General features: G+C 44.3%; 1 protein-coding gene across 1 annotated transcript; it reads left to right on the plus strand.

Annotated features, from left to right (window-relative positions):
* The first annotated feature begins 11463 nt into the window (after positions 1 to 11463).
* Positions 11464 to 50562, plus strand: DUSP10 (dual specificity phosphatase 10). The gene is made up of 4 exons (XM_021698432.1): positions 11464 to 11709; positions 13872 to 14725; positions 45809 to 46180; positions 49410 to 50562. Exons 2-4 carry the CDS (start codon positions 13915 to 13917, stop codon positions 49673 to 49675), a joined length of 1449 nt encoding a protein of 482 aa, XP_021554107.1. The 5' UTR covers positions 11464 to 11709; positions 13872 to 13914; the 3' UTR covers positions 49676 to 50562.
* The last annotated feature ends 11978 nt before the right edge of the window (positions 50563 to 62540 follow it).

Here is a 62540-nt window from a genome sequence, read left to right on the forward strand (position 1 = left end):
TCAAATTAAACTCCAGCGTCTCTTGGTTCTAAAGCCCATGCTATTTTTGCTAAGAGACTTTGTCCCTTACAAAGGCTCTATGTATGTCACAGACTTTGGGAGGAACACGAGAGCCCCATTAATGAATTTTTGAGAGGGTTTCTGTGTCATTTTGGGCTAGGTCTTGCCAGAGAGCACACACCCTGATTGAAGGACCCAAGATGGCCAAGCAGTCAGATGACCAACCCATCTTTGAAAGGGGTGGGGAGAGGGATGCAGCGATACGCACCACAGCATCAGTTCTGAGACCCATGGAGATGGATTAAGGGGTGGATTCGGGGGAGCCTGGGCTCAGTTTGTTGAATGTCCAACTCTTGATTTTGGCTCGGGTTGTGGACTCGGGGTCCTGAGATCGAGCCTCCTGTTGGACTCCCACGCTGAGGGTGGAGACTGCTTGGGATTCTCTCTCTCTCTCTCTTTCTGCACCCCCCACCCCCACTCATACACTCTCTCTCTCAAAAAACAAAAAGAGATGAATTCAGTGCCTGGTGAAAAGGAACCATAAGGGTAGGGAATCCATTCCCTTACAGAAACGTCTAGGCTCTGTTGATCTGGAGCAGAACTCTCCAAAAGACATTTAACGTAAGCCACAAATGCAAACAATCTATGTTAACTGACAATATTCTAGTAATTCCATTAAAAAAAGTCATTGCAAGTGAAGAAAGTGAAAGTAATTGTAATGTATTTTATTTCACCCCATATTTTTTTTTTTAAAGATTTTATTTATTTATTTGACAGAGAGAGACATAGTGAGAGCAGGAACACAAGCAGGGGGAGTAGGAGAGGGAGAAGGAGGCTTCCCGCGGAGCAGGGAGCCCAATATGGGACTCGATCCCAGGACCCTGGGATCATGACCCAAGCCGAAGGCAGATGCTTAACGACTGAGCCACCCAGGCGCCCAATTTCACCTCATATTTTTTTTTTTTTAAGATTTTTATTTATTTATTTGAGAGAGAGAGAGCCAGAGCAAGAGAGAGCATGAGCTGGGGGAGAGGCAGAGGGAGAGGGAGAAGCAGGCTTCCTGCTGAGCAGGGAGCCCGAGGTGGGGCTTGATCCCAGGACCCCGAGATCATGACCTGAACCGAAGGCAGACACTTAACCAACTGAGCCACCCAGGCGCCCCTAACCCCATATTTCTAAAATGTTATTTCAACATGTAATCAAGATTAAATTATTAATGAGATATTTTGTTCTTTTTTTCCTACTGAATCTTCAAAACCTGGTATGTATTTTACACTTAGAGTCAATGTTAATGCAGATTAGCCCCAATTCAAATGCTCAAAAAGGAACACGTGGCTGGTGGCTACTGAATTGGATGGTCTGGGTCCAGATGTGTGATCTGTGGACCAGCTCCATCAAAATCACGGGGAAGTGCATTAGGAAATGTAGAATCTTGGGTCCCATCTCCACGCTACTGAATCAGAGCCAGCATTTTTATAAGATACCCCGGTAATCTATGTGAACCTAGAGTTGGAGATGCTCTGGTCTAGAGAACAGGCTTCTGGTATGCTAGAAACTGGGGAGGATGAAGCAGAGTTGTAGATTTGGAGTCAAGCTCCTCACACATTCCTGATAAAGAGCCAGGGAAACTGAAAACACTGTGTAGCTGCAGAAATAGAGGATGCTTTCATCTCCGATGTGCTTTTGTGACTGCGACCTCTTCATTTTGAGAAGTCCACTCTTTAGGCTCCTATGCTGAGATCTTATAATGATCCAATTGCATATCGATTACCTTGGAAAAGCAAAAGTAACAAGAATTAAGTAACTGCAACATTAGTTCTGTGATTTAAAATGGCTCTTAATACATGATAGAAAACTGAGAAAACAATCTGTACTTACTATGGAAACTCCTGAGAAGCTCCAATTTCAGGATGTTTAGATAAAGATTAAATATGCATTTGGGGAAAAGCAAACATATTCATATCTTTCTTCCTTCGGGCTAAATGGACACAAATAAGGAGCTCAGAAACATAACTCCAGGGTTATTTTTATCTTTTCAATCTCTAGGTTGCTTTAGAATCCAAAGCCAAATGGGATTTTCTACATTTTCCCAATAAATTGTGAGGGGTGGGGCAGGGTAGGGTGGGAACTTTGTTTTCCTTCTGTATCAGTTATCCTATCTTAGATTAAGTTTTTTAAAAATATTTTTTTACAAAAAGATTTTATTTATTTGTCAGAGAAAGAGAGAGAGGGAAAGCACAAGCAGGGGGAGCAGCAGAGGCAGAGGGAGAAGTGGGCTCCCCACTGAGCAAGGAGCCTGATGCGGAACTCGATCCCAGGACCCTGGGATCGTGACCTGTGCCGAAGGCAAGTCGCTTAAACAACTGAGCCACCCAGGTGCCCCTAAAAAGATTTTCTATCTTATATTTAAGATATTCAGACATTTTGCCCATCAAGATCATCCAGCATATTCCACCGATGGTTGCTTCTAGCCCGTCTAGCATTTGGAACTACTTTCTAGAAGGTCAAACTTTTGCTTTCCCACTTTCTGCCCTCCAATCATCAAAATTGATGGGTTAACACATGACACAATGTGCATCTCCTAGGCTTTCCTCTGCTTTGTCCATAAAAGGAAGAAAGGTATATTGGTCAGGGTTGTCCAGAGAAATAGAACCGAAGGGCTTATGTATAATATATATAGAGAGAGATTTATTTTAAGGAATTGGCTCATGTGATTAAGAAGGCTGGCAAGTCCAAAATCTGCAAGATGGGCCGGCAGACTGGAGACCTAGGAAGAGTCCATGTTGCAGTTGAAGTGCAAAGGCCACCTGCTGGTAGAATTCTCTCTTGCCTGGGGGAGATCAATCTTTGGTGCCTTCAACTGATTAGATGAGGCCCACCCACATTTTGGAGAATAATCTGCTTCACTCAAAGTCCATCAGTTTAAGTGTCAGTCTTATCCAAATGACAACCCTCACAGAAACATCCAGAATAATGTTTGACCAGCTATCTTAGCACCATAGCCCAGCTGAGTTGACACATGAAATGAATCATCAGAGGTAAAAATCATGGTAGCTTAAACACACAGAAGGAAATGCTCTGCACCCTCATAGGAGAGAGGCACAATCTACTCCTCATATTGTGAGATCAGAGAAACTTGTCTTTGGGATTGTCCTGGGTTCGAATACAGTGGCTCTGGGCGTGTACTGGAACATCCCGAAATGTCCCCTCATTCAGCTTCTCCAGAGGCAGAGACTAAATACTTTCATCCTTGAGGCCCCATGGCTGGGCACAGGAGCAGACTGTTGCTGCCTGAGTCAGAGCTGCCCCTCGGAGAGATGCATCAAGACCAACAGCCCTACCGCTTCCTTCCCATCCCAGGTGAGGGGGTCCAGTGTCTGCTGGGGACCGCCAGATTCAGCATCAAGCATTCAAAACTGCTTGCTGTGGCCAGATTCTGTTCCCGTCTGTCTTGCTTGTGAAAACACAAATGTCTGGAATTGGCAACATTTCCTCTACTTGTCCACTCTTTGCTCTCTCTCTGCCCAACTATACACCTCCCAACCCTGCAGTCAAAAATACAAGCAAAAAAATTATAAACAGAACAAAAATTCCCAGCCATCCCTGTCTTCCTTTTGCCTTCTCTCCTTCCTTCTTTTGGTCCTTTCTTCTTCCTTCCACAACTAATTTTGATGATTGGAGGGCAGAAAGTGGGAAAGCAAAAGTTTGACCTTCCAGAAAGTAGTTCCAAATGCTAGACGGGCTAGAAGCAACCATCGGTGGAATATGCTGGATGATCTTGATGGGCAAAATGTCTGAATATCTAACTTCTTTATCCACATTCTCGAGAACTCACGTATTACATGAGGATTGGGATGATGCATGGAAAAGGGAATCAGAATCTGCTGGCATTTCTGTTCTGTGACGAATATAGAGAAAACACTTCATTGGATTGGTTGTTGTTATTAATCCAGTTTAAAATTCAGAATAGCAATTTATCAAGTAGTATCCGTTTTCCTGGTTCCTAGGAATAAGAATTGCAAAAGGCAGCATTGGGGGTGGCTAAGAATTCCCTGTGAATTACACATCTTAACGTGTCCCCTACGTACACCTGTCCCAAGCTCCATGCGTTGGCAGATGAATGACGCACAGCACCAGCTCTGTGGGTTCACCTTCTGATCCAATCTATTTATCTTTTTTAAACTCTAAACTTTTTTGTGAACTGGAAGTTTATGGCATCGATAACATTTTCTTCTTCTCTAAGATTCCTGTTTGAACTACAAATCTAGTCGACTTCAACAGGGATTTTACTCTTACTTGTGAATATCTTGCATTGACACGACCTGACCTGACCTGCGTTTATTTGAACATCTATTACATGCCCGGGTGTTCCAGTGGGCTCAGTACTCAGCCCATGGCGGACACTTCAATTCACCCAGAAAGGGACTCTTCTGCCACTTGTGCATTCTTAGTGCTTGCAAGCCGAGAATGTAATTCTAAAGTGGTTGCTTTATCCACCACATAAATCAGGGGCAATACTGAACACCCCCACCCCCAAGCTGGGTGCCTAGGGGGACATGGGCCACCTTCACAGAACACTAGAAACAGGACTTCTCAGGTCACTGCTCCCCGTCTAGTCCAGAACTGGAACAGCATGTTTTTAAGAGCACATCACCCACTCCCAGTAGGACGAAGAACTTGCGGGCTTCCAGGCACAGGTCTGCATTAAATGCCTCTTTCTGAAAAATCTATTCATCAGCATCCGTCACATGCTGGAAAATAAACACTGGCCGAGCTGCCCGGCTGGGAGGGGAGCACATGAAAATGGATGCCTTTGAATGCCACAAAAGGGAAGATGTTGAAAGAGAAAAGGAACATGCCTTCCTTCTGCTAAAACTCAGCAAACACGAAAGGCGAAATTTTCCTGAGCATGGAAGATGATCACAGTGCACAGAGTGCTGACAGATGCAAAATTTGAGTATGATACGGATCATAATGAGATGGATGGTAATGAGAAAGATGTTGGTATTTCCGTAGAAGCCAGGAGAAAAAGAAATTGAAGTTAAACTATGAAGGGGGAGAATATGGTAAGCAAACAAAGGGATGCACAAACAATGGGGCTCCGTAGGGATAGACATTTGGTTAATATCTGTATAAGTAATTCAGAAGAGGGTTGGATTTAGGGACCTCAGAGGTGCCTTAACTTTTCCCCATGGCAGAAGGCCCAGATCAGTAGCTTCAAAGGCATCAGACGAGCCAGGGTGTTCATCTAGGGAAAAACAGTTCAAGGGTATGCGTAAGAAACGTGCTCCGATCATTCAGCCGCACGTTTCTTCATTCACCGGGAACTTCCCGAGCTCATGTTCCACTCCACACTAGCCCCAGTGCCTGGCTTGGGGATGGGACCGTGGACTAGTCCAGGTCTGGGTAATGGAGCTGTCTTAGGCTTTTCCTTGCTGCCTGCAGCAGCGACCAAAACACTGACCAAGTTTAGAGCGCTATTCTGGGAGGATTCTGGAAACAAAGTGGAGGTTTTGATCCCATCCCAAACGTGGAGGATCCAGCAGCGAGAGAGTCCATGTGAGGACATAAGGGACTCCAAAGAAGTTCAGGCTAAAGCAGAGGAAAAAACAGCGAATTCTCACAAAGAGGCAATTAAAACTACGCCGGCAGTCTGGAGATGGAGGCAAATACGATAGAAGTTTATAAAATCACAGAGAGAGTGAATTAAATCACACATAATGGTTAAAAGCAGATGTTCTGGCGCCGGATTGTCTGGGTTCAAATGTTGCCTCTGCTGTTTTGTAGCTGTGTTACCCGGGGCAGATTCTTCACCCGACTGTATTTCTGTGTCCTCATCTTTCAATTAAGGCTAATAAAAGTAGTACTTACTTATAGCCACGATGCGGATGTGAAACTTTGAGTGAGTTAATGCACGTAGATCACTTGCAGCAGTGCTGGGCACAGGACGAAACAAGACTCCGCACCCGTTATTCTTATTTTCCAAATGCCAGATCTTTAAAGCCGGTTCAGTCCCTGTTTAATTTGTAAAGATAAGTAAGGCGCAGTGTGACACACTGGGCCATGTGAAGGAGCTCGTTCTATCCAGGACTAAAAGATGCTGCGGATGTTAGATTAATTCCTTCAAGTTAGACCTGACCCAGGTCAGAGGGGCTTGAGGAATGCTTAGAGGGCATGTTTACCTCCGAGGCTTGGGCTTGTCTTCGCATCCCAGGAGGTCCCTTCACAGCTCTCAGTCACAGCCTGCTGGGGCTGAGCCACTGTGGGTCTGACAGCATTTTCTAATGAGAAGATGATTGCTCAGCCTGGCAAAGGGGAGAATGTTAAGTCTTTGATGTAGCAACACATAATAATAATAGACCCTCCATCCCAGAGCAACGCGTTCCTGGAAACCAACCACCAGTGAGTTTTCTGTTTGGTATTTTCATAAGAAAAGAAGTTTGTGTCAATGATCCACACACGTGGACCTAGCCAGAATCTGTTTTGACAAAGAGCAGGAGGTATTTCTGAGGTCACAAATGGAGGGACGAGTGGAGGGGGAGGAAGAGCTTGGAAACGTTACCAGTCGCCTTAGTTGAGACAGGGAGTTTATTAGTCCCCAACGGGTCAGTCACTTCCTCTACTATAGAGGTCACACTGGACCTTGAGATGAAGTTGAGGTTGAGTCCTGAGGTCAAGCATGGCTTCGGCCAGGTCATTGCCATTCCCTAGGCCTCCAGGTGACTTACAGGTCAAATGATGGGCCGGGATTAAAACAAAACAAAACAAAACAAAACAAAACAAAACAAAACAAAACAAAACACCAACCGGAGTTCTTTCTTCAGATGAAATCTTACTTTGGAGTCTGAGGAACAGAAGAATACATCTCAAGTGGGGGGTGGGGGGTGGGGGGTGGGTGGTGAGGGCACGGTCTCAGAGCTCCTCCAGCTTACCGCCGGGGCTCTGGCTTTACCCTTCCCCTGGCACTGGTGTCTCCATTCCCTGCGGCTCATCCTAACACAGTTTGAAAACCACCGGCCTAGATACGCTCTAAGTCCGCTTCGGGTCTAACATTCTGTGGTTCTGGTGCCTTTGGCACCAAAGTGACCTCAAATCAAAGGAGGGATTATAGGCCCTAGAACAGCACTGCCCACACTTTAAAAGACATTAAGTGCATAAGTCTTCCAATTTCCTAATAGCCATATTCTTTTTTTTTTTTTTAAAGATTTTATTTATTTTATTTGACAGAGACAGAGACAGTGAGAGCAGGAACACAAGCAGCGGGAGTGGGAGAGGGAGAGCAGGCCTCCCGCCAAGGAGGGAACCCGATGTGGGACTCGATCCCAGGACCCTGGGATCATGACCTGAGCCGAAGGCAGACGCTTAACGACTGAGCCACCCAGGCGCCCCCTAATAGCCATATTCTAAGAGGTAAAAAGAAACAGGTAATATTAATTTCACTAACATATTTTATTTAGGGGCGCCTGGGTGGCTCAGTCAGTTAAGTGTCTGCCTTTGGCTTAGGTCATGAGCTCAGGGTCCTGGGATTGAGCCCCGCATCGGGCTCCCTGCTCAGCAGGGAGTCTGCATCTCCCTCTGCCCCTCCCCAGCTCATGCTCTCTCTCTCTCTCGAATAAATAAATAAAATCTTAAAAAAATTTTTATTTAGGCTGACATATCCAAACAGTTCAACATGTAATGGACATAAAAATAATTGAGATATTTTACATTTTTTACATGAAGTTTTCAAAATCCTGCATGTATTTTAAACTTACATCACATTTAAATTCGTATTTGTCACATTGCAAGTGTTCAGCAGTTTGACATGTGGCAAACGGCTACCGTCCTGGAAAACGCAGATACAGAACCTCACATGTCTCAGAGCCTTTTCCAGAGTCACAGGTTCAACCTACCCATGACTTTAATGAAAAAGATCTGCAGGCCTCCTGTGTCCAAACTCGTGGATAGTGAGACAAGCAGATGGGCCGGCTTCTGTTTTCAACACCCCACAAACACAGCAGTGGCCACCTCTTTTAGGGGATCCTTCTCACCAGCCTTTCTCTGGCCTGGAAAGTGCTTCGGGATGATTCCCCAGGCCGGCCTCAATGACCTCAGCTCCTCGGACACCTCACCTTTCTATCCCTCAGCTCATTCCCCACTTCTTGGTAATTTACTATCACCTTTATCTTGTGATGTATTATTTCTAAGTTTTCTTTAAGCCTTTCTCTGCCTTAATTCTAGTACCTCCATGAATCCATCTCGACCTTGAAGATTATTTTGAAAACCCAGCTCTCACACCGGTCCCTAACTTCTGCCATCATCCCACACACTTAACCATTTGAGGGCACATTAAGGACGCCATTTAATTAATACATTTTTTCAACATTATCCATATTATATCTTATATGTTGGCCTAAGTTATCTTCATCTTTTGGCTTTAACACATAGTGCTTTCCACCAAAACAGTATTTTCCTCATGATGTTTGTTGGAACAAAGATATGGCTCAGCATAATCATGTTAGAACACTCAAATACACTGAAGATACTTTGTTGTTTCTTTGGGACTAAAATTGAACATTAAGTCGTTGCTGGCTATTTCTATACATATCAGGTTCATAGCCATTGGCTGGCTGGTATTACAAATTTAAATCTATGGGCAGTACTTCAGATAGTGTTTTCACATTTATGACAAAAAAAAATGAAAGAAAAGAAACAAAATCACCTCTTTTTGTACAAAAGCAGCTCAGAAGTGTAACGACTGAAAAACATAGCCATGTGTAATCTGTTTTCTACACTCTATAATTTGAACATAAGCTATACCTTTATAGATGCTTAATTAAAAAAATAATTACATGTTTGTATATGTTAATGATTTGGTAATTCTTCCATGTTTCAAGTTTGATAAATGATGAGGAATTTTGCCATTTTTCCTAATTTTTCAGCTTGGATGGCTTTGACTCTTAGTCAACTAAATTATAATAATCCACTAGTTTGAAACCATAATAAAATAATCATCTCATTAAGTGAGTTAAATTTGTTTTTGAAGTGACATTCCCCTTCTGGGTCTGTGGGAAAAGCTGTTATAAACTCTTCTGCAATTGTATAAATCCCTACTTTGTTTGGGTTTAGATTGTGAGGCATTAGCAATGAATTCATAATCTAGAGATCACAAATGCTTTTAAACAGAGGCACCTAGTTTCTGGAAGCAAGGACAATGCTTTTTTACTGAATGTCTTTTATTAGCAGAGTCATCATGGTGTCCCCTCCTGCCACCCCTTGCCCCCAGCACTCGCACCAGGACTTTTCCCTTTTCCTTCTGGGCTGGGGTGTTACCATTTTACAGATTAATAAGTAAACACAGTGACTCTGGATGAACAGACACTACAGATGAGAGAATCAGGACTTAAAACCAGAACTTTCTGACCCTGAATTAGCAAACATTTTTCAATAATTGTCTATGGTTAGGTAAAGGCAAGCTATTAAAGCTCCAAATAGATCCAGGGTAGACCCTCTGGGAACTTCTTTTCTGATTTCTATGAAATTACCCAGAACCAGTTCCTTGGCCAGGACCTGCTGATCCCCAAGGTGTAAGGACCAAAGAAAGGGTGTGCCCTAAGTACTCATTAGTTATCATTAAGGGCATGAATGTGTATGTGTGTTGGTGTGTGAATGCAGAAGGGGCTACCCAAAACCCTTTCCTTTTTAAGATGATTGTTTGCATTTACTGCACGTGGAAACATGGGTGTGAAAGCTGGACTGTGTATGTGTATGCACATATGTAAAAATTATACATATATTCCCCCCCCACCCCAGAGGAACCAAAGGGGATTTCTCTTAGTAGCTCTTTGAGCGTGTAGCTGGCCAACTCTTGGCATCTTCTGATTTTAGATCTGCACTGAAAGCAATTATATGAATATGTCGCTGCCACTTAGCTTACTTAATAGGCCTGGAGCCTTAAGTATGTCTCCAAACACCTTCAATCTAGTAAGAGAGAAAACTCATAGCCAAATATTCTATAGTGCTCCTAATATAATGTACTCCATTGTCATTATTAAACTCCTTCGCTTCTGGCTCTCTGAGACAGGAGAGGGAAAAGGAAAAGCTCTATTTCTTGAGGGTTCTTTGATGCAGGCTCTCCGTAGTTCATCTTGTCATCTCCACTCCTCTGCGTACCCCAAGACAACTTTCCCGCAGTTTCCCTGATATTTTCGTGCCCAGGCGCAAGCCGGCCTGCCTCGCCCCCCACGCTTTTCCTCGGGACGCATGCCTGGGCCTGCGACCCAGCGGACCGCAAAAAAAAGAAAAGAAAAAAAAGTCTGGAAAACCCAGAGGGGCGGCGCCGCCTCCTCGACGCTCCGCTGGCTACACTCGATCTCGTTATTTACACTCAGCTCCAGCTCCTTTCCTCCAGCGGTGGTGTTCCAGAAGCGCCGGGCTAGCTATCCTCGGCTCGCCTGGGGCCTTGCGGGGTGGCAGGGCGGCTGCTGAGGGCGAGGGGACGGCGGGCGGCAGGCCAGGAGATGGGACCCTGCGCGCCCGCCCGGAGACGCGGCCGCGGGGGTGTGGCGAGCGCACGGCGAGCCCCGCGACGCCCGGCCTAGTGGGCGCGCTCCCTGCCGCTTCTGGCCTGGACCCAGGCCGCCGCCTCTGAGCAGCCCTCCGCAGCGCCGCCTTCGTGCTCCCGGCCGAGCCCCGGGAAGCGGGCGGGGGACGGCGGGGGCGTGACCGGGGCGCAAATGCAAGCGAGTCAGAGGGCGCCGCGCCACTGCCGCGCGGGGTAGCACTAGGGCAGCCAGAGGGGCAGCGACATCTGCGGGCGGGCGGCCGACGCTTCCCGGCGGCGCGGAGCCGAGCGGGGCGGCTCGAAGACGCCGGGCGCAGCTTGGCTGGGTGAGCCTCGCTTTCCGGGGACTGCCGGCCGGCTCGCCAGCTGCGTCCGTGCCCCGGCCCCGAGCGCGTGGCCGGTGCTCGCGGGCCGGTGCGGAAGCGACGCCCCTGGCTGCTCGCTCACGTCGGTCCCACCGCAGGCGGCTCGGCGACGTCTAGGGTTTGTCAAAGCACCTCGAGCGACTAGGAGAACCCGGTTTCTCCACCGGGGGACGGCGATTGTAGTTTCTTGCCTTTAGAAAGTTACTCCGACACTTTTGATCTTCCGTCCTGAGTAGGGAGGAAAAAGAAAGCGCGATCTGCCCCCGGGCTAGGGGCCGCAAGGGGATCCGGGCAAAGGGACAGAGCCAGTTTTAAGCCCGAGCTGCGAGTCCGGCCCATTGACACTTCAGCCCCGGAAAGGGTTAACTGCATCCAGCCGGTTCGGTTTACATGTAAATAGAGAGCAGCTGCTCCGCGCGGGCCCCGGCTGGCCCTTTTAAGTTTTTGATTGGTTGCCAATGACATCACCGCCCGTGTTATAACGCTGAGGACCCGGAGCGGCGTCGGATAAACCCTCCTTAAAGAGACGAGGCCACGCCCCCGGCTCCTCCCCCCCGGCTGTCCATTGGCCGCGGGCCCCTGTGAGGTAGCGGTCAGCTTTCTCCGGATTCCTATTGGCCCAACGTGCCGTCGGTCGGCAGCCGGCCCGCCCCCTCAGAACCTTACATTTACAGTGTAGCAAAAGAGAAAGTAACTATGTTGCTGCTGGAGATCAATGAAGCCAAGTGAATGGGGGCTGAATGGGCGAATCCTTAGCTGAAGCGGAGCGCCAGATGGTGGAGGGCTACACTTATTTATGAAGTAAGTGGAAGTCACCGCGGCTACTCCTGAGAGCGTGGGAGTGTAAGGCGGTGTGAGTGTGAGTGTGTGTGTGTGTGTGTGTGTGTGATGCGATGCTCACGGGGAGCCACAGCAGGTGAGGTTAAAGGGTTCCGGCTGTTGGCTCACGCTGCCCTGTGCGTTTACTTGGATTTGGGGAGAAGAAGAAAATGAGGTTTGTTGGGATGCTTTGCGGCAGTTTTAAATGCCAGGGGCTTGTTAGTGTGCTATGTTGCGAAGGGGGATAAGCGCCCAAGAGTGGGGAAGTAACATTCTCTAACGACTTAATTTTCTTTCCAGCCACTGCCTAGAGGTGGAAGGACGACTAGCAAGGGAGCGGGGATAGCTTAGTGTTTCTCTGGGAGGTTTTCTGGGCCAGTCTGGATGCTTTCACGGGCAATATATACGTCCGACCCTCTGCTGCAGGGATGCAGATCTCTTTATACACTCCGGGCGTGTGTGTGTGTGTGTGTGTGTGTGAGCCGCGCACTCCGTGTGGAGATGGGGGTCCCAGCCTGTGTCTCCGCGAGCACGCTTATGCGTCCCTCGCAAAGGAAATGGGCTGTTGATCCTGGGACATACCCTACCTGGTCACACAATAGCAAAGACTTTCACCGCTTGGTCCAGCTGGGAAACAGTTATAGCTTCTGGAATAGTACTTGCTCTTCAAAAAAATACTACGCAAGGGAGGGAGGGAAGGGGTGAGAGGGAGGGAAGGGGTGGGAGGGAGGGAAGGGGTTGAATCCTTCTCTCCCATCCAAAGGTGGGTAAGAGAAACCTGAGTCCGTGGGGATCTGTGGACGTGTGGGGTGCGTGTCTCTGTGTGTGTGTGCGTGTGTGGATTCTGCCTTTGACACTTTGGCTCTGTGTTGGAGAATGGTGACGGTCCTGTGTAGACTGATGATAGATGACATTTTCCCAGACATCTCTTAAAGTTCGTTTAGGTGAGTGACTCTTGCATGGGGTTTGGTTTCTCTGAGCATGTCTAATAGAAGAGGAGCCAGCAGGGTTGGGTTGTAGAGTGCCCCTGTGCCTACCGGAAGGAAGGAACTGTTCCTTTGCAGGCGTCCCCTCAGGAGACAGGAGATGGACCCACTGGGCAACACTTCACTGCCCCCTTTAACAGGGACCGGCTAATTGGGAAGTCCTTTCTATGGAATTCATCCTCTTCAAGGGGCGGGGGTCTATCTGTGGGGGATTGAAATATTATACACAGTGGCTGCCTCCCATTGAGAGAGGCTCTTGGATGCACAGTCTGTGCCAACAGGGAACTGAAGGAGGGAGCAGAGTTGAAGTGGTCCTTTCCTTAAAGGCAGGAGTGTGGGGGGGTAGGGGAGAAGGGGGGAGATGAGGTGGGCAGCAAAGGAGCAAAGGGTGATGAATCTGCCAGGGTTGGGGGTTACCAGATCTGGCTCCTTGGCCTGAGGCTTTGTTTCAGGACCTTTCGTTTGTAACAAAAGGGAAAATGCAGATTAATTTACAAGAGACTAACAGGAAACATGGGAGGTTTTAATATGACTATGTTGTGCTTTTCAAAGGAATGCAAAGCAAGAATAGCTCCTAGTTAAAGAGATTCACTTAGGCGGATACTTCCATTCTGATTTGCAGAAAGTTGCCATCCGCCCCTGATGTGTATTTAGCTGCTGTATATTTCGGTGAGCCATGCCAGCGCTCATGGTCATTCTGTTGCCTTTGCAGTGGGTGAAGGAATTAAATGGAAAGAATGCAAGGGTGGACAAAGTGGGTCTTTCTCAGATGGTTGCGCTGTGCTTCTGCCCAGGAGATGAGGCCTAGAATAGATGCCTCTGAAGAGCCTTCCTTTCCGTCTTCAGCTTTTCTGATTCTTGGTGCTTGTACCTTCTCCGAGGCTGAACTTCCATGTAGGTCAATGGGAGGTTGTTCATCAACATTTGTGTAGACCATACGCGGAACCTTAGACTTAGTCACCAAATAGGTGGGTGCCATCAGGTCGCCATCCTCTTCGAATCTATAAAAATGAGTTTCGGGCTTTGAGAGTGGCATGATAAAGGGCCCTTAGGACAGCTTCACTCAGAGGGATGCAAAGGCCTTTCCTAGGGTTTGGATCAGACTGCCTTTTGTGTCACGTGACTTTATTCTTTCTTTCCCCCTCCCCTTCTTTACAGACTGTCTTGAGTTCTTCTTCAATTGCCAGTTTTCAGCCTCCTCATGCCTCCATCTCCTTTAGACGACAGGGTAGTTGTGGCACTGTCTAGGCCCGTCCGACCTCAGGATCTCAACCTTTGTTTAGACTCTAGCTACCTTGGCTCTGCTGCCCCAGGCAGTAACAGCCACCCTCCTGTCATTGCCACCACCGTCGTATCCCTCAAGGCTGCGAATCTGACGTATATGCCCTCATCCAGCGGCTCTGCCCGCTCCCTGAATTGTGGATGCAGCAGCACTAGTTGCTGCACTGTGGCAACCTACGACAAGGACAATCAGGCCCAAACCCAAGCCATCGCCGCCGGCGCCGCCACTGCCGCCATCGGAACCTCTACCGCCTGCCCTGCCAACCAGATGGTCAACAACAATGAGAATGCAGGCCCTTTAAGTCCGTCAGGTGGGGTGGGCAGCGCTGTGTCAGGGAACCCCAAGCAGCTAGCCAGCATCAAAATAATCTACCCCAATGACTTGGCGAAGAAGATGACCAAATGCAGCAAGAGTCACCTGCCGAGCCAGGGCCCTGTCATCATCGACTGCAGGCCCTTCATGGAGTACAACAAGAGTCACATCCAAGGAGCTGTCCATATTAACTGTGCCGATAAGATCAGCCGGCGGAGACTGCAGCAGGGCAAGATCACTGTCTTAGACTTGATTTCCTGTAGGGAAGGCAAGGACTCTTTCAAGAGGATCTTTTCCAAAGAAATTATAGTTTATGATGAGAATACCAATGAGCCGAGCCGAGTGATGCCCTCCCAGCCACTTCACATAGTCCTCGAGTCCCTGAAGAGAGAAGGCAAAGAACCTCTGGTGTTGAAAGGTAATGCCCCTGTTCCCCTCCCAAGCACAGTCCCGGTTAGCCTGGGTTCACTTTGGGTTTTGTCCTAGGAGCCCCAGCATTCTCCTTACCCTGGCTACACGAGACCAAAATAGACCTTCTTCTTCTTGTCTTCCCTTCTTTGCCCTTAACTATTTTGCTGTGGTGAGAAAAACCAGTCACACTGAACCAGAAGCCAGAAGACCCGGGTTCTAGTCTCCATGCAGCTTCTCATTCGCACTATGTGAGCATTTCACCTCTCTGAGACTATTCTCTCATCTTTTAGACGGGCTGTCTACCACCAGATGGTATCTCAAGTCCTAGCTGGTCTGGTGGCTCTATTCCAGTCAATAACCAGTTGGAAAGTTGTTGTCTCTCAGATTTAACCAAAGTGGATGGAGCGGAGGAAGCAGCAACTATGGTGAACCACAAGTAAGCCTTCAGGTTCCAGTGCTTTTTTATGGGAAATCTTCTTTCTCACCTCTGACCAGCTTGGCTTTTGTATGGTTTATAAAGTGACCTTCAAGAAGGGCAGAGATCCTTACTGTAAGGCCCCCCTCAAAAGCGTAAGTGTACCAACAACATCCATTCTTCTGCCAAAGCTCCAAGGGGACAGAGACATTTTTATGAACTACTCCTCAACCCGTTGTTCTTTCTGGCCTCATCTGACAACCACTGGCATCATGGCTCCTCCCAAGATGGGGTGGTAGGTCACTTGGCCCCTTACACTGAATACAGAATAACTCTGATTTTAGTGTTGCTGAGCCCTGGCAGGAAGAATTAATTACCCACTGTTTTCTGAGCTCCTTCCACACAGTGTTGCCTAACACAGCAAGCGAGCCTTCATCTCGTATCTATCTGACTCGCTCCTCTTTGCCCTCAGATATTGTCCTTTGGGGCACTACACACCACTCTTTCTCTTTGGTGTCTTCTGTCCTTTGACGGCAGTGAGAGATGGTCATCTTCTCTCTTTTCTTCTCTTATTTTGAGCTAAGGTACACAGTTTGTGGGCCACATCACCACCAAGTCTCCTGAAGTGTGTTGACCGGAGGTATTGCTGTGTTCCTTCGAACACCTTGCATATTTAAACTGCAACAGGCCATTGGGATGAGCAAGTTAGTTGTTTTGTCTTTGTGTGACAGCTCTGCCATTCTCCTTCTTGTCTTCCCAGTGATGCATTCTGCCTTTTGTTAAGTAGCATTCTTGGAAATATCGTTCTGAATTACTTTGATAAGTTCCTCCCTCCCCCCCCCCCTCCCCCCCCATCCCATCCCCTCCTGATCTCCTTAGGCTCAACTGCCACAAAGGCACAACTTTTCTTAGGGTTGGTAGGCTCTGGTGGGAAGGAGAACATGATGGAGGTCATATCCAGAGAGTTTCAGCAGGGCCTGGGTATTTTTGTTGTGGTTGATGATTTTTCTTAGGGTTACAGATACATTCAGATTTCCTCTGTGCAGCTCTGTATTTTATTGTTTTCTGTACTTGTTTGGTTGACTTTGAGTGATTCCCAGTAGGCTTACCCAGCTAGTGTTCTCTCACCATGATGTTGGCTGGTTTTGTCTTTTTCGGATGAGAAAATACAATCCACAAATTTCTCATTTGTAATGGTTTGTCTTGGGGAGCAAAGAGGGAGGTTGCCCGTGGTCTGGCAGGTCACCTCTTTGCTCATGTTGAGTTGATGTTAGGAAAAACCAGACCTTTTGTGTCTATATGATTTGAGGACAGGCATCAAACAATACAAATTAAGATGACCCTGGACTTGAACATGAGGGTGATTAGGCGGAATTGGAGATCTTACCCTCTCATTTGCAGCGGACATTGTTGTGTTTGGGGGTGGCCTGTCAATCGCTGGGAAATGAATCTCCCGGGTGCTACCGATGAAAGTTGGGTTCCTCCCCTGTGGATGCAGCTGAGAAGTCCGGGCAGCCTGGGCTTGTTCCTCAGTGTCAGTGAAGTAAGATTGCCTCAGTGGGGCGGGGCCGGACATGCTGCTGACCTCACCACTGGGCACCCCGGGCGGCTGCGGTGAGGGCTCGTCATTTTCAGGTTGGTGAGACACAGCGGCGGTTGACCTGGAAGACGCGCTGGTGGTAGAGGTTGGATTCTTTGTAGCTTTGGGGGCTTTTTCTTCAAATATCTGGGAATTTGATTGAAAATAGACAGTTTAGGAGCAAAAGGGTTGGTAATTTATTTATTATTGTCGTCATTATTATTTTGGTCTCTTTTGGGGGAATGGCTTGAAATGAGGACCAGGATGGGGAAAAAAAGGAGAGCGATCATAATTAGGACGTCCCTAGCTATGCTTCATCTGGGTATACCAAAGGTTAACACCATAGCACCATGGAGGTGAAGAATGGGGTGGGCATCTCTCAGAAGGCATGGCCAGCGACTTCTCCCAAGTTCTTGAGTGGATCAAGCAGACCATTCTGGTCTGGCTTCTCTGCTGAGGTTTATTATACTAATCCCCTCCCTGGGTGATGCAAGATTTTATTTTAGCAGAGTGGTAGTGGTACCATTTTGGAATGAGTGATTTTTTTTTTTTTTTTTTTTTGCAGGGAAGCTATGGTGGTGAAGATAGTTAGAATCTAAGGTAGAAACTTTGACGGCCTCATTAATATATTTTCAGAGATTTCAGTACAATGTCGGGTAATTTATGGCTGGCCCAACTGATTCTCTGGTTTATGTTTGTAAACACCAGTTGCTACCCTCCCCTGTCCAAGTTTTATGTCCCCCCTGTTTCAGTGCCACGTTCTCCATTTTTGGTACTGCCTGTCAAGTAGAGCGGCTGCTCAGTTACCATTTTAGTAATGCTGTGTCAGGTTGGGAAGAAACTGATCAGAGGCACAGAAGCCCCTGGGATTAAGTTACTGTTCTAATTTACAGTCCCCTCCCTGTTGTGACCTATGTCTAAATCCATGTTTTATTCTCCTCTTCCAAAGAATAAATGGCATCAGACCAGTGTTTCTACTCCTCCTGGTGAAAATGATCCAAATGCATAAATATTTAGGGATTTGCAAAGACTTTGAGAGAATTACAGTCTGTTTTACCCCAAGTTGATTTTCAGTATGATTTCTAACCAAACTGAATAAGAAGGCTCGACAGTTCTGGGCCTCCCATAATGAGAGCTACCATCTTTGTTTTGATGTTTATAAGGTACCCTTTCTTTTCAGGAAAGCTGGATTCAGGAAAATAATTTATCATTTACCTCTGTTGGAAAGGATAGTCTACGGCCACCTGCCTCCTCCTTAAAGACCTCTATGCCTTTAAAACTTTTATTATAAGAATTTTCAAATATATAGAAAAGTAGAAAAGAGTATAAAGAGCACCCATATACCTACCACCCAGATTAAACAGTTGTTTATATTTGCCCGATTGGCTTTCTCTTCCTTTTTTGGTTGTTGAAATATTTTATAGTATAGACAACATTTTAATGTATTCAAATATGTTTCAGCTTTCAAGTTACTGTTTTAGAATTAATAAGGCTGCGGACATTTTGTAGGATAGTACAGACACATTTTCACCCTAAACACTTCAGTATCGTGTGCCCCCTCTTGAGAGTTTTTCAAACTTCGATTTCCACTGTGACTAGCTGGCTCTCAGGTCTGTGGAGAAGCAGCTCTCCCTTGGAGTGGGAGGGCTCCGGGCACCTCCTCGGGGGGCTGTAGCCCCCCCTTCCACGTGGCTATGTCAGGGCCCGGACCTGTACTTGCTCTGTGCACTGGCGGAGCACAGACTGCTGACCCATTCAGTGCCCCCCACGGACCTGCTGCTGCACGGGCGGTGTTCAGTGGGGAGCAGGAGAGGAGAGACAATCACTTCAGGAGGCTGATCCGTACGGAAGATATGATAACACAGGGAGTTCGATTTTTAGACTATAAAACCTTCCATCCTAATTCCTGAGGAGTAAACCACACAGAGTGCACATTCTTCCATAATCACAAAGGATTCTGAAGTAACACTTAGAGGCAGTATTGAGTTTGATGACAAAGGGAAAGGCTATGCTCAATAATCGGAGACCCCGCGAAAATAGTCTATTTCTGCTTTGTTTGTCGTGGGGGAACAATAGCTTTCCTCTGGTCTTGCAGGATGTTATGAGGAACTTTTTTAAAGATATGTGAAATAAAGACATACGTCCTATAATCACAAACTTAGTGTTGTTATTCTGAGCCTCTGCTTAACATCCAAACATGCCGAACATTCGCCTTGTAGCAAATGGTGGGGAAATTCATGCAGGATTTTGGATCCAGTCTGTCCGATTCTAGTCTTGGTCCCCTCATACTAGCCATGTGCCCCGGGGCAAACTGCTTCATCCCTTACTTCCTTAATTTCCTCATTTATAAAAGAGGATGTAACAACAGTTATGTCACAGTGTTAGTCTAGGAATCGAATGATGTCATGGGCCCAAAGTGCCTCGACCGGTTTTCATATGTGGTGAGCGCGCACTAAATGTAGCTTCATATTATTATTACCACTGGTTGAGCAGAAATGATGGCACCAATAAAAAGGCAATCTGGGCTCCTCTTCCAAAGGAGTATAAGTAGCAAGCTAGGTATAGCAGTGTGTGTGTGTGTGTGTGTGTGTCTGTGTGTGTGTGTTGCCATGGCCTAAAAATAACTTGGTGACTGTTCCCTAATTTAAGTAGCATACGGTTGGAGTGCCAAGTAATTATAAAAACATGTTGGGTCAAGAGGCCAGAGTTATTTGGGCATATCCTAGAATTATTTATTTGTAGGGGAATTTGTAAAAATGTGATGGTAAGTCTGTCCAACTAGTGTCCCATAATTCAATAATGAAAGTAGAAAACTATTAAGCTTCGCTTTTTCTGGCCTCTCATCAGGCTGATTTATTTTTGGAATAAGGATTGTAGTCTGACTATAAAAGGGCAGGTAGAAGGAGGGGGGAGTGTGCTTCATTTTCACAAGTTCTCGAAGCTTTGAGTTGTGATGAGATGGCGTGTGAAGGAAAAAGGAGGGAACCGTGGGAAGGGCTGCTCATTTCTGTAAGTGAGACCCGATCCTTTTCTCTGAACTGGTTCACAGTGGCCTGTACTCTGAGCTTTTGGTTATACTATCCTGCTTCCTAATTAAAATGTAAGTGGAAAGAAGTAAGTGCGCTCTCTCCCCCATCCCTGTCCTTGTTTTATCTGTTCCTCATTCACTGTGTGCTCAGCAAAGTGGAGTTTAGCCCACTTACACTTGAATTCAAATCTAGGCTTTTCTATTGACCAACTGTAGGTGTCCTTGGGGAGCTCAGGTCACCTCCCAGAGCCCCACTTGTTTCTCCACTGTAAAAGAGGGATAATTCAAACATCACAGGATGGACTGAGACAACGGAAATCAGGCGCCTGGTACATAGACAGCTCTCAATAAAGCAGCCACTGGGCCCTGTTCCCCTACCCCTGTGCCCTTTCAGATCCTCTTAGGTTGGACATTGGTCAGCGGGGAGGATGGCAAGTTGTTCTAAGCATAGTACTATGGGAGCATGTTAATATCAACCACTTGTCTTTGCCAATTCAAATCAGTTAAGTTAACCATCTGGCTTGTCAAGGACAAGTTCAAGAAACTCCTTTCCTGGCAGCAGTAGATAATGATTTTAGATTAGAAAAAGGAGAATAAGGGCAGGGAGGTTTGACAAAATCACGGGAGCAGAGAAACTCTGCAAAGCCTGTGGCATACACCCTCAGAAGCTAGGAGTGAGCCTTTGACCGGAAGCCAAGGCAACGCTGCTTCCTTAGACTCAGTGTTGGCAGCACTCAGGCTCCCTGCCCCAGCCTGGGGGAGCAGTTTGGGCATAAAAATGCATCAGTTTGCAGGGCCTAGGCAGTTGACTTCAAGTAGGTGGACAAGGATACACTCCACATTAGGGATAGAAATTCTGATCCCATGGGAGGTCTCACGTTCTTTGAACTCAAGCATCCCAGTTTTTAGTATAGGAAGGAACTTTAGAGGCCCCCTCATCCCCAAAGTTGTCCCTGCAAAGTTGTCACTGGAATCCGCTGGGGCGATTTAAAACCTATGATGATCAATTCCCACCTCTGGAAATTCTGATTAAATTGGTCTGGGGGTACAGCCTGTGCATCAAGAGTTTTAAAAGCTTCCCCGGTGATTCTGATGTGCAACAAAGTTTGAGAACCATTGATCTAATCCAGTTTTCTCATTATGCAGTTACTGAAATGGGCCTGGAGAGATTTAACTTGCCCAAGGTCACATGCATGATTAATTTTAGAGTCTCGGTCCTTAGTGCTAAAATAGGTCTTGCCAGGTTGATAGAGAGTGTGTGTGTGTGTGTGTGTGTGTGTGTTATTATCTAATGATAACAGTTATCTAATGTATAGCATACAAATATGAAATAATATATTTAATTAATCATTTTTAGTATTGATACCCTTTTTGTTGAATTTTGAGATTTCAGTCTAGAACTCTAGGGACCTAAGTCTAAGCTCTTTTGAAACCAGCAGCTCATGGTCCTGATATTTGCCTGGGTCCCAGAAATTTAGGACAATTATTAACATCAATTTAAACTCATCTTCTGGGGAACTTAATGGTTTAAGAATGAGCTGGAAAACACGCATCAAAATGCACCCTTGTACCAAAGTATCTCAGGTTTCTAGGGACTCTTTGGTATGTTGGTCTCCATGGAGGTACAGCCTGTGGGTGGAGGAGATTCATTCATTTGTTCAACAAATACTACTGAATGCCTTCTGCATGCTGGTGCCTAGTTTTCAGGCCCCCAGGACCCTTATAATCTAAATGCTAGAATGAGAGTAGATACAGACCAGGCCAGTATTCCAGATCTTTCTACCTTGGAGGTCATGTACCTATATTTTTCATCCTCTTGTCCTACACAACCTTGTTCAGGGAGCCGTTCATCTTCAGGGGTGTCATTCTCCTGGGAAGTACGTGTTTGTGAGGCATTTGGCCTTCCTTTCTTTTTCCCTTGCAAGATAAAGTCTGGCTTTTTCTAAAAAGAACATCTTCATGGGCCAACAGAATTTCTTTCCAAAGACTTGATCCAAAGAGAAATGATTTTTTTTTTTAAAATTGTTGGTTTTTAATGGAAAAGGGAATATACATTCTCTCTCTGCCTTAGAAGCTCAAGGCTGGCAGGCCCTCTCTGTGCATTAGAGTGGAACTTTGTAATTTGGACCTCACTAACTTTGGACATGTTGCTGATAGGAACACGGCTGGTGTTTATTTTTTCCTGCATGCTATTTATGAAAAGAGGGCATGCTAAGCAAACAAGCATTGTCCATGATATTTCAAAGACAAGGTTTTCGCCTGCTCAAGAAAAAGAAAAAAAAAAGTTTGCAAGTACAATTAAAAACCACTCCAGGAGACAGGGCCGGGATAAAAACACAAGTCTGTCGTCTCAAAGCCTGTGTTATTTCCCCTGAACCATGTGGGTCCCTCTTGGGCAAAGTTCCATTGGCTACATTTGCATATACTATCTATTCTGCTATACTCATATTGTATAACCTTACTAATTCAGAAAAATTGGAGGGAAGAGAAAGTGATGAGTATGAATCACAGCCTGAATTTTACCGTACATTTAGAAATACACCTTTTATTTGACGTTGATGTGTATTTTCTAATTATGAAGCCTTTGACTCTGAGATGTTTTCATCCATAAGCCAAGAGGAAGATTGAGTAACATCCTTTTTTTTTTTTTTAGTTTATGCCTGTTTCATCTATTACTACTTAAAAGGTGTGGGGACATATATATATACACATATACATATACATACATATATACATTCCACTCCTCTACCCCAGCAAGACCCCTATTTTATGTGTAACTGAAAGGAAAAGGAACCTTGAGCCTCTGCTCTTGGATCAGGAAATGAGTGGTGCAGCCCGTACTTTCATGGAAGATAAAGGCTGTTACCCCTAGCCCTGCCTCTGGCAAAGTGGAAGATCACCAACAGGAAGCCTTTAAGGTTTTACTTTCAGTGAAGGCCTCCTCATCTTATTTTCTCCTTCTAAGACTCGAATTTCATGGAAAACAAAACAAGGCCAAACTTCCTTGGGGCTCCACCAAAGGGTTTCATTTTCTTTGTCTCGCCCCCCAGATGGGACCCCCGTTGGGCATCTGTTGCCCAGTTTCTCAACCAGGTAAATAGATAAAACTACCTGATCCAGGGGTCGCGCCCGGCTGGTGCCCCCTTTGAGGCGTATAAACCTCTTGGGTTATGAGTGAGCTCAGCCGATCTTAGCTGGTGTCTGCAGGTGACGAGGCAGTCAGCACTTTCTGGCAGAGCGTCGCTCTCCAGTTTCCTTTACAGTTATTCTATGGAGGGAATCACCCCACATAGTTTGAATCACGGCCCCAAGGTCCACAACCACTGGGCTAAACATTACCAGCTGTTGCTACTGGCAAGTGAAAAGAAAACCAAGAGGGGGGAGTGGCGGGGGGGGGCAGTAGAATAGAAGGAGCAGCACAGGGGGAGGGGGGAGGATCCCCTGGGGGGGTACAGTGACAGGACCTTCCAGGTCCTGGACTTGAGTCCTGGGTTCTAATGTTCAAGACAGTGCATTATTGTCATTAGCTCCTGGAGTGTCTGCTTCCTTCTTAAAATAATAAGTCTAGACACAGACTTCTAAGTAGGGAAGGGGGGGGTTTCCTTGGAGGGATAGGGGGCATTTTCTTGGGTCTTGTATTTCTAGTCTTATTAAAACAGCATATTATTATGATAAGACTTTATAAGAAGGGTTTTATGGTTCTCATGAAGTGATAATTTAATCTGACAGCAGAACCCTATTTAATCACATATAACTGCTCTGGGTCTGGCCAACCTATCATCCCTGAAATTAAAAAAATTATTTCCCAGATAGTTTGGCAAGTTGGGCATCGGGCAGTCCTATCTGTGTCTTATTTTGTTCCCAGCGCAGCTTCGTGAGAGATGTTGTAGATCCCTGGTTTTACAGATGCAGAGTTTGAGGAACAGATTCAGCATTTTCTCCCATGTTATTAACTAGTGAGTTGGTAAACAAGAATGGAACCCCAGTTCTTAGGATGTTGAGGCCTAGGTTCCTTCCAAGCTGGCTGCATGCTTATTGATGAGTGAGCTATAGATCTCATTCCTTATGGTTGCTTTAACTGTGCTTTATCTCTGAGGTGCCCTAAGTTATATTACTCCCCCCTTCCCTCTGTTTTCTTGTATACCCTCAATTTAATGGCACCGCTAAGAAAATTGGCCCACTCTGTGTTTTCAGAGAAGAGCTGTCTTCCCTGTGACCTTGCTCTGAATTATATCTCAGCTTTTGGAAACTTCAAACTTTGGTGATGGCAGAGGCTTTTAAGGAGTAACAGATTGAATAAAGAAACTTTGAAAACTGCAATAATTATCTCTAACATTTATGAAATGTTTATTATATACCAGACTCAGTGCTCAAAGCTTTATATCTCATGATAACACTCTAGCTTATACGGGAGTGACTGAGACTCAGAGAGGTCCAGGTCCTTGTCCAAGGTCATTCAGCTGTTAGAGCCTGGGTCCAGCACTGTTATGCTTCTGCTGGGTGCATTTTCAATGTAGAGAACCTTCAGATGCATTCTTCTAGTAGCCTATGGATATGGGGGTGATGTTCCTTCTGTTCATATTAATATATTCACTTTCTAGAGGGGGAATTAGATGAGCCAGAAGAAAGATAGGTACAAAGTTAGATATAGTGAATAAGAAGAATGTATGATGGAATATGTGATATGATGTACGGTATGAGATGATATATGACGACATCCCCAAGACTCTAATACTCAAAGGTATTTGATTGCTTTATATTCATTATCCATTCTATTAGTGTGGATAATAACATTAACTGTAGAACCCCCCCACCCCCGAATTGTATGAGGAAGGAATTTCTAGTAGGGTTATCATTATCCTTTGAGAAAGTTAATTCTCTGGGATGAGTGAACAGAGATCTTATTGAACTATTTGCTTTTTATTATTTTTCTCTTCTGCTTCCTTCTCCTTTCTTATCTTTCTTCTTCCCTTCTACAGCCTAAGCCTACAAGTACAGCTCAGATCATCAGGGAGTATGGCAGGGATGAACCCTAGAAAAAGCCTAGCTGATACCCTTGAAGGCTGGCAGAACAGACCCCAGGGAACCTGGGCCAGAAGCAGCATTCATTCAGGCAGAATTATTGAGCATTTGTTCCAACTGTCCCATTTTACAGATGTGAACACTGATGACTTACCCAAGAGCATCTAAGTAGCTGGTAGCAGAACTAGCATAGGATCCATGTTTCCTCACTTTCGGTTCGGTAATTTGTTTTAACCCCAGTGGGAGCGTAATCCTTTGGTTTGTATCCGAGTTGTTATTAAGAGAATCTTGGGGGTCCGTGTGTTTGGCCAGATTATTCCATGTTTTCGTTCCCTTTCCCTTTGTAGTGAGCTTAGTATGTGATTTCTCAGTGAATCGGTCTGCTGATTTGTGTTTGTCGTCATTCTTCTTCAGAATTCAAATCTCTCCTAGCACACCAAGTATAATAGGGAGGTTAACCACACAGATTCCAGAGCCAGACTGCTGAGTTTGAATTCTGACTTTGCTGCTTAGTAGAAGCATGAACTTGAGTGCATTAAATTTGGTGTGCCTTGGTTTTCTTATCCATGAAATGGGGAGGGTAAGGATACTTTCCTGGTGGAATTAATTGAGGATTAAATTAGATAACACGTGTACAAGTGCTTTGGACACTGCCAGACACCTAACGACTAGCATTTATTAAAAATGTCCCATAATTATAATATGAAATAGCTGCAAGAATAATTCATCATTGTCTATTTATGTCCAGGGGTTATATGAGTGATGTAATTCAGAAAAATGAATCAACATTGCCCCTGGTACAATATAAATAGAAACAACTCCTTAATGCTTGGTAGATTTTGGTTTAAAGGTTTGGAAAAACCCAATGGGGTGGATAGATAAGTACATCATGATTTTTTCTGAATCAGTGCCATACTGGAAAATTATAGACTGTTTCTCTGTAAGGAAATCTCAAAAAGTAAGACTCAGCAAAGACTCAATTATATACCCATTGTTGGACTATCAAGAAAATTTTAGAAAGGAGAAAACAGATGATATACTCATCCCCCTGCCTGGCCTAGTTTCATTTTTACATATTCTCTTCATTCTTTACCCATATATGTGCATATTTTGCAGAGTTTCTCATATGGAAACTGAAATTCATTTTCACTTTATATTGCACGTAGTTTTGCTTCCCTCATCACCAGCAGATTTTCTTTTAATGTTATAACATGTCTTATTTTATGGATTCTTCACATTTTACTTAACTAATCTGCCTATCGACATTAAGATTATTTCCAAGTTTTTTGGTCTTATAAGAGAAACCTCTTGAGGGACTCCCTTGTCTGGAATCTTCTTCACCTCCGCCACCCTGGAACCTTGAAGAACGGAGGCTAGGGCCAGTTACCTTGGCTTTATATTGTGCATTCCTGCTTTTCTCTCCAGAATATGAGAACCAACTACCCAGCAAAGTTACCGATTTTTAGGGAAGTTTTTGTCCTCGATCGTAGGTCTGCACACGCATCTCAACTGTGTGTGTAGCACACGTCCCCGAATAAGCCGTGTGTTGTAAATCTTGGGCTTCTGCTTTGGTGGACAGAGCGAGGCAGTGTGGAGGCGCCAGTCAGCACTTTAAGAAACGGAAGCCATTGTGGAAGTGGACGATCTGGCAGGGCCAACACCACCTCGTTTCATAAATATGAGTCACCCCCAGTTTCATGCTGCTGATAAGACACTCTAAAAGGGACATCATTACAATAACAGCACAAAGAGTTAGACTTTGTGAGATGCTGAGTAATATGTGTTTCTGCGCTCCTCCCTCTTCCCCCCTTCTCAGACCCTGGGATTTTAGGGCAGTGTTGAAGTCGTCTGAGTGTTTAAGCAAATGCAGTCGAAAGAACACATCAGAATGGAGAGAAATTCCCATTAGTTCTTTTTGCCAAATTGAGGTAAAATGCCCTTTAAATAGGAGCTAATTCTCTGACAGATAATTAGCTTGTCTTCCTTGATAAGGTATGTGAATTGGATTGCATTTATTTTAATTAATCTTGCATATTATGTAAAAATGCATTCGTCTGCCCTTATTAGGTGGATCTCTTTATTCCTACCTTGAGGGTGGCTGGTACCACCCACCCCAACTCCAGTGAGATTTGAATGAATTGGATGAATGCGGGGTGTTGGGCAGCTCTCCCTTACAAAAGTTGGGACCCACAGCTGAATGTGGTGTGCCGCCCTTAAAAGAGACAGAGCTCTCATATTAATATCTGCATTGTTTAAAACAAAAACAAAAACAAAACAAAACAAAAGCCCTTGAGGATGTTTTGGGACCTGAGAATCAGATGCTACAAAGCTGCTTAAATAATTGCCTTGAAATCCGTCCCCTACTAGTGACATTCTTCTGGATTTACGGTGCAGAACTTTTTCCAGGGAGTGAAGGGTGGGGTGACTGGTTTGGTATACTTAGCTGGTGGCAGGGCAGTGACTCTGGGAGGTGGCCCATGGTGAGGAGGAGCTCCTCAGTGACTCAAGGAGCCTAAACACCTCTGTATGTTCCCCCCCCCCCCCCCCCCGCCATTCACAGCTCCTTGCACATCCTCATCTGGCTGCACCACGCTTTGGGGAATCTTTTCCCATTGAAAGCTACTGCCCACACTCACTTGATTTTGCCCATTTGAAACGTGTGTCGGGGAGATGCGGGAGCATAGGAATAAAAAAGCACGCTATGGATTATCTATGCAAGAGCCTCTCTACTCCAAGTTGAAGTGCTTCTTTTCCTGAGAAGAGAGGGGCTATTTCATGTTCTGTGGAGCTGACCGACATAGTGTGGCTTAGAGCATCTTGGGTTTTGGTCATTTGCCATTTGCCTCTACCTGTGTGTGAGCCTGTGCACATACATATATCAGTTCACATTTTTAAATGGGGATGGTATGGCACTGAGCTGTTACTCATTTACTGGAAATAACAACAGCTATGATCTCTATCTGTGCTATCCAATATGGTAGCCAGGAGTCACATGTGGCTCCTGAGCCTTTGAAGTGGGGCTAGTCCGAATGGAGACGTGTCGCATGTGTAAAAAAGACCGCTAGGTTCAGCCTGGAGATGGGGAAGTCTCTGACACTACAACAGATTTCAAAGACTTTGTGTAAAAGAAGAATGTAAAATATTTCGTTAATAATTGTTTTAACATTGGGGCACCTGGGTGGCTCAGTTGATTAAGTGTCTGACTCTTGATTTTGGCTCAGGGTCATGAATGATCTCAGGATTGTGAGATCGAGCCCTGTGTTGGCGTCCGTGCTGGGCATGTGGAGCCTGCTTAAGGTTCTCTCTCTCCCTCTCCCTCTGCCCCACCCCTACCTCTCTCTCTCTCTGTCTCTCTAAAAAAATGTTTTAACATTGATTGCATGTTGAAATGATACTTTTTGGGGCACGTTGAGGTAAGTAAAATATATTATTAATGTTAATTTTATCAGTTGCATTTTACTTTTATAAATGCAGCCTACTAGGAAAATATTTTGTTACACAGTAGCTAGCATTATATTTCTGTTGAATGGTGCTGATCTCTATATAGTAATAACAGTATTATTATCCAGAGCTACTTTTTAGATGAGGACACTGAAGCTGAGAGAGGTTCAGTAAATTGCCCAGAGTCACATAGCAGAAAGCCAAACTCAGAGCCATCTGAATCTGGAGCCCACACTCTTCCCCACCGCTGAACTATATGATAGAGAATTTGTCTGGCTTTTGTCCTTGGTTCCTGGTCATAACCTCTAATCACCCCTGAGCTTATGCTAATGAGATGGCTTATGCTAATGAGATAGCTTATGCTAATGAGATGATTCAGAATAAGGGTGGGCCATCAGGAAGACAAACAATGTGATTAGAAGATGGGAGCTTTGTTATTAGCCAGACCTCCTCCTGGTAAGAAAGAAGGGCTGGAAATTGAGTTCAGTCACATGACCAAATGGTTCAGTCAATCATGCCAATGTGATGAAACCCCAGTAAAAACTCTGAACACAAGCGCTCAGCTCAGCTTCCTGATTAATGAACATGTTGATGTGCTGGGAGGGTGATGGGGTCCTTGGGGCATGGAAGCTCCGTGTTATGACCCTCCCAGACCTTGCTCGCTGTGTCTCCTCATTTGGCTGGTTCTGATTTGTATCCTTTATAAGAAAACTGTAAAAGTAAGTACAGCATTTTCCTGAGTTTTATAAGTCATTGTAGTGAATTATCCAACCTGAGGGGTGTGGGAATCCCAGACTTTTAGCCCACTGGTCAGAAGTGTGGATGGCCTGGGACTCCTGAACTTGGGGCTGGCATCTGAAGTGAGGACCATTTTGTTGGGGACTGTGGCCTTAACTTGTGGAGTCTGTGCTGACTCTGTGTTGTTAGGGTCAGGATTGTACTGCAGCCTTACAAGAGGACACCCCTTTCATCTGAATATATATTTTAGGGGCACGGTCATTGGGAAAGTGAAGGACTGTAGCTTCACTTGCTTGTTTCCCTGACCCCATATCATGGGTGACAGTGGCTAGTTCCATTCTAGACATGTAAAATGACTCAGCCTTTGAGTCATTAACCACTAGTCAAAGCTTTTGACCACTAGGTTCAGCCTGGAGATGGGGAAGTCTCTGACACTACCATAGTCAGTGTCCTCTAGCCTGCAACTCTTAGGGTCGCCTCTGTGTCTTTGTTCCCCAGACAGCACCACATGATGGTGGTGACATACATGTATGACATACCAGCACCTCCTTGATACCAGAGATTTTTAAATATTGATTTGGGATAGAGTTCTTTATAGGAAACTGATATAGGGTGATGCTATGAGTAAGGAGTATTTTTGTAGGTTATTTTTTTAATAGTTTTCATTGTCTGGAACCATACTTTTTTTTTTTAAAGATTTTATTTATTTATTTGAGATCGAGAGAGAGAGAGAGAGAGCATGAGCAGGGTGAGGGGCAGAGGGAGAAGCAGACTCCCTGCTGAGCAGGGAGCCCAACGCGGGACTCGATCCCAGGACTCCAGGATCATGACCTGAGCCAAAGGCAGACTCTTAACCGACTGAGCCACCCAGGAGCCTCTAGAATCATACTTTTGTGGTTCCATTACATCTCATAAACATTGTGTTCAAATCAACTGTCTTTTCTTTGGAGGCTTTCGTTTGGAGTTTTAAGCCACGACCCTGTGTGCTTCATTTATTTTTGTTTGGTTTCTCCTTCCCTGCTGAAAATAGACATGGTCTCTTGCCTGTGGTCCTACTAACCATTACCCTTTTGTTCCTACTCAGGCCTGGCTGGCCCTTGGTCCTTCAAGGCCTCTTAGGTCACCAGCTCCTAGAAAGTGGAGTCCTGCAAGGGCATCTTGGGGTGGCCCTCAAAGGCACATTTCTAAGAAAAGACAAAGCTAAACTCTGTAGTGACTGTGAGAGAAGATTCCTTTACCAGTGAAAGCTAGGAGTAAAACAAAAAGGGTTCTAGAGGTATAAAAGAGGTCTTTTGAAGTGCCCAGGATGACTTGATTTCTCTCTAACTTGGGCCAGCCCTGGGTACTCTTCATCCTGTCCCTATGCCAGACTTGCTCTTCAGAGCTGGTCATTTTCAAGGTAGAGAACAGTTAACCCTTGGGCAGCTCTCCCTGCCACTCTCAGTGATTGAGGAGTGTCAGTTAGTCCTAGTTTCTAAGAGGGAAGTTGGATCATCAGAAACAACTAAAGAGGTACAGAAAGCTAGGCATTCCATTCTCACTCCCGGTCCCTGAGCCTCTCCCCTTCCGGGGGACCAGAGGTCCTGAGGCCCCTTGTCTGCCTTTCAAGAACACCCATAATGTTACTCCCGTGAGAGAGCAAGGGTTGTGACAGCCCTTTTTTTAGGGAAGAGGAAGCTCCTGTGTTTGAAGAAAAAGCTCTGATGATATGATCATGCTTTAAAGTGATCTTAAGATTAAGTAACTTGCCCAAAGGGGCATGGTTAATGAGAGGGGTAAGAGGAACCCAGAATTCTTGATTTTTAGATCCAGCGTTGTGTCCTTTCAACCAGAGGTAGAAGAAACAGCCCCTGGGATGGTGAAGATGCTCTTCCTGAGTCATCTATCTGTTCCTGCTCACCATGCCCAGATGGGAGGGCTGGTGAGCTCAGAGAGGGCTGAACAGAGCTTGTTGAGATTTGTACGCTCAGTCCTGAGCCCCCAGCCCATATTCAGTGCTTAGTAAATGTGTGTGGAACTGAACTGGGGGCTCCTCACACTGTCCCTGATATCCCTCAGGGCTGGCGTCCCTCCTGAGCCTTTGTTTCTCCCTTATGGCTGCTTTCCATTCATCTCCCCTTCTCATCACTCATCTAGAATGTCCAAGGGGGGAGGTCTGGGGAGGGGATAAAGTGTCGGAAGCCACCAGGTGTACATTGTCTCTGGCTCCAGCCCTCCCAAGTCATAGCTACTTATCACACGCAAGGCCCCGTCCTCCTGTAGGCTGCTGCTTCTCTGGGAGCCTTGCTGGCCCTCCTTCCCAGCCAGAGAGTGCCGGGATCTCTGTGTCCTCATGCTGACCTCACCTGTCGGGCCCTGAACCTGCCTTCCACGAGTCACAGCTGGATGGTGTTGTGTCAGGTTGCTCTTCAGTACGTTCTTTTTTTTTTTTTTAAATTAAAAAAATCTATTTTAAAAATTTTTGAAGATTTTTTTATTTATTAGAGAGAGAGAGAGAGAGAGAGAGCACATGCAGGGGGAAGGGCAGAGGGAGAGGAAGAAGCAGAATCCCCGCTGAGCAGGGAGCCTGACGTGGGGCTCGATCCCAGGACCTAAGATCATGACCTGAGCAGAAGGCAGATGCTTCACTGACTGAGCCACCTAGGTGCCCCCTCAGTAGGTTCTTAAAAGATTTCTGCCGGTCCTTTTTTTAAGTTTCCTCTAATGTTCCTTCATCCTTCCTTCTCTGTCTCAGATTTATTTTCAGAGAATATATATACATATATACAATTAAATTTTTTTGTTCTCTCAAATCCATAACATTATGCTGAACCACACATAATAGGTGCTTGTCAACTAACTGGCCTTTCCCCATCTCATTCCAAAGGTCACATAATCTAGAAATATTTCATGAACACCTATACAAATTGGGTATTGCTCCGGGTGCCAGACAGTAAATACCTTTATAATTTCCGTTAATAACTACCAGCATTAGCTCATTCAATTCTTGCAAAACTCTGTTGTTGCTTGTTGGCATTATTATTCATCCCATTTTACAAATGAGGAAACTAGGGTACAAGAGGGTTAAGCAGCCTGGCCAAGATCCCACAGCTAGAAAGTCGTGGAGCCCACTCAGGCCCCAGCACAGTGAGCTGTTAGGCTCCATTTCCTCAAAGACAAACAGCATATCGACATTCTTGGGTGGGGGTGGGTCGTGAGGCTCGCCATTTTAATAATCACAATACACAAGGGAAGAAATAACAAGTAATTTCAGATTGTGGTAAGTGCCCCGAGGACAATAGAACTTTGAGACTTGATGATATAAAACAAAAGAGCGACCAGAGAGGTTCGCTGTAAATTGGGCATCGGGAAGACCCTCATGAGGAGACCACATCTGATCTGAGGTCTGAACCACCTATGTGAGGAACGAGGGGAAGACGGTTCCAGGAAGAGAGAGAAGCAAGTGCTGGGGCCCCTGAAGTGGGAGGCAGAGCACCCAGGCCTCGCCACCGTAAGACAGCTTCTCTCTCGTTCTTGCCACTGTCCATCCATAGCTGGTTTATTGAAGCTGTGTTGAAGTTACCGAGTGCTAACATTTGAGGTGTAGATTCTCCAAACTCCCGATTTCATAGAAGTGGCAGCAGAGGTCCCGGGATCCCTTGAGTGTGGAAAGAAGGACTGTGTTTCGAGTGCTGGCCCATTGAGACTTCTGTCACCCTGAGCAATGTGGAGCATTGGCATGGCCTTCAAGGGGACGTGGCTGGGCGGTGTGACGGTGCCAGATGTGGGGTGCATCTCAGGCCAGCTCTTCACCACACATGTCCCAGGTTGAACTGACCATGACTTGGCTGGCCTTCCACTTAGCCTCAAGTCCATCTCCATGGTATATCATCCCAGCCCCCCTCCTCAGAGATGCACTGGTCTCTTGGTGATTTTCCCCTTGATTTCAGAAAGTGGTCCACAAATGTGGGGACCTGCTAGCTTTTGACCTGGTGTGACCTCATGTCTCTGTGCTCCAAGGCCTCCCCTGGCTTCCGGCCCACCCTTCCAAGCTCAGCCTTCACTCCGCGGTCTGACCGTGGGGCACGGGCGGGCTGGGTGGAGTCCGTTGTAAGTGGAGCTCACGCCTGCTCTTTCTGGCTGTTGATCGTTAAATGCTCAGGCTTGCTTCGTTATTCTTGCCAAATATAGAATTCAGCTCGGTGACTTGAGGAACTTGTTGCTATGCTTTTCGTGAACTGAAAACATGGGTTCTGTAAAACAATTCAAATTTCGATGTTGACACTTGATCTTTTCCCCGACCACTTCCTGAATTCCCTAAGCTACAGCCTTTGACCTCCAGAGCCTATTAAAACACATCATCATAAAAGCTGTTTGTTTGGACACGGGGCTTTCATTCAAAGCAAGCTGAGCTGCACCCAGGATTGTTGGCCTGGCGCTGCCATCCACGATGGTCATGAAACCACCCAGGCTTTGTGTGTGTCACTTTGCCTTGCTTCCCGCCTTTCCTCCCCTCCTCTTGCCATGGATGTTTCTAGATGACCTTTTGTGAATGTAATTTCCAATGAGAATGTTTCACGGTAGAAATATGCTCTCCCTTGAGGCTTGCTCTTGATATTTCTAGAGATTTATTTAATTGGACCCTACTTAAATCCCATTGGAAAACATACTTTTGCTGTGAAGTTGTGATGTGTTTAATTTGGGGTCTAAGACAAATGTCGGTCCTCGGGGGAGCCGGGCTGTTAGCAGCCAGGCTCCTTTTCGTTCAGTGGGGTTGTTTAATGAATAGCTTCACTGGGCTTTCCTCGGTTTGTTTGTTTAGCAATGCTTCATTATTTAAACTTCTGCACTGAAAAGCAAAGAATGTTTTCCCTCTTTTCAGAGAATTAAACAATAATGGAGAGTATCTGGTTGAGCTCTTGGGAAAAATATGGCTTTGTGTTTTATAGCACTCTCCTCCTGTTTAACATTCTTCCCTCTGCAGCTTTCCAGTATGATCTCATGGATTTTTTTCCCCTCCCTTAATCCGCCTTGATGGATTAACCGGGATTGGGTTTCTTAGCGAACAGAGAAGGTGGAGCCCTAAAGTGGTAGAGAGTAGCCTCCCAGATACACAGAAATTGTCCAAAAAAAATGTTCTTCAGCCCAGAGAGGTGCTGTGGGGAGGGCATGGGTCAGTGCTGACCCACAAGAGTGTATAACGAATGATGTAGGTGTCTTTGGGAAAGGAGTGGGCTTCTCCGCTTGCAGCTGGCTCAAGGAACTAAGGTTCTGGAAGTTTCCATGGACTTGCTTGTAATGGCCATGCTGGCCCTATAGGCAGCATCCTCATCCTGACCTTGGAATGTTTCTGGCTTGATTTTAAGATATGGTACCGACTTGGTTTGGCTCCCAGGGGCCAGGTTCTCAGGCAATCCATAGGCTTGGGTGTGGTTCTTTGAAAGTAGGAATTATAATTTGTATTTTTAACAAGTAAGCTATATTGGTGATGAAAAGTGGTACTGTTTTAGTCTGCAAAATACCATGGACTGGGTCACTTAAACAACAGAAGTTTATTTTCTCCCGGTTCTAGAGGCTGGAAGTCTGAAATCTGGGGGCCAGGATGGTCAGGTTCTGGTGAGAGTCCTCTTCCTGGTTTGCACACACTCACCTTCTCACTGTGTCCTCGATGGTGGACAGTTGCCAAGCTCTCTGGGCACTAATCTCGTCATGAGGACTCCCTCCACCCCCATGACCTCATCTAAACCTGATGATCTCTCAAAGGCCCCCATCTCCAAATACCACCACATTTTGGAGTTGGGGGGGGTGTCGGGCTTCAACATGTGAATTTGGGGGCGTGGGGTGGGGGACATAGTTCAGTCTGTAGCAGGTACAAAAGATGTATTTTGGGAAAGAAACGGAGTGATTTTTGCCCAGGTTTTGGAGTAGAGGTAAATCGCACCATCTGGTAAATTAATTTTTTTCCCCTTTCTCTCTTGAGCCCCTTTTTTCTTTTCAAACACATAGTAATCCCCTATTACAGACTTCTGAACATTCAAGAGCTTCCTGCTGAACTTAGAATAAAATCCCCACTGCTTCATGTCCCTAAGAGACCCTCTGCAAGGTTCTTTGACCTCTGCTGGTCACTCCCTCTCCCTGCCTGCTCATTAGGCTTCAAACGTGGGGCGGGTGTCCTGCCCTTGCCAACAGTGTGGTTCCCTCTGCCCTCTACCCCTTTCCCAAACCAGCCAGTCCCTTCTCATCCCCAGGGAGCCTCTCCCTGAACCACATCTAATTAGTTCCCTCTCGCAGCACCCAGGAACTGGAGGACACCTCATGGCCCTTATCATAATTAATCATTACCTTTTTCTCTGTGTGTTTATATGTTTATCATCCATCTCCTCCCACTGGACCCTGACCTGTGGGGAGGGAGAGAGGGAAGGGGCATCTTCAGCACGTCACTCAAATCCCAAGAAGCTTGGGTGGGCTTGTTCTTAGATAAAAGCGATTATAAAGGGGAAACATACGCTGATACCTCTGGTGTGTTTGTTAAGAGAGCCCAGAGGCTTGAGCTGAGTGTTTCTGGTGTGCCTTTCTCCCTGGGAGCTGGTGGGTCTGCGCGGAGACTTTGGGACGGTTTAGACATGGAGGGTTGGAGGAACGAGAGGGAAATCCGAACTTGCAGGTTTCCAGGGACATGGGGCTGGAACTCCCTCCGGTCCCCCGTTCTTTTCCCTCTACACACCCAGCCTGTATTTTGAGAGGCACCCTTCTTCTTCGTGGGAAGCCATTCACACGATTGAATCCCAAAGCCCCATCGTGAAAAGAAAAGAATTACATTCTCTTGCTTTTACTGGCATTTTTGGTAGTGGGAGGGAAGCTCATTCCAGAGGCAGGTGGACTCCCTGCGAAAATGAGATTCCACAGGCAGGGCTTCGGACAGAGAGGGAGGCTGAAGGGGGCAACCAGACCCAGCAGGGACAGCGGCTCTGGCTCTGCCCAGCCCAGCCAGGCTCAAGGGTGAGGGGGAGGCTTGTCCCAGCCTCTCAGGCAGAGGGGCTGACTCCCAGGAGTCAATGATGCTCACCGCTGCCTTCCAGGTGGTTTTTCTGGAAACCTTCCTGACAAAATGGGGAGAGTGGGTGTCAAGATGGGGTTCTCTGCATTAACAGGACCTCACTATGTAGGGGGCAGGCTGGAGAAGGGGCCTGACCTCTTTTCCAACCCCTACCCTGGATTCTTTAAAAATAGGTTTCAAAAATAATCTGCGGATTCATTGGTAGGCCAAGCATCACACCTGTTTCAGGTAGAATCTCCCCTCTCTTTCTTGTTTCCTTCCCTTATTCTCCTGTAGGGTTTCTGAGGGAGGCAGGGGGAGGCAGGGAGAGGGAGCAAAGGGGAGCTGGCTATGGAGAAGAGGGGCCAAAGGGTGCTCTCCCTTCAAGTCCCATTGACTCCTGCAAAAACCTGAGGGGGCCCCTGGGGCTGTGGGAACTCTGAAATCTTACAGTTCGAATCCCACTTACAGAAAAGTCATCTGCTCATTAAAATAACACGTAGCTGTTTGATTGTTGTCTTTGTGGAAAATTACATGACTGTCATCAGCTGTTGCTTCTGGCCCTGCTTTCTGTTCTAATGTAAATACATGAGGTCACAGATTTAAAGAAACAGGCTGTATTTACATCCTTGTGAAGAATCCTCGCCAACCATCCAGCTGTGTTCTTCCAACACGCCCAAATTAAACTTGGGGTATCCTAAACCCTGGTTACCCATGAAAGCCTTAATGTTGGGGTGACAGGAGGAGGGGCATTACAAGTGTACCTCCCTTCGTGGGACAAAGTGCTTTTTTAGTTCAGTGGAGCTCCAGCAGTAGGCTGAGAGGTAATGGCCGGGGTGGGGGCTGCGCTGACCTATTCTGCAATGAGGGCTCTTGGATGTCCGGGGAGGCAACTTCTGAGCTGGGAGGTGTGTGGGGTGGTGGGGACAGAGGGAGAATCTTTGCAATTTGGACAGAAATGTGCCAGGATCAGCGTTTATGGGAAGGTGTGTGACCAGAGCTTCGTTTTCCACTTTTTAAAATCACTGTTCCTCAGTTGTTGGTTCTTTCTGATTCGGTTTACCTTTTTGAGGTAACTATTTAGGCAGGGATTTATAAAAAAAATTCTTTCCATTGAGGACACTGCCAAGACTTTTATCAATCAAAGAAGGAAGCAGTGTATTTTAAAACATAAGAAAGAAGGGCACCCAAAAAGTTAATGATTGAAAATAGCTGTAGAAATATAGAGAGACAAAAATGAAGCTGAGTGCTCATTGCAAATTGTACAAAGACTGGGAAAGAGCATGAGTTGATTTTAGTTCTCAGTATACATTATGGTCAGGTATTAGCTTATTTCCAGAATGCTGGATTTTATTAATCTACCACATTGTGGTGGGAGCAATGGGTTGTAATCTGAAGGATACACAAATAAGTAAGTTACTTGAGTTACAATGACTAGACAAGCAATGTTTATTTGGGGTAAGCGTCAGAGGTCTAAATTGCTATTTCTGTCCAGCAGAAAATCCAATGAAAGGACTTTATTATTAACTCAAAATGTGAGAAAATTCTAGTATAAACTTTTCAGGAATTTTCTTTGAAACATAACTAAATATCACTTGGTTAGATTAAGTAATATCAAGGATAAGAAAAAGAGTGACCTATAGTCTGTTATAGGAAGACAGTTTTGTGAGGGCATTCTTTTTTTTTTTTTTTAAGATTTTATTTATTTATTTGAGAGAGAGAGAAAGCGTGCACAAAAGAGAGCACAAGAAGGGGGAGGGTCAGAGGGAGAAGCAGACTCCCTGCTGAGCAGGGACCCCCCCCCCCCCCCGATGTGGGGCTTGAACCCGAGACTTCAGGACCATGACCTGAGCTGAAGGCAGATGCTTAACCAACTGAGCCACCCAGCACCCCTGTGAGGGGCATTCCTGAAATACTTTCTACCTATGATTTGTCGCTAGGTAAAGTAGGCACTAGAGAGATCCTTTTACTTTATCTTTTAATGTTTGTAAATTATTTCCAAAAAGGGATTGATCATCTATGTCAATATCTCTTCCCTGCAGTTGTTGGTCTCCAACATATCAACAAACCACCTGTCTTCCTGTGACATTTGGCAAAGCCCCGTGTACTGAGGGATTTAAATAAGACTGTTCCTGCTCTCCAAGAACCAAAGTTCTATTAAAGCTATTAATTTAGATATACATAGGAAGAAAAATACAAAAAAAATGAGTAAATATTGAAAGTGCAGTTTTAGCTGTGAAGCGACGTTGCGTGTGTACATATTACAGATGCTTAAACTAAGATTTTATACAGTGACCCGAGCAAAATTTTGAACATCTCAACTAATTGGGGAATTATAGGTATAGAAAAGTTACACACACACACACACACACACACACACACACACACACAATTTTTCTATATTTCTATTTCTAAAATTTCTAGAAATATGTGTGTGTGTGTGTGTGTGTGTGTGTGTTGTGTATATACGTATCTCCAGAAAATTTGCCAGGAATGCATTTATGTGTAGTTGATCACCCTATGTATCTTCCCTCTCTTGAAATCTTAGAACATGAACAACTAAATATAAGGGAGTTTCCAGGGGAGACCACCAACCACCAGACCTAGCCCCCATTCTGTGTGCCATTTCCTCTTGCATTAGGGGGCCCAACAGCACTGAATATGACCTTTACAAGAGCAAAGGTCATATTCATATGACCACAGGGCAGCGTGCCCTGTGGCCTCTGCTTTGGCTCTCCTTCCCTTGCTCAGGACTGGTGCTAGCAGATGTTCTTTTCTTCATGTCTCTGAACCAACTGTACCTTCCTTCAAGCTCAGCCCCCAACTCTGACTGCTCCAGAGCACAGTCATCCTCCTGCACCTGACCACCCAGGGTGCTCCTTATCTTTGTGGCCCCATGGACAATTCTTATCCAAATAGCTACGGGGTTTGAATACCTTCTTAAAGATACCAGGATGGATATTTTACCAGTAGTTTCACTGAATCATTACAAGAGACTTGAGTAGTCGTATTCCCATTTTATACTTAAGGAAAAGTAGTCCGGAAACACCCAATAACTTTCAGAAGGCCACACTGCTGGCTTGTGGCTGAGCCACTATTCTGAACCAAGGCCAAGCTTTCGCCCTGCTGCCTTGTATATCATAGACTACCTTCTAGAGTTGGCTTTAATATATCTGTAGATAACTTGTATCTCCTATCAAAGAGACCAGAGAATTTAAAAACAACAACAACAACAACAACAAACCCCACGAGGCAACATAGATATATCTTCCTGGAACATTAACACTATTTGCCCAAATCATCAATACGTGCTTGGTTGGATTCAAGATCCTGATGTTGTTAAGATTGAGCTTAACAATATCTCTTTGCTTATGTCTTTTCACACATTGGACATTTCACATGTAAACGATGAAATGACATGAGTGTAGGGATCGCAGGGAGACTCATCGCTGACTCATGATCCCACTGACCGAACGGCTGGACCCAGCCTCTCAAATCTCTCTCTTCCTTGGGTAATAAAAGTGTTTCTTAATCCCTTTGTTTCTTCCTATACCTACTGATGCAGCGCTCTCACTTGACTCATCCTCTCTCTTTAATATAGCCGCCCCACATGTTGCCTGGGGACAGGATCATAAGACAGTTTAGGGGATACCACCTGGCACTGAACTTGAAATCATTCCTACTATAAAATATATTCTGTGGACTATAAAGACAATTCCATGTAAAGCAAGCAGGAACAGTATCCTGTATGGATTTAGCTACTATCCCAAATATTTCTCCTGTGAAGGTGGGTGGTTTTCTGCCTTGAAAAGTATGACGTCACCATGACCCCGTCTTTGAGCATTTCAGCACAGGAGTCAGGGCGTCCCCTCCAGTTTATCCAGGCTTTGTTTCTTCCACAAGAATCCTTATGTATATAGAATCTTGAGAGTCTGCTTTGATGCACTGCAGTTTCCATGGAGGACCCACAAAATAGAATCCTCTAGGGCCCATTTTACACCAGTATCTCTCCCCTTGGTAGTAATAATATCTAACTCATGTAGCATTTTATCCATGTTAAGAGGCCTAGGAGTTAGATACTGGGGTTAACTACATAATGTGGGTGTGGAAACAGAGGGGCAGGGATAATAAATAATTTGCCCAAGGTAGCACATCTAGTTAGTGATGGCAGCCAGGATTTTAAAACTAAGCCGTCTGTGACTCCAGAGTCTGTGTTCTTAGCCACTATCATCAAAGTACTGTTTTACTTTATTTTTTTATTATCATTTTTAAAATTTTTTAAAAAGATTTTATTTATTTGACAGTGAGAGACACAGCAAGAGAGGGACCACAAGCAGGGGGAGTGGGAGACGGAGAAGCAGACTCCCCGCTGAGCAGGGAGCCCCATGCAGGGCTCGATCCCAGGACTCTGGGATCATGACCTGAGCTGGAGGCAGATGCTTAACAACCGAGCCACCCAGGCGCCCCAGTATTGTTTTACTTTATTTTTTTTTTAAAGATTTTATTTATTTATTTGAGAGAGAGAGAATGAGAGACAGAGAGCATGAGAGGGAGGAGGGTCAGAGGGAGAAGCAGACTCCCTGCCGAGCAGGGAGCCCGATGCAGGACTCGATCCCGGGACTCCAGGATCATGACCTGAGCCGAAGGCAGTCGCTTAACCAGCTGAGCCACCCAGGCGCCCCTTGTTTTACTTTAAAAGACTGTTCACCCAAGCTCAGTTGGTTGAGCGTCTAACTCTTGATTTCAGCTGAGGTCATGATCCCAGGGTTGTGAGATTGAGCCCCACATCAGGCTCCGTGCTCAGCACGGAGTCTGCTGGAGATTCTCTCTCTCTTTCTCTCTCTGCCCCTCCCCTTGCTTGCACTCTCTCTTTCTCTAAAATAAATAATCTTTTTTAAAAAATTAAAAAAAATAAAAGTCTAGTCACCCACTAAGAGAAAGTAGACAACAAAAAGGGGTGATCAGTATGCTCGCAGCAAGTTGGTAGAGAGAGTTGCATTTTCATCCCCTCTACCTCTCTTTGGGGGTTCATTCCATTTGCTGGCCTTCAGTGAGAGTTTTCCTGACATTTCTGGAGAGTGCTCACTTTCCAGCTTCGCATGAAACCGAAAAACTTGTGTGCGACCATGCTGCCCATCTCCAGAATATGGAAATCTCTTGCTTACGGATTCCGTATTTGGACATGGTTCTTTCCTTTGCCACCCAGAGCGCTGCTTCTGAATCACATTACAGAAGGCTCTGCTGTTTCTGGGACTGCAAAACTGCCACAAAGGCAGCAGGAGCTGAAACCGATCTACAAAGAGTTTCCCACTAAAACTAGACTCCATTGCTTCAGTGGGTCTGTTGCCGTGCTGTTGGAAGAAACTGGGACTTATATTTCTACATATTTTTCTTTAGGGGTGGAATCTTCTTTGTTGTTCCCATTCAGAATCAAAGTGCTGACCATGCTCATTTTGGCAGAGAACCTAGTTTTGAGATAAGGTTGGAAATGTTTGCCCCCAGCAATGTTGCTCATGCCTTGAAAATATTTGCACTGTGACTGCAGGCAGTCGTGTGCGTAAGAAGATGGCTCAGCCTGGTGGGGACGAGGACATGGGAGGAGGGTTGGGCCAAGAGCCATTTTATTTAAAACATACTCCTCTTCTGGAAAAGACAAACAAACAAAAAAATCCCCCCCAAACCAAAACAACAACAACAACAAAAAACAACCACACAGGAATTCAAAAAATATGCAGTTTTTATTGGGGAAGCGAGAGCAAACAAATGAAATCAGATCTATTTGTTTAGGGAAGGATAGGGAGCTGTGGCTTTCTTTATGATAAAAATATATTATTTAAATGTTAAAACTGCTCAGGTACGTTGGTCCCTGGCTCTTTTTAAATAAAATGTTAAAAGTAAAACGAATGGGCGCCTGGGTGGCTCAGTCGTTGAGCGTCTGCCTTCGGCTCGGGTCATGGTCCCGGGGTCCTGGGATCGAGCCCTGCATCACTCTCCCTGCTCAGCATCAGGCTCCCTGCTCAGCAGGAAGCCCGCTTCTCCCTCTCCCCCTCCCCCTGCTTGTGTTCCTGCTCTCGCTATGTCGCTCTCTGTCAAATAAATAAATAAAATCTTTAAAAAAAAAAAAAAAAAAAGTAAAACGAATGTATGGTGATTAACATAACATAATAAAATAAAATAAAATAAAAAGTAAAAACTCTGGAATATTAGCTTACTGATCATTTAGAGTCTTTATATTAAGCAAAAGAAATTTTTTTTTTAGATCTTTAAAAGAGCAGTTTTCTGAAGTAATGAAAACAAGAAAGTGCGTACCATGGACAGATGTTGTTTCAAAATACTTTATTTTTACTAACCAGTCTAATCCTCAAAACGGGAGCGTGAGGTAGGTACGATTATTGTCCCTGTTTTATATCTGGGGAAACTGAGGAACCAGGAGGTAAGAAATTTTACTCAGGGTCTGGTAGCTGGTGTCGCCAGGGCTGGGACTCAGACCCAAGCCATCTGGCCTGAGAACCACTGCATAGCACTTAGGGTTCTCACGGACTGCAGTGTGGACGGATCAAAGGGAGATGAGGACAAGGACGGTGCTGATAGCGGAGTAAGAAGACATTGTTTATCAAATGCCTGGTTATATATCAACACGTTTACATAGGCTGCCCACACCACAACTCTATGGGTAGGTGACATTATGCCCACTTTACAGATCCGTAAACCGAAGCTTAGTGAAGGACGATGATTTGCACCAGGACTCACAGCTCTTATGGGGCAGAATCAACATTGCAGCCTGGGTCTGTCTGCCTCTAACATGGGTTCTTAATCACCAGCTACTTTGTCTCTACCTCACTTGTTAGTTATCCTGTTAGAATGTTCTTATGTAATAATAAGGAACAGGACATAATCAAAGCTCCTCATTAAGTGATCAGACAGTTTAGCCTCTAGTGGGTTAGGGTGGGGGGAAGGTGGTTGGAAGAGAAAAGCATATTAGCCTTAGTGTGCGCACCCCTCCTTCCCCAGCTTCTAATTCCAATCCCCCAAGAGAAGAAAACCATCTTCCCTGCAGACATCTCTCTAAAAAACCACCATTGTGAGATTCAACCAGTCGATTTTGCTTGAAGCTCCATCCTGGGAGAGTTGTGTGGCTGCTGTGTGTGGATTTGCCCGACCCTTAGTGAGAACTGATGCCTACGCTGGTCAGCAGACTGGCAAGTGAACAGGAGACTGTTTCTTCATGCCCCTCAAGGAGAATTTCCTTGTCCAACTCATGTATTTGAGTTGTAATATTTCCTTTTCCATCCTCTCCATCTCCAAATATTCTGTGAGCAGAGTTCCTACATGGCCTAAACATACAATGTACATGTAGTTTTGCACATGAGCACCCCCTGGGATTCGGAGCATTCTGTGTCTGTCTGTCTCAAGTTCCCGTCTCCCCTCCCCCATGGTTTTTTTTCCCCCCATTAGGCAAATGGAAGGCCCATGCCACCTGTTAGCATTACATCATTGGTTCCCCAGAACACAGTTGCACCAAAGGCCTTAAACAAAGTAGTTCTTCTTGTATTGTTTGTACTCAAAGAGCTGATATCATGCCAACTGATGTCATTGTATGTCTTTGTGTAACTGCTATGGCAACTGGGCAGGTGGGGAGCCTCCAGCTGATGTCATGGGGAAAGGAGGTGTAGAGACAGAATTTTAAAAAGCTGTATGCTGCCTTTTTCTGTGTGTGGGGTTTTTTTGGCATGCATTTTTTTTTTAAACTAGCTGCTTTTAAGACAAATTACAGCTTGAGTACCCTAAATAAGAACAGACAAAAGTCCCCCCCCCCGCCAACCCGTTAGAGACTTCTTTTGAATTTATTTTGTTGTTCTTTCCTCTCATCTTATATGAAAAAGTGTAACCACTGCCTTTTTCTTAAGGAAAAAAAAAAGTGAATTAGGGTCCCATCACAAAATCAGTGTGAATTGTTTACTTGGATTTTATGGAGGCAAAGCTGAGCGGATTTAAAAATAACTCTTTAAAGTCTCTTTCGTGGAGTTTGTAATGGTGATGGTGGGTAATTTCAATTTTTTTTAGAAAGTAGTCACTACTGAAGTCTTTCTCGTTTTCCATTTCTTCTGTCTGCTTTAAAAATAATCTCTTAGGGCCCATACAAACGTTTTAATCATGATTTCATAGCAGAGTAAACTAGTAATATGTAAAGGCAGAGTTTAATTCTAGAATCCATTAAAATGAATTTATAGTTCCTGTTTTTCTTTTCAAAAAGCAAAGGTACGTTTTGACACTTACTGATGAATGCAGTGAGTGACCATAATATTACCCTCTTTGAATGATCTTTGTGTCACCGCTGGACCTTAATGAAAATATGACTTGCCCAGTTGTCATGCCTAGCTGGCTGTGTACTGGGGGAGCACAGCCCTGAGACTTGGTCTAGGTTATAGTCTGGAGCTTTCTGCTGTAGATGCCAAAGATGAGACTTGAAATGGGGAAAGGCATATGTTACGTTCAGAAACTAGTGGACAGATAGACTTCCTGTCTTTATTTCAACACAATCGTATTCTGTCCACGCTTTCTGTTTTCTGGCCTTACCTCCTAAAACTATCAGGACAGATGTAGCACGTCTATCAGAGGGCATAAATGTGTTCTGGAGGCTTTCAGCTTATAAGAAGTCTCTAACTTCCCCCTCCTTTGAAAAGGAAGGCCAGGGTAATATGAGAAATAGAGCCCACTTGGTGGGAATAGTATCAACTCAGATTTCCTGGCCCTTATATGTACATTGTGTCATTTGACACTCCTGATAATCCTTTGGGCTTATGCATGTGTGTGATACATCTAATAAATATTAAAGGAAAAATTTAAACAATAAACTGTGATCCATAAATTTCCTACCTTAAACAAGTGCTCTTTTTTGCATGGTCCTTTAGTTTTTGATCACATGTATGGTGAATGTTTCTGAGTTGGCTTTGTTTCATTTAACATTAAATATAGAAATATTTTCTTTGTTTCCATATTCCTTTCACAACTTTTAATGGCTTCCTAATAGTCCATTGGATGAATATAATAACTTTTCCTTTTTTAAAATTTGTTTTTGTCCTTGGCCTTTTCTGTAAAATAGATAATGCTGTAGTAAACCTCTTTGTACATCTAGCTGGATATCTTTGGTTAGATCACTTTCTTAAGCTATATTCCCCAAAATGATGCTGCCCTTGTTGATGGGGAGGTTTGCACACCTTGCCTGTATTCATTCAGTCCAGACTCCCAACCACACTAAAAGTAGATGCTATTACCCTAATTTTACAGATGGGTAACCAAAAGCACAGAGAGAGAAATTAACTTGCTTAAGTCACAGAGCCAAGAAGTTGTGTTATTGGGACTATAGCCAAGGTAATCTGGGTCTTCCAAGGTCCCTGTCCATAGCCGCTCTTGTGTATTGGGAGCAAACTTGTCTTTCTGGGTGAGGTCAGCTTATGGAAGAGTGCAAGACATGCCTACAGTGCCCGAGGAGGTCGACCATGCTTTCCGTGGCTCCCAAAGTACGAGGTTCTATGTAGGCCACTGAGCATATGGCTCTTTGAGGCAGATCAAATCTGCTGCTGGTAAATTGCCTGGTGCTGCAAATGAACTCTTTCCAGGGGAACATGCCACGGTTTGCGTAAAGAGCCACATTGCCAAAGTACCGCATGCAGTGAGATCCTCTGAAACTTGTCCTGGATCTCCAAATGGCCTTGCATTTTTGTTCTGATATTATTTTTAAATACATGCACCTGCAGGAATGCACACTTATGTCTCTGGGGACAGTGGCCTTTTCTGCCAGCTCTGAAGTTCTAGGGATGGTCATTGTCACTTTCTGTGTGTTTGCTCCAGGTGGACTCAGCAGTTTTAAGCAGAACCATGAAAACCTCTGTGACAACTCCCTCCAGCTCCAAGAATGCCGAGAGGTGGGGAGCGGCGCATCTGCAGCCTCGAGCATGCTACCTCAGTCCATCCCTACCACCCCTGACATCGAGAATGCAGAGCTGACGCCCATCTTGCCCTTCCTGTTCCTTGGCAATGAGCAGGATGCTCAGGACCTGGACACGATGCAGCGGCTGAACATCGGCTACGTCATCAATGTCACCACTCACCTGCCCCTCTACCACTATGAGAAAGGCCTGTTCAACTACAAGAGGCTGCCGGCTACTGACAGTAACAAGCAGAACCTGCGGCAATACTTTGAAGAGGCATTTGAGTTCATCGGTAACTATCTCCCAAGGGGACTTCTGGTCTTCCACCTTCCTTTCCTCTCTGGCTTTTGCTTTGATATCAAGCCCAAGGTTTATGGCTGCATTGCAGAAAAGCTGCTCTGAGGTGTTTTCAGGCTCTGCCACCTGGTGCTGCCAAAGTGTTCTTCTAAGTCACAGCCTGTTGAACAAATGCATGGGAGCCGCTGGGATGGGTGTAAAGAAACAGTGATGCCGTGTGGTGGGGAAATCCACATCCTTCTAGTTCTCGATGAAAAGGTGTTAGGGAAGAGCATGGATATGTTTTGTCCCAGAATTTCAAAAGAAATAATCAAGAAGAGGGCAATGGAGGCCAGAGCGGCTGCTGCTGTGGCTATCTGGTCTACCATGTCTGTCGGACCTTGCGAGAGATAAAATACAGGGAAGATGACACCATCTCCAAACTCACCCATGCCTCCCTTATGTTGGGCTAAATTAATCTGCAGGTTTAACTGTCTCTTACTTCCAATCAGTATAGCTACTTTACACGAGGTTGAGGCAAAGGTGGCATTTGCTGAAAGGCTGCTTCTGAAGAATGTTTTTCAGTAAAACAGTGCTGTCGTGAACACCTTTACATGTCAGTCACATCAGTGAAGAGGAGACAGGAGCAGAGGGCTGAGTTGTTTTTCCCTTCTACTTGCTTTGTCTCAGTTCTTAAACACTGGGTAGCAGAAGGGTGTGAATATGAGCGTTAGTGAGATGGCACTAGATTTCATAGGACTTGCTCCAAACTCGCTAAAGTAGGAAAGATCAGGTTGTGTAGCCTGAGTAGTTCCTAGGGAAGGGAACTCTAACAACAGCAGACTCTAATCTCCAGAAGGAAGTAACTGCCAGCCTAACCCTAATCCTAACTTTAACTTTTGCTGCTTCTTTAGCCCCGAACTGTTTTAAGGCTCAAATTATTATTTGGGGGGAACACCAGGTACCTAGTAGACGCAAAACAATTTTTTTTTTCAAGTGACAACAACCTTCATTACCACAAAAAGGTGATCCAGTACTTTTCCTAGATATTGTAGCAGGTTGTTACTGGCCAAGGTCCCAGGAAGAATGCATTCATGTTTGGTAATCCTTTATCAGAAAAAAGGGCTTGGGTCTGGTAGATTTGCTGTAGAGTTGGCAGTTCTGCTCACGTCACCCAGCTGTTTTCCTTGCTAATTGTGCCTTCGGTGCAGGACCATGGACTACTCAGTCTGGAAGGAAAGTCTGGGTGGTCACTGAACTCAGAAAAATAAAGTGACTTCTCCAAGATTGTAAGAATTTTAGTGTCAGAAGGGAGCAGAATGCAAGGCTCTTGACTCCGAGATAGGGGCCTTTCTACAATATGCTGGGGCAATGTTCCCAATGCTCTGTTAGTTCCGGAATGGCAACATTTGTGGATGCAAAGACACCTTAGATTCTTTATTAATAATATTTGAATTAAACCTTGAGCCCCGAGGAAGAAACATTTGTCACCAAGTAGATGAGGAACTTTCTGGTTGATATATGATGTTATGACTGCAATTTTATCTGACTTAATCCCAGCTGGGGGAAGTTAAGAGATTGTTTTCCATTTAATGAGTAGCATCAGGCATGCTTGTCCCAACAGGATTTCAAGCAAGGCACCTGCATTCCTTATAGGTTATTCAGGCTTATCTGATTTTTTTAGAAGGAAAACAAAACAAGTAACAAATAGCATTTAACCTGAAGAACAATTCGGCATCATAGCCTGCATAGGCACAATGTTATTTTCGTTGTTATATCATTAGATAAACTGAAATAGTATGGTCTAGCTTTAGGGGAAGCAGCAGTTTTTGTAACCATAATGCCATTTACAGAGAGTCTAATATAAACTAAGCAGAGTGTATGTTTAGGGTTTAACTATGCCAGTTTATTTATTCCTGAATTGGATGATATTAGTCCCATATTCCCTGAGCCTTGTTAGTGAGTATCACTCCCATTATGTAGACAGGGCGGTGAAGCTCTGGGGAGTTAGGGGACTCAGACCTGGTTACTCATTTAGCGTGTAGTGGAACCAATGGTCAAACCTAGCACTTTGCAGCTCATCTTCCTATCACCATGCCTCCCAGTCTTGGTGTGGAGGTCAGTAAATAGTGTGTGCTGAAGAGAAGAAATTGCAAAAGGGAAATACTTTCTTCAGATACTTTTATCTATGAGAAATAAGCTTAATTCATAGATTTTTAAGATGGAATTTTGCATGATGTTTCTTTTCTCCATCCACTGGTGGGTAGCCAATAGAACTCGTTTAAGTTAGGGGCACCTGGCTGGCTCAGTTGGAAGAGCATGCAACGCTTAATCTCTGGGTCGTGAGCTCGAGCCCTACATTGGGTGTAGAGATTACTTAAATAAATAAATAAACTAAAAAAAAAAAAAAAAGTGGTTTAAGTTAGATCACTCCTCCTTACTCCCCTGCCGTACCCTTCATCTACTTGATATTCCTTCAGGGATTCTTTCTTTGGGACGCCTTTTAGTCTAGAAGTGTCATTAAGAATCCATTTAGGCAGTGCCCAAAAGCCACGCCCCTGAGCTTCTAATGTATCCGAAAACTTATAAAGTATTGCTTCTTTCAGCTGCATGCCTTGTGCCTGATAACTGCAAGTCTTTAGCTACATTTGCAATAATAGGCTATTCTGGTATGAAGCTGAACATAGCAACTTTCTCGTTGGGTTTTGTTTCTTTAACCTCAGAGTTTAGTAAGACTGAAATCCTTAATCCATCTAATACCAGTTCCTGTACAGAGCAATTCTGTAATGTAAAGAAAGAAATGGTTTTTTCTCTATCACAGCTGGGAGAGACATTGTTCACAACACTAGTTGTGATAAGCTACACAACCTAGTGATTGGAATTAACATCCTTTATCAAAAGGGTCTACTTAATCAGTGGCTTGCTTAACAGGCCAGTTAACTGTGTTGGCTGCAATAAGTTGAAGTGAACTGTTACTATGAATGATTCCTTCCCCTAGTCCCCTCTTTAAATGGAGAAATGGAAATTCTTATTCATGCTAATATTGCTTTTAGCCAGTTCTGGAGGTTGCAACCATAGGTCTACACAATTAACTAGTAAATTATACTTAGATTTAAAGCCATTTGAATTTATTTATTTTTCTCTCTCTGCAAAATATAACATTGTCAAGTCTGGATAAAAGCTAATCTCTCTTTTTCCATCTCTTTCTTCCTTCCTGCACCTCTTGGCTTTCTCCCTTTTCCCAGAGGAAGCTCACCAGTGTGGGAAAGGGCTTCTCATCCATTGCCAGGCGGGGGTGTCCCGTTCTGCCACCATCGTCATTGCGTACTTGATGAAGCACACTCGGATGACCATGACTGATGCTTATAAATTTGTCAAAGGCAAACGACCAATTATTTCCCCAAATCTTAACTTCATGGGGCAATTACTGGAGTTTGAGGAAGACCTGAACAACGGTGTGACACCACGAATCCTTACACCAAAGCTGATGGGCGTGGAAACGGTCGTCTGACAAAAGTCTGGATGGAAAGGATTACTCGTCTCCATTAAGAGACGAAGAGAAAGAAGGATGGATTCTTTCTTTTTTTCCTTTTTCTTTCTTTCTTCTTCTTCTTCTTTTTTTTAGATGGGGGTAAAGTTTGTGAATGGAAACAAAACTTGTTTAAAAACTTCTTATTTTTCACAAGTGTGAGAAGAATTTATCTTTTGATGCCGTTGAGATTTCCTTCCCATGAACTGATAAAGCAGGGAGGCTAAAGGAGTAATTTTTTTAAGCCAATAAAAATATAATAAAACTTGTTTCTTCCCCTTTTCCTTTTAAGCTATTTGTAGAGTTTATGATTAAATAGTCTGTGCAGGTTCATAGACCGAAGATACTACAACTTACACAAATTAAAAAGAACCAAAAGTAAGAGACAGAAAAGACATTGAATCACGAAGGCCCAAGAGCTGCCTGGGCCGTCCACACAGGAAACAAAAACCCAACCAAACCAAGCCCTGTTGTACTCACTGGTGCAAAGAGAAAATCAGGGCAGCTTAAGTGGTCTAAGAACCCTTCACATTCTTTAAAGAGACAAAAGATACTGTTGATTTTGTGTGTTTCATACTCGGGATTATTTTCCCCCCTCTCTGGGTTTAAGAGATTTTTTTTTGAAATAGCGAGGAACTGACCATTATACCATATGCCTTCACTGGCTTCTTGTGCAATAATACGGTGTTTTGAGTGTGCAAACAAGTTAGAGCTGGCAGCCGAATAATAGGCAAATAGTGCGAATTTGCCAGCTTGGAGATCGAAAGGAATTCAATAAAAATCAATTACTTTCCTTCCCACCTTTTTCCTTTAATTTTTTTTTTTTGATTTGATTCTGGTTACAGTGCCATAAACCTTGTTACATATGTATATCAGACTGTAAAAAAAAAAAAAAAAAGACAAAAATTTATTTAAAAATATTTTTCGCAGAAAAAAAAAAAACCAACTTGATGTGTTTCTGTTGATTGTGTAAAAATTTATTTTCATTATATAAATGAAACTCATTTTGGGATGTGTCTTTTTTCCTCCTCTTTTCCTCAAGTCAGGTTCCAGCGTCTTTTACCTCTGGTAACTTGTACATGTAACATACGTGGAAATACACACGTATTTTTATGGGGGAAAGAGAGATGAGGAAGGGAAAATATTTTCTGTTCTCAGCGCTATTCAGAGAGAATGAGCAAGGAAACCAAAGAGCTCCGGTTATCAACCTGCCCAGTCATCATCCCCTCTGTTCTCACAGCACTCTACCCTCTTCTGCAAATGCAATTTTCTGCAGAGGGAAAACCTCAGGTGAAGTCACCTTAGAAGGATGAGGGGGTTTCTGCCCCAGCCTTTGAGCTCTGATCACAGGTCACTGCCAGATTGATTGGTTAGAATTCTGTGACCTTTCCAGTGGCTGTCTGATAAATATTTGTGACCATCTGCCATTTAGGATTCTTGACGGTTCCTCCCCTGCCCCCTTGCCACTCCCCTTGCCACTTTCTCACTTGACATCTTTTGGTAACATTAACCACGGAGAGTGCAAAGCAGCAAATTGAACTCAGCATCATGAGTACAGCTTTCTTACCACACTTGGTTAATACATAGCTGGTGTTCCATGGGTTCCCAATGCATGGAAAAGAGGGCATGGGGGTAGGGGAAGAACATGATCTCAATGTTTTCTATGTTTTATTAAAATATATGTCTAGAGGGACTTGACCAAGGGGAAGATTCACAGCAAACTGAAATTTGCCTGGAGTGAGTAACAGAATTGAAGAGTTCGGGCATGTCCAGTTCTAGATGACTACGTTTGACCTATTTTTGTGAACATTGCTTAGAACTGCTATAACATAGTATTTTTTTGACATTTATTTTTTTTAAATAGCTTTTCTACTAGAAGTGAAAAAGAAAAGTGAAAACCAAACTTAACAGGAATTAACTGAGAGCTGTTTGAATTATTTTTACGACAAAGAGTTAATCAGGTGAAAAGTAAATTTCTCTTACGGTGTTTTCTGTTCTTCAGATTAACAATTTCCTTGGTGCTAGAGCATGTTTAAGAAGTCAAGTTGTTATATGATTAGTGATTTAAAATACATGGTGATTTACTAGGCATTTCTTTTTGTTTATTCTAAATCCAAATGTTAAATTTCTGATAGAGTGTAATGTAAGCCTTTTTTTTTCCCTTTCATTTCGTTTTGTTTCCTTTCTTAAATTTTTTTTTTTAACAAAACAAGGAGAGGAATCAGTACAGTTTCTGTTCTTTACATGGAAATGATTTATGCTTTTTGAACTTGAATTTGAGAGAAAGACTGTCCTAGGGCAGACAGGAATCCTGCCAACCCACATACCAAGAATTCTGAGAGAGACTCCGGTCTTTTTTGCTAATCTGTTTTGAGTCACTTAGCCTCTGTTTCTTCATGAGGAATGTGAACCACTTCATGAAAATAAAATGGATTAACCAAGCTATTCCTCCAAAAACCAGACTCCCCAGGTTTCTGGGCCTCGCTAGGTGCCTCGACTAACTGGGAAATAATTTTGAGTGTCGTCTTCCTGAGGAAGCAGTCTCTGACCGACCGATGCATACATCATTCTCAGCATCCGGCAATGGTGGTTTCATGCTGAGTGAATTTAATGATTCAATAGAGTAAGTCTGTTATATACAGATTCAGCAGAGACAGATGGCACTGTTACCTTAAGTTGAACAGAACAACAGCTCCAGCTCCTGTCTATACATTTATTTCAACAGTTAATACTTTTCCAATCAGTGCATATTAACCAGGATATGGTGCTCACGTTTCATTGAAGAGCTTGTGCTAGCTGCTTTTGGATCAGGACAAGCGGGCGGGAGGTGGGGCAGGAAAGCTGACAAGTGGAGAAATGTACAAGGGAAAATAGGAAAGAAGAAATATACATAACCCAGCAATGACACGTTGACAATAAATGAGGAAAGATGACCTTCTGAAAAGGTAATACAGTATGAGAAAGAGAGAATTGGAGGCTACAGTAAAACAAAGATGAAAAGCTATATTAGAACAAAGAACCAGGACCTGAGTCACACTTCAGAAGTTGATTAAGATAGAGCACTGATAAATTGCTCTAACTAGATCTTCTGGATGGTGAAATGTCTGGCGAGCCACACTGAATAGAGATAAGCAATATGGCTTTCACCTTGCTTGTGAGCAGGCTTTTGTAGATAAACCAAGGCATATTATCTTTATGTTTTAGTCCCCAAACATATAATATCCAATCTCAGGAAATATGGGTTGACTTTTGGCTTCAAGCTCTAATCAGAGGCAGTCATTATATGTGGATGTGAGCAGAAAATGTGAGCACTGGCCCCCAGAAGAATGCGCAGGAATGAAGTATTTAGATAAAAGAAGACTTCCTGCCCCTATGGAGGTGGTAGACTGAACGCCAGTGCTTTCCATGGTTCCTGATTTCCTTTCTGTGACAACCTTTTGTCAATGTCTGGTGGAAGACACATGTATCAAGGTGTGTGTTGCATGGAAAGTGGAATCTGGAGGAAGATCTAGAACCCACATTTGCCTTTTACCAATCTCAATGATGTGAGTGACTTTGGAGAAGGGTCTGGTGTGGAACACATACCTGGTACAGGACTTGTGAAACTGAAGGAGGAGTAATGCAGCAATCACAGCTGCTGCCCTAAGCCCAGGTGAGTCCCCAGATCCGTGAAACTGTGTGCTGGCTGCAGTATTGCCTGGTGCCCTTTTCAGAGCATAGGGGCCGCTGCTTCACTTCCGCCTCCCAAATCTCATGCAAGTTTCTCTTAAGGCTAACCTTAACCCAGTGTGAAACATGAAAGGGAAATGCAGTTTCTGATTTAGCTAAATTGATACTGTATGAAACCACCATACCCCATCCTTGCCACCTTGGCATCCACCTACACTTCTTTTAACCGTACATAACTTCCAGGCAAAGACATTAGAAAATGATGTTTCTCTCTAATAAGAGGCAACTGTCACTTCTACACTTGAACACACGCTAACCCTGTCTCCAAAAGAGGATACGTAACCCCATGTGTTGTGACTTAATCCATCTCTGGGTGAAGTTCATTCCTCTTCTGGTTGAGATCCACTCTGTCTTTGATATCCTATAATTTAAATACTGAGATATAAGGATATCATAGATTGAATTATGTTTGCCCAAAACATGTGCTTTTGAAATTTTAAACCCCAGGCCCTTTGTAAATGTGATCTTATATGGAAATAGGGTCTTTGCAGATGTAATCAAATTCTTAAAGAGGTCATATTGGATTAGGCTAATCCAATTACTGCTGTCCTCATAAAAAGAGGGAAATTTGGATACACACAAAGGAACGAATGCCACATGATGAGGGTGGTAGAGATTGGAGAGATACATCTCAAACGAAGGAACACCAAAGGTTGCTGGGTTGCACCAGAAACTAAGAGACAGGCTTGGAACAGATTGTCCCTCAGAGCTTCCAAATGGAGCTAACTCTACTGATAACCTTGATTTTGGACTTCTAGGCTCCAGACTCTAAGAGAATAAATTTCTGTTATTTTAAGCCGCCCAGTTTGTGGGACTTTGTTATGGCAGCCCCATGAAACTAAAAGAAAAGATAACTACCTTTACCACATTTTATTTTAGTTGGTAGCTAGAGGAGAAAAAAAGAATTAGTTAATATATAATCAAATATATTTTTATAAAAGCAAGAAATATTTATAGTATTATATTTATAACTCTTACCACCCTACTTTCTACAACTGATCATATGGTCATAGCTGATATTTATAACTGCCTTCTTTCACTACCCATTCCACCCACCCTTTGTCCTCAGCAAGTACCTGGGCATGGTTCCTTGCCTGTTGGGGTGACCTATATCTTCACCTTTGAAGGATCTGAGTTTTGGCAGTCCTGCCTCATTGGGTTGGTTTCCATTTACTTTTGTTGCTGGACATGAGAGCATAAAAGATGCCCTTCATCCAGATACACTTCTTACTCCTATAGTCTAGTAGTAATCCAATTTCTCCCCAATGGCCGTAATTACCCCAGCCAGCTCAGTAACCCCATGTCTGTTTGTTGATTCTTTAGCATGAGAACCCCGAGGTGGCCAGCATGCAGTATCAACTTTCAGTTTAATGGAGCTATTGCTGGATCTTCTAGCAGAAAATCTGTCCCTTGGGAACTGAGCCTTCTAGACCAGCCAAACCCAAAGTTGCAGGGCAGGCATAACAAATTTTGCAAGTGGATCATGAGGGGTAATGGTGAGAGGAGCTTTTCCCATTTCTATCCCTTGATTTTGGGACCCACAATCCTGGGTAAGGGAGAAACAGCAACATATATTGGTTGACGATTTAGAGAATTTGCTGCACCTTGCAGGGACATTACCTCTATTCCAAAGAGTGTCTTTACTCACATAGCACAGTAACTGAATTGTCAAAAGGACTATTCTACTGCTTCAGAGTGATGGATAACATGGTAAGACTAGTGAATTCCATGAGCATGAGCTTGTTGCCACACTTCATTTGCTGTAAAATAAGTTCCTTGGCCAGAAGTGAAGCATTATGAAATACCATGATGGTGAATAAAGACATAAGAATTCTGTAAGTACACAGACACTGATTTTGGCAAAAGCATTGCAGGCCAGGAAGGCAAATCTGTATGAAGAGTAAATTTCTATGGAGTGAGAACAAAAGAGTTCCCCTTCCATGACAGAAGTGGTCCAATGTAATTAACTTACCATCAGAGGCTGGCTGATTCCATAGAAATGGTGCTATTTCAGGGGCTCAGCGTGGGGTTCTGCTTTCAGAGGGGTTGGTTACTCAGCAGTGACTATAGCCAGATCAGCCATGGTGAGTAGAGATTCATGTTGCTGAGCCCACACATACTCTCCATCTCTGCCAGCCTGTTTTGTTCATTATCCCATTGGTCAAAGACAGTGACTAAAGAAAGGGACCTGACAGAGGTCCACAGAATGTGTCACCTTGACAATTATCAAGATCCTTCTATGCTGAGCTTGAGCTTTGCTGAGTATTTACATGGGACATTCTGTGTCCACTGAGAGAGTTCCATCCATTTACTTCTTCCCCAGACTTTCTTATCACCAATGTTCCAGTCATGTTTCTTCCAAGTCCCTGATCATCCATCTAAACCATTAGCCACTGCCCATGAAGCAATGTAGATTCATACCTCTGGCGATCTTTCCTTTCAGATGCAATGATCAACCAGGGGCACTGCTAGAAGTTCTGCCCACTGGGGAAATTCTCCTTCATCACTATCTTCCTGGGCCACCCCAGAGTGTGATTGTAGTGATATAGCCATTCACTTTGGGATGATACCATGATATCATGCAAAACTTTCCATAAACAAAGTCAAATCTTTTCCTTTGAGTCCACTGGTCACAGAGAACATCCCATGAGGCCATGAGTGTGAGTTCCAGCATTAGAGAACTTAGGGATCTGGATCACTGGCTCATTCAACTTCTTCTACCCGATCTCATAGATTCCACATCTACTTGATAGTGAAATGTTGTTATTCATGCCCAACTTAGAGGTTTGGTGGGTTGACAACAGTTTTTCATGGTTAGTTCGGGTTGCATTATAACTTGATGGTCCATGATCAAGCTTCCAGTTTCAAACTGCTATTCAAAAGAAGAAGAGTTTTTCTGAAGAAACTGTCACAGTTTGGCTCTAAGATCCTAAATGTGTGCTCTATGATTTACGTAACAGGTGAGTAGCTCTATACAGGATCCCTGTCTAACACACACACCTCCAGCACGGTGGAATATACTGGATCTAGATAGAAGAGCGGCTTACATGACAGCCTTGAACTACTGCAGAGACTTTTCTTGTTCTCTACCCCACTCACAATTAATTTTAATGGCACTTGTAAATGGATTGGACTAGCATGCCCAATGAGGTATATGTTTCCTCCAAAATCCAAAAAAGACCATTAGACATTGTGCCTTTTTCTTAGTGCTAGAAGGAGTCAGGTGCAGCAACTTCTCCTTCATATTGAAGCAATACCTTGGCACACTCCAAAACACTAGACCTCTAGAAATTTCATTGGGTGTATGCCTCCGAATTTTGTGGGATTTCTTGCCCTCTGGTATATAAGTATCTTAACAACATATCTAGAATAGTTACTTCATCCTCATCACCAGGTATAGTCAGCATGATATCATTAATGTAATGTACCTGCATGATGTCTTGTGGAATGGATAGTCATTTAGGCCCCTGTGGACTAGATTATGGCATATTACAGTTACAGTTACTGCAGAATTACACTAGCTCTGAGCTGGGACAGTGAGAACATATTACTGACCATGCCAGCTGAAAGCAAATTGCTTCTGATGGTCTTTACCAGGGGTTAACAAACATTTTTATTTCATTTAAAATAGATATTTTAGGCTTTTGAGGGCATATCATTTCTGCCATAACTATTCAACTCTTATTGTAGCACAAAAGGGCCAGAGACAATGCATACATAAATGAATATAGCTGTGTTCTAATAAAATCTTATTTACAAAAAACACTGTAGCCCGGATTTTACCCATGGGCTGTAATTTGCCAACTCCTGGTCTTTATTAACAAGTATAGGGAAATAAACATCTGTCAGATCAGTATCACTTACCTTGTGCCAGGAGCTATGTTGATTTCTTCCATCAATAAAACCACATGTGGAATAGTGGCTTTAATTGGAGCCAACACCTGATTGAGATCTTAAAAACCCACTACCATTCTTTAAAATTCATCTGTTTCTGCATAGGGCAAATATGAGAAATAAATGGGGACATAGCAAAAATCACCATCCTTCCATCTTTTTTTAGTCCTTGTTGGCGGCCCTAATCTCCACAATCTCTTTGGGAGTGCAATATTGCTTTTTGTTTACTACTTTGGCGTGTAGCTTATTGCTGTATAACAAAGAACTCCAAAACTCAGTGACTTAAAACAATAACAATATTTTTTTTTATTCATTAATGTGAAATTCAGTTAGGTTCAACAGAGACCGTTCATCTCTGATAAACTCATCAGGATAAGAAATGTCATCTGGGACTGGAGAATCTGCTTCCAAGATGTCTTGCTCAAGTACTTTTTTTATTTGGCTTGGATCTCAACCATGGTTGTCCACTGGATATCTTGGCTCCTCTTCACAATGGCCTCTCCATGGGGATGCTTGGGCTTCCTGAAAACATGGCAGCTCTTTTTCAAGAAGCCTGGAGGAAAGCTGCAAAACTTCTAAATCACCTAGACTCAGAAGTCCTGTTATCAACTGAATCACTAATAGAAGCTCAGATTCAAGGAGAGGGATATTATACTCCACCTCTCAATGACAAAAATGGCAAAGAATTTGTAGCCATCTGTAATCCATCACTAGTGTTGTAGTTCAAGAATAACATGTGAACTCTACTCTTGACCCAAAGATTATCTTTTTCCATCCTTGAAACACAAGCCCCGAGGAATGGAGATAAAGGACACCAGAGGAGTTATATCTATTTTATGTTGCTTATGCATCTTGTTCCAATAGGAGTGGTCCGTTTCCTAAGAACCAAATCACCCATCTTCTTATTTTATCCAGATCAGACTTCTACAACATAATAGATTTTTGAAGTGACTGGTTTGAGAGGCATTTTATACTCCATAACTCATGGCTAATTCTCGGAACTGCCTTTTCCTCCCTTTGGCTTGGTATATTACAAAGACAAACCTGAACGTTCCTCAAGGGTAAAAAAATCAACAGATCTGTTGTATCTCTATGTGCTATTAGACAATGTCTAAAGGATTAGTGACCAAACTACTGGCCTTGTATCAGAACTTGGAATGATCCCTCACCACTGGGAGAATGGATGCCCCAGTTGGGTGCACACAGCGTGAGTTTTTAGCCTTTGTGCCTTGGTGCTTGGATTCTTATTCACCAACTGTGGGACCTGGGAAATAGTCTCTGTTTTATCTTTGGTTTACTCAGAAGTAGACCCTGAGGATGAATTCCAGAACAAGTAGTTGAGCAGGTGATCTCTGCTAAGGCCAGTAAGGGAGAGGGGAATTGACACGGGATAGGGAAAGAAGACAATGAAGAATAAGTTATCAACAGTTACCACTGTGAACAACTGGAGCTTAATTCCAGTGTAGAACATGAAACTCAGAATTATTCTCCCAAGGGGTGAAAGAGCTGGGGAATTTAGATGAAGGTTAATTACGTAAGGGAGGAAGCATCAGTTCCCTGGCACTTCTAGTCTTAGGGGGCAGGCAGAGTGACCAGGGAAAGTCCTCAGGCAAAGAGTCACAGTTCTTAACTTAACACTTAACTGACTGAGCCATCCAGACATCCATGATTGGACAATTCTATACATTACTCAAGGCTCACCACAGTAAGTGTAGTCAGCATACAATGTTAGAATATTATTGACTATATTCTCTATGCTGTACTTTTCATCGCCATGACTTCTTTATTTTGTAAATAAAAGTTTGCACCTCTTAATCTCCTTTATCTATTTCCCTCATCTCCCCACTCACCCCTCCCCTCTGGCAACCACCAGACTCTTCTCTGTATTGAAGAGTCTATTTGTTTTTTGTTTGTGTGTTCATTTGTTTTGTTTTTTAGATTCCATATATAGTGAAATCATGTGGTATAGAGAGTCCAGAAATAAAGCCACACCTATACGGCCAATGAATCTATGACGAAGGAGGTGAGATATACATTGAGCAATATTTTACATGACTTACATTGTAACCAATTAAGAGAAGCTAGACAGGCAGAGGCAAAGGCCAAAAGAAGAGAAGAAAACACAACTATTGATCTCGGTTCCCAAAGGGTCATCACAGAGACATTTCCTTTCTCCTAATCTGGACACAAGCGGCCGGAATTCTCATGAAATTGATCTTCCCAAGCTAGGAAGCACTGGGCCTTAACACTTATCCATGTATTTGTTCATTCAACAGATAGTTGCTTCATGTATATCTTGTAGTGGCCCAAGGTATGACAAGGGCTCATCAAGGTTATACCGTTGGGGAGACCCGAAGCCCCTCCGGTAGTCCGTTCAGACTATGTGTTTGTGTGAGGCAAAGAGGTATTTGGCTTGCCCAATAGCATCCAGTTCTATGTCTTCCTTATAGTAAGAACTCAGGAAGAAATCAGAACATTTTTATCCCATTGGTTTCTGTCATCTAAAACAGTTGTCAGGTAACAAAACTCCAGAATATTCAAAAATCGGCTTTCGTGAGCTGGTGTGAGCCGGTCAGTGTATTTATGTGAGATAATATTCAAAAGCTATCCTCTACCTCATAAAGCTGTCATGGCAGGCAGCACCCCAAAGATCTATTTTTCTGTCTTTAGCTAACTTAAAGCTGTCTTTCCTTGTTTGGGATGGCAGGGAGAAAATTGCTGGGTATAAGTGGTAGAAGGGACAATGTCAGAATCATGATGGAATAGCAGCAACATAATTGTTATTATAATTGTAATGTGCTGCTGCATATAAATGGCACTTTCTTTCCGAAGGTCTCACAACGCTTTTCTTTTTCTTTTTTTTTTTTTTTTAATTTATTCATTTGAGACACAGAGATACAGAGAGAGAGAGTGCATGAACAGGGGGAGAGGCAGAGGGAGAGGGAGAAGCAGGCTTCCCGCTGAGCCAGGAGCCGGATGTGGGGCTCGATCCCAGGACCCTGGGATCAGGACCTGAGCCGAAGGCAGACGCTTAACCGACTGAGCCACCCAGGCACCCCTCACAACGCTTTTCTAAATATCTCTTTTAAATTCAAAAGTATTTACTGAAGAAGGCAGAGCAAAATATAATTATATTAGAATTTTACTCTGAACTACAATTCAGTTCATATAAAGTGGACTTCTTGGAAGCTGAATTGTTGACATACACATATGGACATTTTTATGGCATATTTTTGACAAAGGAAGTCCCAGGCTATGCGTCTTTGAGGAGAGCATTAAACAGAGGTGCTAACACATTTCCACCTAATGGGGAGACAATTGCCAGGAAGCAGATGGAGTTGAAAAACAAGAACCAGCATCTCTCTACCCCCAGCCCCACATTCTTGCTAGAGGTATTTTAAATGACATGGTTCCAGGACTCCAATAAAAGATGAAATCTTTTGTTCCTGGAATAGCAGAAGAGGCTGGAAGTATTTTTTGTCAGATGGCAGGTGTATAAGAAGAATTCAATCCAGGGCGCCTGGATGGCTCAGTTGGTTAAGCGACTGCCTTCGGCTCAGGTCATGATCCTGGAGTCCCGGGATCGAGTCCCGCGTCGGGCTCCCTGCTCAGCAGGGAGTCTGCTTCTCCCTCTGACCCTCACCCCTCTCATGCTCTCTCTCTCAAATAAATAAATAAAATCTTTAAAAAAAGGAAGAAGAATTCAATCCAAATAAGTACCTAAGACAAAAAACAGGCAACAGGTGAGCAAGGGGGGAAGGCAGAGCTTACAGGGGCTCTTCTCCTTCCGTATTTGGACCACTCCAGAGATTATAAATAGACTTCAGGTGACTGTGAACCCTCCGAACCACATGTAAACTGTGTATGTGTACGAGCACATTCATTACAATGAGGGTGTCTATACTTTATCAGAGCTTTCTGTGGTCTTTTAATCACATGAGTGAAGAACTCCCTAGAGCCTAGAGAGATGTCTTGAGAACATAGATTTGACATTGCTCCTAGAAGTGACCTCCAAACGTCACCGGCTTCAGGATAAGTTGGACCTTGCCTATCCCTCCAGGTTCTTACCAGCCATAGGACTTGCATAACCACGTAGGGTGAGAAGATGACACCTATCTAGCACCCAGGTTTGGAGAAATGCAGCCTCTCTTATTATAACTGTCCTTGGCAATCTGGAGAGCTTTGGAGCTCTCAGAGATGCCTCTATGTGTGTGCCTCTTTGCTGCCCACACCAGTGGCTTCAGATGGGTCTATGTGGTTGCAAATTGCTATGACAAAGTGCTCCAGGGGGTGCTGTGTCTGCCACCCCTTGGTACTCTGCAGCTAAGAGAGGGCATCACATGGGTGGTTTGGATTGCCTGAAGCTCATCAGGTGAGAAAACCTACAAAAAAGACACCCCATAATGCTTATCAAAATGGAGAAGCTACCAGCTGAGCTGCAGTGACCTTAGAGCCCGCTGTCTGGGTCTTAGCGTCTTTAAGTCCTAAGAGTGACTGTCCTGACCCACAAGCACCCGGAAGCACCTGGACAGTCAGCAATTTCCTCGCCTGTCGGAGGCAGTTGACCTCTGCTGAGGCCAGCTTCCACCAAAAATTGACTCCTTTGGGTCTGCCTAGGGTAGGGTATTTCCTGCTACCATGCAAGGGCTTCACGAGGCCAGGCCCACTTGGCAGGGAGGGAAAGTGGGTTCAGCGGAGACAAGGAATGCTGCTGCGGGAACACACCAAGCTGCTTCTCTGTCTTGAAGATGCCTGTCCCTGAGCTATAGATTAGTGGAGAATGAGCCCCTATAATATCCAGTAACCGCAAACACCATTGAATATCCTAAATCAATTAGGAGAATGGCCCTCCCAATCCAGAACGAACGATTGAATCCTTTTTAGGCTTGATGGATGAACAGGACTTGGCCCAGAAACTCCCATGGGACCCTCAAATGTACATATCTCAGGGCCATGCCCAGAGGTCAAGTTGCAGACAATCAAGAACTTCCAGACTGGATATTAGATGAGCTGAGCTTACACAGATACCATCCTGGGAGGCTGAGAAGTTGTAAAATTTCCTGATTGTCAGGCATTAGGAAACCCAAACAAACAAACAAAGGAACAAATAAACAAATGCTTAGGCAGTTAGGCATCGCAACAAATGACCTCATAGCCTCCCCAGACTGGCTGAACTTATCTGGAAGGCCTCATTCATCCACCACCACCCCCCGCCCCCCCCCAT

The sequence above is a fragment of the Neomonachus schauinslandi genome, chromosome 6 (genome assembly GCF_002201575.2).
Source record: "Neomonachus schauinslandi chromosome 6, ASM220157v2, whole genome shotgun sequence".
Lineage (NCBI taxonomy): Eukaryota > Metazoa > Chordata > Mammalia > Carnivora > Phocidae > Neomonachus > Neomonachus schauinslandi.

What these genes read in the sequence shown, in the direction of transcription:
- DUSP10 (XM_021698432.1), top strand. Translation starts at nt 13,915, where the DNA reads ATGCCTCCATCTCCTTTAGACGACAGGGTAGTTGTGGCACTGTCTAGG. An exon ending in AGAACCTCTGGTGTTGAAAG is followed by an intron (nt 14,726 to 45,808) that starts GTAATGCCCCTG and finishes TGTTTGCTCCAG; the next exon opens with GTGGACTCAGCAGTTTTAAG. An exon ending in AGAGGCATTTGAGTTCATCG is followed by an intron (nt 46,181 to 49,409) that starts GTAACTATCTCC and finishes CCCTTTTCCCAG; the next exon opens with AGGAAGCTCACCAGTGTGGG.